General features: G+C 35.6%; 6 protein-coding genes, 1 non-coding gene and 1 pseudogene across 10 annotated transcripts in view; 5 read left to right on the forward strand and 3 right to left on the reverse strand.

The window, feature by feature from the left end:
- Positions 1 to 5389: 5389 nt before the first annotated feature.
- LOC117780817 (lipase 3) lies at positions 5390 to 6787 on the forward strand. The gene is made up of 2 exons (XM_034617484.1): positions 5390 to 5565; positions 5642 to 6787. Exons 1-2 carry the CDS (start codon positions 5449 to 5451, stop codon positions 6755 to 6757), a joined length of 1233 nt encoding a protein of 410 aa, XP_034473375.1. The 5' UTR covers positions 5390 to 5448; the 3' UTR covers positions 6758 to 6787.
- A 12459-nt stretch (positions 6788 to 19246) lies between these two features.
- On the forward strand, positions 19247 to 23367 carry LOC117781349. 4 transcript variants are annotated; one of them, XM_034618094.1, is made up of 4 exons: positions 19247 to 19323; positions 21629 to 21821; positions 21901 to 21994; positions 22939 to 23367. In XM_034618094.1, exons 2-4 carry the CDS (start codon positions 21634 to 21636, stop codon positions 22975 to 22977), a joined length of 321 nt encoding a protein of 106 aa, XP_034473985.1. In that variant the 5' UTR covers positions 19247 to 19323; positions 21629 to 21633; the 3' UTR covers positions 22978 to 23367. The 4 variants fall into 4 exon arrangements, with proteins under 4 accessions (XP_034473985.1, XP_034473984.1, XP_034473987.1 ...); XM_034618093.1 differs by having other exon boundaries at positions 22956 to 23367; XM_034618096.1 differs by having other exon boundaries at positions 23043 to 23367.
- Positions 23368 to 25754: 2387 nt separating this feature from the next.
- On the forward strand, positions 25755 to 30507 carry LOC117781273. Its single transcript, XM_034618026.1, has 3 exons — positions 25755 to 25766; positions 27669 to 27857; positions 27980 to 30507. Exons 1-3 carry the CDS (start codon positions 25755 to 25757, stop codon positions 30128 to 30130), a joined length of 2352 nt encoding a protein of 783 aa, XP_034473917.1. The 3' UTR covers positions 30131 to 30507.
- Positions 30508 to 43965: 13458 nt separating this feature from the next.
- Positions 43966 to 50921, forward strand: LOC117781275 (mucin-5AC). The gene is made up of 7 exons (XM_034618027.1): positions 43966 to 44328; positions 45062 to 45397; positions 45457 to 45537; positions 46465 to 47569; positions 47623 to 47728; positions 47784 to 48699; positions 49341 to 50921. The coding sequence occupies exons 1-7, from the start codon at positions 44241 to 44243 to the stop codon at positions 50573 to 50575; spliced, it is 3867 nt and encodes a 1288-aa protein (XP_034473918.1). The 5' UTR covers positions 43966 to 44240; the 3' UTR covers positions 50576 to 50921.
- Positions 50922 to 53418: 2497 nt separating this feature from the next.
- Positions 53419 to 53615, reverse strand: LOC117782427. Its single transcript, XR_004617260.1, has one exon. It is a non-coding gene; the product is annotated as a U2 spliceosomal RNA (small nuclear RNA).
- A 2850-nt stretch (positions 53616 to 56465) lies between these two features.
- On the reverse strand, positions 56466 to 56635 carry LOC117782429 (annotated as a pseudogene).
- A 4313-nt stretch (positions 56636 to 60948) lies between these two features.
- On the reverse strand, positions 60949 to 64631 carry LOC117781128 (protein rhomboid). The gene is made up of 4 exons (XM_034617858.1): positions 64335 to 64631; positions 61828 to 61971; positions 61547 to 61726; positions 60949 to 61457 (listed from the first exon to the last, which is right to left on the reverse strand). The coding sequence occupies exons 1-4, from the start codon at positions 64515 to 64517 to the stop codon at positions 61212 to 61214; spliced, it is 753 nt and encodes a 250-aa protein (XP_034473749.1). The 5' UTR covers positions 64518 to 64631; the 3' UTR covers positions 60949 to 61211.
- Positions 64632 to 69647: 5016 nt separating this feature from the next.
- LOC117780982 (gustatory and pheromone receptor 33a) overlaps positions 69648 to 72089 on the forward strand; it is a 6978-nt gene continuing 4536 nt past the window's right edge. Inside the window, exons 1-2 of the mRNA XM_034617686.1 lie at positions 69648 to 69677; positions 69753 to 70189. Coding sequence (XP_034473577.1) covers positions 69648 to 69677; positions 69753 to 70189 — 467 coding nt within the window. The remainder of the gene's footprint in view (positions 69678 to 69752; positions 70190 to 72089) is intronic.

Below are 72089 nucleotides of genomic sequence, written 5' to 3' on the forward strand. Positions count from 1 at the left end.
TGTATCTCTCACAGATACACATACAAATTTATAGATGCATCTATAGAAATATGTAAGCCATAAGTAACTTTTGCCCATATTTTACAATTTATTGTGCCTGTCAATTGCCAGCAGGCAAAAAGGAAAATGTAGCATATATATTCGTATTCGTATGAGTGGGAGTACGAGTACAAATGAATATCCTTCATGTAGCACTTGCACTCTCGTTTTATATTTGTCCTGCGTCTCTTCGGCATATCCACCATACTCACTATGTATATGAATAACACTTGTAAGCAAATATATTCTAATGAATATATTGCATTTTGATTTTACTTCCAAAAAAAAACGTATTTTCCCAACAACAAACAGTAAAAAATAATAATAATAAAATGCTTGACTATGAAAGTTGGAAAATGATAAACTTTTATCCCGAGTGGCTTGTCAGATTTAGAAGAAGACAAAGGCAGAGCAGACAAGTGCCAATTGTAGTTGAAAACAAAAGCAGTTTAAACTGTCGAGGGGAGCAAGATATAAAATAAAAGTACTCATATAAGTATACAACATTCAAATGCTGGCAAAGGGGAATATGAATACTCGAAAGTATGTAGGTCAAGATATATTTTCTGAAACTCTTTGCATCATCACATTTTCATTATGATATATGATACAACATGATATGATATGACCAACTATCATAAATTTTAACTAATATTTCAATCTTCTTTTCATAATCTAAATACTTAATATTTTCTTACCATTTGCCATCAAATTATATTTATGATAAATTTTGTTTACTTTATAATTATGTTTTCCATATTAATATTATAGACTAATAGTTTTTGAGTTAACCTTTTTTTTGTTAATAGAATATATTTATTATAAAATGTTATCAATTTTACATAAATAAGACAAATGGATATAAATATTACCTTATCACTATTATTATGAGATGGGGAAATTGCACCTGCAACCTAAAAGATCTATTGTATCTCTTAAAACGAAAAACTATTTTTAAAGATATTTATAAGCCGCAACTAATTAAAATATTGTCAAGAGAACTGAGAAATTGGTTCGTGGATTTCAGATGTTCACAAAGCGTTACCCCATCGTTAAATTGAAAATGGAGACAAAATCAATAAATGAAGTTAATTTATAATTGGTAGCAAGACAAGTGGTCTGGCCTTGCAACAGCGTGTGTGGCATTCAACACGGGCATAAGCCAAACAGAAACGAGGGCTCAAAGTCGTATGCTTGTGTTTTAGCCAACTCATGTGCAGGTCGTCTGCAAGTGGCTTTTTGACTTTGGGCCATTAACATAAACTTGACACGTTGCCATCCTCGTCGTCAACGCCTCTTGACGTCTTGTCAGCCAGTTAACACTTTGTTACTTGGCTACTTGACTACTTGGCTACCTGGCCACTTGGATATGGATACGTTGAGTTGGCCAACACATTATTTTTCAGATTTATGATTAGTCACGATTTTGAGAGCTTAAACGATTTTGGCAACGGCCTGTGCAAAAATGTTTTCAATTATTTCATTTCTGTTTTCTGGGTTTTCTTCAATTGTTGTTCGTTTTGTTGTTCTTGTTGCTTGTAAACAAAGGTAATTCTACAGGTATTTGGGGCCAACACAGTTGTTGCCCGCCCATCAGCAGCCAATTAAGCCGCAACTTGATTGAATTACGTGGCGTGCCATATCGAGTAGTCGGAGCCAAACTTGCACCAAGTGCAACTGCGACTGCCATTACAATTGCAACGTCATCTGCATCACATCATAGACATCAGCAATTGCAACCAGTCCGTAAACAATTCACAAATCTACAACTACCTTGAACTGCCAGGGCTGTCTCACATTTACAGCCCGAAAAGTTGCCACGTCATAACTGTATAATACCCTGTTCACATTTCAATGTGGCTATAAAGGATAACTACTAGCTAGCAGCAACGAAATTACTTCAAACTTGAAAGTCAATTTTCAATTAAAAATTCTAATAACGGTAGCCATTTAAATGAAAGTAGTTAAGAAAAAAATTATTGTAGGTAGCGAAAATATCATAGCTCTAAATTATTATCTAAATAATTTTAAAATCAATAGATAAAAACAAGGTAATTCCAAAAATAGCTAGCCTACCATTTGGTGGTATCGATATCTCAAGTACATTGAACGGGAATGCTTATAAATACTTATTTTTATATTAGCTTACATTTTAATTATTTATATTATGCTAGCGAAGTTGAAGCGTGAAAGGGGGAGCTCTTCTAATATTTTTCTTGAATAAACTTTTTTTATCTCCAAAATAAATTACTTGGCAATTTAAATATTTCGGTCTTGTTAATTCGGACAACCTGATAATTCGGACACTCAATTTTGTTCTATAAAAAATTCTGTAACCCGGGCATCACACAAATTTGCTGTTTCTGAAATCCTGTCACATTAACGGTGTTGTATGTAAGAGCAGTGCTAAGGAAGGCATTTCAACAGCAGTAAACGCAAATTATATAGTCTTGGCATATTTTTACACTTTTGAGGAAGCTTGGGTCATTCGGCGGCTTTTTTAATCTGTTACCACTTCTTTTGATCAGTAATCAGTACCTGTTCAATGATATAATACCATCTTATACAAATCAGCCCAACACGTTTTTTCCCCGTTCTTACGAAATAGTAGTTATCACTTATTATCAGGGACCCTAACTGTTATAAGTATTAAAGTTTATTTAAAAGTTTCGATATAACACTTATTTTTGATTTTTATCAAAAAAGTAAAAAATAATAATTAAATAACAATTTTTATTTAAAAGTTGAAAATTAACACTTATTCTTGATTTTTTCAATTAAAATTTAAAAAAGTGTTTCTTTTTATTAATTTCAAATGTCACAAATTGGAGTTATTCAATAACTTTTAAGTAAAAATCAAACAAAAAAAGTTCAGTTGAATGTCTTTTGAAACAATTGGTGTGTTAAAAAAATTTTAAAAAATTTTAAGACATTCAACTGAACTTTTATGTTTGATTTTTACTTAAAAGTAATAGAGTAACTCTTATTTGTGACATTTAAAATAAAAATCAAAAATAACACTTATTTAAAATTTTTATTGATTTATTTAGTTTAAATTTGCTTACATAACACTTATTTACGGTCAATGCCTATTATACTGTTTGATCTAAATTTTACATATTTTGTTATTGGAAATTTCCTGCTGAATGCATAAAGTAGTAACAAATTTAAGTAATATAACATTTTTTTTTTTCAAAAAAAGCGAAAAAATAAAATTTTTGCTGCCTGCTGTTTTAAATGTTAGCTTGCAATTTAATTCTGTGGAAAAATACAACTTTGCGGGAAAATTGCCAAATTTTGAAAAAATCCTTATTTGGCGGGCAAAGGCTGAATTTTGCGTGAAAAGGCTAGATTTGGCGGGAAAACTTCAAGATTTGAAATGCAACAAATAATCTGTGAGTTTGGTTAAGATTTCGCAAAACTCAAAAAGTTTTTCATACTTAAGTTTAATTTGAACCTTATTGTTCCTATGGCAGCTATAGCTATCCGATTTTTACCAAATTTTAAATTAGAATTTCGCAAAACGCCGTCTCATTGCACGATAAAGTTGTCTCAGCTGTGTTGTGTGAAAATTTCAGCCTCCTAGGTCTTATGGTTTGGGCTGTGCAATGATCAGTCAATCAGTTAGTCAGGACAAAGAATTTTATATAATTAGAATGAGATATCTTATCTTCAATACATATTTATTATTATTAATTTACTCAAAATATTTTGAATTAAATAGAAACACAAATTAAATACAAAAGGTTATCAATACAATATTTTGTAGTAAGTTAAACTCTAATTAATTTCGCAAAAAACTAAAAGATTACAAAGTATTTTCTAGTGTTTCACACTCCTCTTCTGTTGCTAGTGCTGCTTATTCGAAATGTTGCAATTTTCTGTGTGCCTTGCAATTTGCAATGAAATGTATTTCCATTTTTGCAACGCCACTTCACATAATTTCAATGAACCGCATTAACGTTTGGTTTGTCAGTTTCTCCCTTTCGGTCTCCCTGTGCAACAACTCCCCACCCCCCACCCCTCTCTATGACTCTCCCTCTCTTCTCTTTGTGTTCTTCGCCTTACTTATATCTGACTTTTTTTCTGCATATCCCACGTTTTCAGTGTTGTCCTGACAATTCCGCAGACATTGGCGGTTCTCGATGCACGGATGAGTTCTTATTGTTGTTGTCTGCCTCGTAGACTGTGGCTTTTGCCAATCTCAGTGTGCCACACACAACAAGCTCCACACACACACATCCACATACACATATGTACATTTAACCACTTGCACTAGCAAAAAAAATTCAACCAATTCAGGCGCAATTCGTTGAGATACGTGTATTTCGCGCCCGTCAGACGGTAGAAAGATACAGTGGCACAAAAGCTACTACCACACCCACTACCACAAATTGCACCACCGTCACAGCTCTACCTCGATAACATGCAAATAGTGAACATACCTCTCTAGGAGTTACATCTCAGTGGGTATGTGGTTTTACTCATCGTTGCCTATGTCCTCAAATGAAAATCTCAGTTAAGAAAACAGAAAATTGAATGAAGAATAACTAGAAGTTTGAAAATTCAGGGACTAAAACTTGAAAAAATATCGAAAGAAATGTAGAAAAATCGAATAAACGAGTAGAAATCAACAAGAAGAAATGTTTGTGCTTGTAGAAAAAGTTTTGAAAATATGTAATTCATTTCAATAAAATATTGGACTTTGATACTAATATTCAATATGTTCAAGATATTCAGAAAAAATCTGCAAGATTATAGACATACACGTAAGAACAAGATTCTAAACAAAATAACTAATACAAACTGCAACTTTAAGATTTAAATTCCATAATTAAATGTTTTTAACAACAGTTAAGTTAAATTGCTATTGTTAAACAAATGTCTAATTAAAAACACATTGGTAGTTAAGTTAATAATTACTCCGATTGTAAAGTAAAATCAAATATTTTAAATACATTTATAAAATAAATTATTAAATCTGTACTTTAAATACATAAACGTGTGATTATTAATGGATTTGATAGCATTATCAGATGCCATGATGATGTGACAAATGCTGATTAGTTTGATTATTGTTATTATTGGCAATATTTATGATTTGCTTTTGCGCGAATGGCAATAATTGAAGTGAATCGCTTTTAGAGATTGCCCCCCGTGTGCTATCAACAATGTAATCGCGATGTATAAAACGCACATAAATCTCCCAAATGGCACATGGATTATCTAAATCGAAATTCGAAATTGGGGGTCTTATCGACGCTATTCTAAAAGTAGAAACAAAGCCACTCGAAATGCAATCGACAGATTAGATTCTTGGTGGTAAACTAAATGCTTATAGAGAGAAACCATTTTGTTTAGTCGTGCGACAACTTTGAACAGAAGCAAACGTTGTCCGAAAAGAAGGAAATGCTGAAGGAAGTGTTATTGATCCTGGCAGTGACCGGGGCAGTCCTAGCCAGGAGTGTGCCAGATGACGACTTTGATCCTTTTGCCGATATACCATTTAAGAGACTCAAGAATTCGGTGAGTATTCAAAAAGTAGAAATTGTGAATAATATGTGTAATTCGCTCGCTGTATCACTTCGTCTTGCATTCACAGGCTCAACGCATTGAATCGTATGGTTACCCAGCTGAATCGCATTATGTGGAGACGGAGGATGGTTATGTGCTGAACATGTTCCGCATTCCACACTCCCCCAAGCTGGGCAATGCCAAGGAGGCGAATCGTCCTGTGGTGTTCATACAACACGGTCTGTTCAGCTGCTCCGATTGTTTCCTGCTCAATGGGCCGGACGATTCCCTGGCCTACAACTTTGCGGACAAGGGCTACGATGTCTGGCTGGGCAATGCTCGTGGCAATATCTATTCACGCAACAATACCAAAATTAGTATGAATCATCCCAATTTCTGGTCATTCAGTTGGCACGAGATTGGTGCCTACGATCTACCTGCAATGATAGATTATATCCTGGCATTGACTGGTCAGAAGGCTCTGCACTATGTGGGTCACTCTCAGGGCTGCACCACCTTCTTTGTGATGGCCTCGTTCCGTCCCGAGTATAATGCAAAGATCAAGACCGCCCACATGCTGGCCCCGCCCATCTTCATGGGGAACGTCACCGAGGGTACAGTTGTCGGACTGGCTCCTTATATCGGCACCCCAGGAACTGGATCCGAGCTGTTGCAGAACCAGGTTTTCTTGCCCTGGAACGAGGTGATTCAACGAGTCCTGGACACGGCTTGCAGCAATGAGCCTTATGTACACGAATACTGCAAGACTCTGGCTTTAATGTGGGGCGGTGGTGTGGGCAATTTGAATGTAACCCTCTTGCCACAAGTGGCAGAGACTCATCCAGCTGGCATATCCACCAATCAGGGCATTCACTTCATCCAGAACCATGTGTCGAACGAGTTCCGTCAATACGATTGGGGTCGCAAGAAGAACCTGGCCAAGTATGGATCAGAGGTGCCACCATCCTACGATCTGACCAAGATTACATCCAACGTCTATCTCTATGCTGGTCCTGCCGATGGCTCTGCCAATCTCAAGGATATTGCACGTCTTCCCGCTTATCTTCCGAACCACGAAGTCTTTGAGATTGATGATCCCACCTGGGGACACTTGGACTTTATTTTCGCTCTTAAGGTCAAGGAAGTTATCAACGATAAGGCAATTGCGCTGAGCGAGGCCTACGATAAGCTCAATAAAGACTAATCCCAATGGGGTTGTTTATCTTATCTGAAATCATTTGCGGTTTATTAAGTTGAGTGGTGGGTTGAGGGCGGGGCAAGGGGCAAGTGTTGGGGGCAATGCGACAGTTGCAAGTTGCAGACACGCGGGCTAATTACGCTTAAGCCCCGACCCAACTGTTCCGTAGTAAAACTTTTTAATACCCTATAATCATCGATCTAATCCGGGTAGTTTTAATGTCCCAAACATTTTAAATTTCCTTAAATGTTATCTCTTATTTCAAAGAAACTTATAGAATAAAATAATATTCTGATGTGTTTTCCTGTTATCACTGAAAACTTTTCAGTGTATTTTCAAGTCGCCTAAATATTTTATGTCTTCCAAAATCTATCTATAGATGTATGTGCTTTAAAGCCTTAAGTTAATTCTTATACTATCTCATTAATTTTAAATTAATAACATTTATCTCTACATCCTTTGAAATGTATTCTGAGTGGATATTTACAGTGAACATGCATTTCCTCATATTCAAATTGTATACAAACTTATTGTTTTTATTCGTTTAATGCTAGAGTATCTACAGGCGCATACTGTTACTGATTATAATTTTTTCCAAGTGTTGACAAACTTTGCAGCCAAGGCACGTGGTTAACACCAAGTGCAACTTATCGCACAGTTTGTTCGAGGGGTATAAAACGGACAATGGTGGACAAAATTGTAGTAATTAGCGTCCGGCTGTAACGCCCAGCTGTTGCCTTTTAGCCAGGCTAACTAACAGCGTCAAACACGGTTACAACTATAATTTAGCCAGCTGCAACTGCGGCACATATGTACATTATCTTATGCTAATGGTATTGAGCACTGATTATTAACCATGACTCACTAAATACAAAGTACAAGATTGGCTATGGATAAGCATAAAAATATTATTAATGTCGACTCTTCAAGTCAAGTGATTGATTATTTTAAATGCAATTTCCAATATCTAAAGAAAGAGATAAAAGTATTTAATACAAGGAAAATACATTATAGATGAATAAAGCTTTTGGATAAAGGAAACCGACAAACAAAAAAAAAATTATAAAATTTTGATCTAAACAAAGTAATAATAAATTAAATAAAAAGTAATGTAAAGGAGAATTTAAGAGCAATGAATAGAAAATCTCTAATACACTTAACTGAACGCAAGAAAAAACTAAAATTACAAGTGTAGAAGTAATTAATTAGATGCAACTTCAATTAAGCCACAGGATACCACACCTACACTGCGCCAAATTGCTTAAGAACCACTCACAACCACTCAAGTCTCAGCGAGTGGCTTTCCTACCACAGACGCAGCGAAGCAGTGGAAAATTCACTAATGACAAACTGCTGATGCGGAAAATGGATAATGCTGATGAGAATGTCGACGCCGTCGAGTCGAATTCAGGTCGAAAAAGTTCGAGACGGGTCGAACAGAGTCGACAAATACGATAGCAGTTACAAAATTAATAAGCTGTAAAAGGATTCGTCGCGACTAAACAAAACAGACAACAACAAAAGTAACTTAAATATGCCACGCCCACAGGAGGGATTAAATTTCCGCTAATAATCCTTTATATTTGGATTTCAATTTGCTGCAGCAAAGACAAAGAATAAAAGTGTTGAAAGTGTTTCCACAGCTGGAAAGCAAGGCAAAAGTTTTGTCCAAATCAAACAGAAAGAAAAGATCTCTTGTCTTACTTGCCACTAAGTGGCATAGAGTCTTTTGGCTTCTTTCTGTATGCATAATTTAACAGAAGGCGTCAAAATAGCGACAAAAAACTTCTGATTTGCGAATTGAAAAATTTGGTACATAAAAGTGAGAAATGAAAATGTCCAAGAAAAACAAAAGAAAACTTAGAAGTGGCAAAATGTCGCAGCGTGTACAATGCCAAATGTTTATTGTCAAAGTTGCAGCTGGCAAAGTTTTCCAGTTCTTTGCCCAGTTAAAAGATGCGCATTTATATACATATTAAATATATTCACTTACTGCCAAATACGAACTTATATAAGTAAATTGGCATAATTAAATATTATGTAAACACTGTAGACGTCATAATCCACAGGCTGATATCATGTTGACACTTAGCGTGGCGTTTTGCTTTAGTTCTCATTCAATTTGCATATTAAATAACTTGGAAACTGATTTCAATTGACAATTTAAAATGTAACCGACTGCTGTTGTAAGCAAGCAGTGCAAAGTGTAGACTATCACTGCTTTTTATGCTACAAAGCAAACAGTGCTAAGCCTTTCAAGCAGTGCAATTTTGTATAAGGTTGGAAACATTGCTAAAGTATTGGTTGTTGTCCAATTTCGAAACGCAAAAATAATCTATTTGCTGTAACCATTCGGTAGCCCCACCTTTTGTCTGTATTGCAAACTTTTTGCCGCCACCTTTTGTCTGTTTGGCGAAACTATTTTTTGGCCATCTCTCCTGACAATTCTGTTAACTTTTTACGCGGGTAATTTGATATTTAAGAATATTTAAATAAATCGTTGAAAATTCATTTTTTAAAATTCAATTTACTTAAAATAATATTTCAATAAACATAATCGTTTTTGTTTTACGTTTTAGCAGAGTTAGTAGTAATAGGGTATGTTGTTATGTATATAGCAGGGAGAATGAGGCATCTCCGCTTATAAAGTGCATATATTCAGCATCAACATCCGAGTCGATATAGCCAAGTGTGTCTGTCTGTCCGACCGTCCGTTCGTATGAACAAAGAATCTCAGAAACTAAAAAAAAAAAGAGTAACCAAATTTGGCACACAGATTTCTGTATACCCCACGAAAATCAAGTTTGATTCAAAGCCACATCGCGAAATACCGCCACACCAACAGTATTTAAGATAATAATTTTTTTGTTGTAATTAACGTTATCTATTATTATTATCTATTATTCCACTGAATCGCGTAAAAAAAAATTAATCGAATTTGTTATACTTATACGAACTTAGCAGCTACTTTCATTGGATGACAAGTTTAAATAACTACCCTTTAACATTGGTTTAAGTAACTAATTGGCCAAGTCAAGGTAACTGAAATAGTTTATAGACATGCTGGGAAAAGGTGACTCAAAAGATAATTAATGAACATATCAAATTTCAATCAGAGCAAAACCAATCGATAAAACACAAACATCAAAAATGAGAAGAGGATTGGAACAGAAGAGTCGAAAGAGAGACAAAGAACAAGAATCTTTTACGCCAACAACAAAAAACAGCAATAACACGCCCCGCAGCTAATCAGGCTCTAATGGCGATAAATATTTCTCTCTATATATTTTGGCAAAAAGCACGAGCAACACGGACACGCCTCATCTGCAACCTCATCTTCATTCTCCCTCCGCAGTGCAGTCTCGGTTCAATTCTGATCATCCTCAAGCAAGGGTGTAGGCAGTTTTGAGCGAAGAGGGGACCAAAAAAAAAATATTTTTTTTATATCACCACAAACCCTGACACAAACCTCTAGAGATTTTTAAAAGAATTATTTTTGAAACAACTGTTTGAAAATATAAGTTAGATAAATGACATTTTAGGTATGTTTAAATTAATTCAAAATTCAATTTTAAAAATTCCTTAGTACCTTAATCTCTCCAAAATATTTTTGTTATTTGAAAGCATTTCTTGCATATTTTTAGAAACACCAACTTTTGGGTTGCTTTTAGAGATTTTTAGAACACACATTCATATGAGCAATATAACTTCGTAGTTAAATTAGTCTTTGTAGTCATTTTTAAGTTTGTATAAGTTGAAGTTATTTCGAAAACTAGCCTTTCTTGTGCACTCAGCATACAAGATCCTTAAAAAAACGATTGAACAGTAAATTGGGTCATTTTTATTTTTGCGACAAGACGGTTGTCGAATTTGATAGCTACGACGAATTCTAAGAAGTTTTGCCCAATAAACCATCTGTCTAAAATCAAAATAGAGCTTTTTAAATTAAATTTTTTTTTTTACTCCATACAAATTGACCGACTCTATAATACAGGACTGTTTTACAACCCCAAAGCACAAAAAAGGCGTTCTCGAGGACCTGGAAATGAACAATGGTTGCTGTTAAATGTAAACATTATAAAATTAAATAAAATTGTTTTTTAAGTTTAACAAAAGGGCATTAAATATATTTTAAATAAATTTTTTTGAACCAAATGTACCAATAATAAATATAACTTATCTGTGGTTACCCGCAAATAGGTGTGAAAATTAGAACCTGACACTTCTGTATCTTTTATATTATTTCATGAATAGTACCAATGTTGGAATTCATACTTGAAAACTTTCAATCAATTTTATTTGTTGTTTTATGTGATGTATTACCAATCTGAATGGATTTTAGTAGTTAAAATTTTTTTAGCCAGAGTGAGCCCACTGCCCGCCCCTGCCTACGCCCTTGTCCGCAAGTCAAAAACAAAGGAAGCAACAACAACAACGCCAGACACAATCTTCAATGCGATAAGCAATCGTGTAGACGATGACGATGATCAAAGACAACCTGAAGGGGAATTTGGGGAGTAGTCAGTTCACCAAGCAGCCAGTTGGTCAAATTAAACTTCAGGCAAGGCCTTTACCTTCTGACTGCTGCCTTTGCCATTTTCGTATTATGAATCAGAGATTTAAAGCAGCTTTCGGGTACGACTTGGGCGGGTGCGCCGCTGAAGCTGTGCTTAAGGATGAGCTTAAGTCTGGGCATGAGAACGAGAATTCGACTTGCTGCCATTATGAGTAATGGGAGTAATGCCTGGAATTTGTATACTTGCGGCGCTTCATTGCCGGCAATAACTCCCCCACTCTCGACAAAAAAACCATATCTCTACTGTGCGCTGTGTGCTTCATGGATTGCAATGTGCGCACCAAGTTAAGCTATAGATAGCAGGGAGAACCACAAGACTATTTCGAAAAAAAAACAAACAGTTTATAACCATCATTTTAATTGATTGACCAATATATATATTTTTTAAATTGATATATAAAAGTTACATATACATTTTTATTTGACTTCCATAATAAAACATCATTTTCGATGTATCGTTCCTATGGCAGCTATATGTACTAGTGGACCGATTTTAACCAAATTTGGTCAGGATGTATAATACCAGCCCAGATGCATATTCTATTAGTTTTTTATACTAAGACTTCATTTTACATGTATTGTTCCTATGACAGCTATATGATATACTCGACCGATTTGAACAAACTTCGGCCAAGATGGACAAAACCAAGTTAAATGAATATTCTATCAGTTTGATTAAAATATCTCAAAAACAGAAATCTTTTTCATACTAAGACTTAATTTTCGATTGAGCGTCTCTGTTGCAGATATACATATAATATAAAGGACCGATTTTAACCAAATTTGGTCAGGATGTATATTATCAGCCCAGATGCATATTCTATCAGTTTGGTTTTGATATCTCAACAAACAAAAAACATTTTCATACTAAAACTTCAATTTCGATGTATCGTTCCTATGGCAGCTATAAGATATAGTGATCCGATCCAAAAATAAAAACAAACTCGATCCGCCTATGGTATCCAGAACCCTACGTACCAAGTTTGAAGTCTCTAGCTTTTATTGCTTTTGAGGTCGACGCGTTCAAACAGACGGACGGGCGGACGGACAGACAGACGGACATGGCTCAATCGACTCGGCTGTTGATCCTGATCAAGAATATATATACTTTGGGGGTCTGCAACGCCCCCTTCCGCCTGTTACAAACATTCTGCCAAACACATTATTCCCTTTTTTCTCATTTTCAATGGGCTCAGGGCATAAAAAGAGAGATAGGAAAAATAAACACACATACATACATATGCGTACATATGCATAGATGGCCGAGCTGGACGTGTGAAGGGTGCAAAATAGTAAAAGGCGTATAACTAAAATATAATATGAAATACAATATAATTAAAGTCGAAATAAACACAATTAAAATAATAATTACAATTAGTGCATAAGAACAGGTAAGCGTTTAGGGTTGTCGTAATATCATTGACGTAATGGTCTATTAGCGGGGGACTATATACCTAAAAGAAACCGAAATAGGGGTCGATTTATCATGAATTTAGCAATTAAAATTAGTTTTAAAACTCAACTAGATTTTTTTTAATCTTTGAAGTTTCCCTACAAAATTTACTTATTTTTTTGCTGGTTTGTGCAACTTGTCACTATTCAGTACGTTTCTTCTCAAACATCAGCGTAATCTACTTTCTAGAAATTTACAAAAGTTTCGGTGAAAAGGCGCTCGTCTGACGGCAACTTTATTTTTCCACGCACTTTCATTGCCCATGAAATCTCATAAGCCTTTCCGGTAGACCTTGAACTTCTTTCGGAGTTGCAACTTCGCCGAATATTTACGTTGCGACGAAAAGTTGTTTCCGGGCCAAAGATTTTGTCGGCGCCCCCTCCACCCCCTACAATTTCTTTTTAGCCACACATTTATTAAGCAAATAAACAAAACCAAGATAATTCCCTTAAAAATATATTAAATTGACAACTCCAGTGTCAAAAATGTTTACTAAAATTAATTAAATGTTACTACAATATAAACTTATAACATGATAATTAGCTCGTTACTTAAAAATGAGTACTATTAGATTCGTGACAGATTATGGTATACCAGTTTGAACACTTTTATCTCCGAGATCATTAGAGTTAGAACCAAATTGGGTGACAATACTCTTAGGATTTTGACCTATCGGAAATTGATTTTAAAATTTGGCCAGGCCCACGCCAGCATATGTTTTTTTTTAGTTAAATCAAATATTTTTGACTTCTTTGACTTTTAAAATGCTGAGTCGTTGCCATTTTATCCGCATATTGTCTGAATTTCACAATAACATCCTGAATACATACATGAACTAGTCGCCCGGCGCTACAGTCGAGCATACTCGACTGTCGGAGACCCCGTACTTACTATGGCAAAAACTAATAATGGAAAAAATTAAAAAATATTTTGTTAACTTAAATGCATATTCTATCATATTGGTTATATTGTCTCATAAAACATAAAAGTTTTTCATACTAAAACTTGATTTTTGACCGATTGTTCCTATGGGCGCTATATGATATAGTGGTCCGATTCAAAAAAGAAACAAACTTGACCTGTCTGCAAGATAGAGGAATCTACATACCAAATTTTGTGTCACTAGCTTTTAAATTGTTCTTATAATTTGGATATGAAATTGTTTTTTCGATTTGTGGCCGATAAAGGGGGCGTGGCCGAATTTTGAATCAAACTTGATCTGCTTTCAATAAAGAGGAACCTACATAACAAGTTTGGTGTCTCTATCTCTTATAGTCTCTGAGATCTAGGCGCTCATACAGACGGACAGACAGACGGACATTTCTATATCGACTCGGCTGTTGATGCTGATCAAGAATATATATACTTTATAGGGTCTGCCACGACTCCTTCTGCCTGTTACGCATATATTCGTTAAAACAAACCCAATAGACCCCTGGAATTTTAAACTTTAATTTTATAATGGTTTGTTATTTCTAAAATTGTAAAATTGATTTAAGGTCCCCCAATTGAGGTATTGAGTGTTAGCTTTTATGAAAGCAAAATCATAAATTACTTTACCGATATTTGGAGATATTCGATTGATAGCAAACGGAGACTGCTAAGTTATCTTTTCCAATTGATGATCGTAAGTGGTTCAAATTTATTTGAAGTTTGCTAAATAAACGATGTGCTAATGCTGATGTGATGTGAAGAATGTGATGTGAATCGTTAAAAAATCGTTGTCAAATTCATTGTATGCTTTTCAAGTTCACTGTCCAATTAGGATTTAGTGTTAAAGTCCTGTTTATTAATTCAAATCATCAGAAACAATAAAAAGTGCCTCAAATCTCAATTTTAGTTGCTAAATGATGGGGTCGATTGATTCTAAAAATGGAATTCGAAATGTAGCAGTTTCTGGTATGTTTTTGCTATCATCTGCAGCCACACATTAAAATTGTTTTCGCACGTTTCGTTGTTTGATTTATTTAATTTCAGGCTCAACACCTCAAATTCTTTCTAAGTTCAAACTCTTTTTGAAATATCGGCGCCCCTAATATCTTAGTCCTTAGTCTTGGGTCCTAAAACTTATTTTTATCGCTAAATTCATAATAATTCGCCCACCTTAAAATACTTTATCTAATATCAATATCGATATAATTATAAGACATTTTTGTGTAATATTTTAAGCAGTTTTTTTGCAGTTGCCGCCAATTGTTTTCTTTGTAAAATATGGAAGCAAAATTATATTTTGACAAAAATGACTACAATGCATCCAAGCACAAGCCGTGATAACACTAATAATTTAAATTAGAAATCGCGTCCAGATATTTATATCATCGATTTTTGCGATATATTTTTTATTCTTCAAAAATTGCATGTAAAGGTGATTTTGATATTTTGAAAAATATGAACAAAAGTTTAGATTTCATAATTTCCTTTCTCACTTAAATATTCATCGTATTATTTGGACATACATACATTTTTGTGTCAAGTTGTTGGTGTGGCAACATTGTCAATGTCTGCGTAATAGAGATCTGCATGAATGTATTGGTGGGATTCCCGAAACAGATTCGGATTTGGTTTCGTTACAGATTTGATTTCACCGATCAGTTGTTCACAGCTGTTCCATACAAAATGTGTAGGACTGCCACGCAAAATAAAAAATAATATGAAAATTTTGGTAACCCTAAGAGATTTCCAGAAATCTGTTTTGAGTCTGATTTCGTTTTGATTTAATTTCGATAATATGTGAGACCGTGCATTTCTATAACAATATTTGGCCACCCTTGGTGTTTGCTTACATTTTGTAGTGATTTTAATTTGAAGAATGTTGAAAGTTTCTTGGATAATTATGGATAATGGATAATTTAATAACTATATGTTTCAGGAACCCCACTATTCATTTTTATAATAGTGAGTACCCATTTACAGTACTTTAAATTTAGTGTACCCTGTTCTCAATGTATAAATATTCATATATATTCATCAGACTGGGTACACATTTTATTATACTCACATATTGTGAATGTAAGTCAAATTCTAACTGAGTACCTCAACAATTTATTGAGCATATCAGTATACAACTGTGCAGCATAAATATTCAAGAGCAGGAGTTTTAAAACAAAAAATGTTGAAAAAAAGAAATCCACAGAGGCACAAAAAATAAAATTATAAAAAAATATATATATTAAAAAAATTGCCTATAGCGACGACACGGTGAAAATAAAAGGTTTTTTAATTCAAACATAATATTACAGAAAAAACAAATTGTTTTTAATTAAAATAAAACTACATTCATTGTACAGTAAGTAAGTGTACATTAAAAACGCTGTACTTATATTTAGTTGTAGAAATTTTAGTGGGAACTAGAATCGTCACAAATACAGTACTCACTCACATTCATTTAAAATTAATATAGCAAAATATGTACAGCATTTCAGAGTGAATGGTCGCATTCACCAGAAAACATGCTTCCTGATCAGATATCACAAAAATTTTAAGCTACTGATCAGGGAAGATATAAAATTATATTAAAACTATCTAATAAATAAAAATAAATTGTATGAAATTGAAAAACTGCTTCTGCAGTTGCACATTGATAATGGTCTGTTTTCACTAGCTCACAAAGCAATGTGAACGTCAAAATCTTTGCGACCTCGCTCCAATGTGAGCACCAGTGTCACATGCCGTAGCAAATTATTTGTGACCGATGCTTTCGCAATTTTGATACAAATTATTTGAGCACCTGTTTCAGTTGAAGTAGCTCGAATGAACCCAATCCTATTGTAACAAGCACATCGAGCAAGTTGGTTTTTCTTCATATTGTGAAGCCATGCTTTTGTTTTATATATCGATAAATTTAATTTATAGAAACAAATAGGAATCACTATTTTTTCTGCTCATTTTTTGTGTTTTCGTGTATTTTTCATCATTGTTTTGCCGAAAGAAATGGATTCCCGATATTAGGCAGAGCTAGTGGCACGTGCTGTTGTTAGGATGAGGATAGTAATGATCCGAAGAAAAGACACGATCTCGTAGAAATCCAAGCTCGGACTCCTGACAAACTTGTGAAAGCTGCAATATGTGTAAATTAAAAACAAAGATATCGTAGTCCACCTTTTGTGTTGAACTTATAAGTCCACACGATATGTGTTTCGCAAGGTGTGGTTTTGTTAACTGCGTCCTTTTGTAGACGCATCCTTGGCCTACTTTGACCCACGATTCTTATAGTTTGGACTGGACACATTGCTGAGACATGCCGAATATTTCACGGCTTCAATAAGCTTTACGATAATTTCGGATGCAGAATTTATTCGCATAAAATAAACATGTTCAATTGCAATTGTTTGTTTTTATTCATTTTGTGGAACTTGATTTTTTCTCATGAGCTTGTTCAATGTTCAATTTTGTGAACATTGTGATCGATTGGGAGGTTTTGCGAAGCTCTGTCACAATGGCTAGTAGTGTTTACGTTGGAGGCTCGAATTTTGCATCTCACAACAGTGTGACGCACCATTTTTGTGACGCCAATGTGAACACTTTTGACAGATATCGCAAACATCACAAAGCGTAAAAATTATGATATCAAATTATTAAGCAGTGAGAACGCACCATAACAAAGAAAACTTTCGATAAACATTTCATGTATTTCTGACGGGAGCTGGAAAGTAGCATAAAGAAGCAGTCTTTTTTTATGATACATGCTTAGGTATAATAAAAATAAACAACATTTGGTATCATGATACGGTATCAATCCTGTTCAAAACGTGCAAACGTGCTAGTGAATGTGAATTGAATGTGAAATTTGAAACAGTTTTATGAAGTGTCTGAAAATAACTGTTTTTTTTCTGACAGTTTTAAATCAAACACCGGATCACACACCGCAGCTCTGGAAATTATAAAGACAATTTGTATGTATTGTATTCCAAAAGGGGAAAATTAAAATAATGTACTTTAAAATACGCTAACACAGCTCAAAATTATGAAAATCATTGCAATAATACAATCAGTTGAAAAAAAAAAATATTAAGGAACGAACACAATGGAAGCATAAAATTAAAAGAGTTTGCTTATGCTTGCGAAGTCCCAAATTTTCCTGGAGCTCAAGTTGTCACCACCATTTAACAAATTTTTCTGTTATCAAACTTTTTTTAATTTTTAAAATCTAGCATTTTTTTAAGCTTATCTCTAAAGTGTGCGTGCGTTATTCAGCTTACTTAAAAATCACTCAGCCTATCTTAAAGAGCATTATACTTTCACATACTTATGTAAACTTTTAAAATAAGAAAATTAATAATGTTTTTTTTCCTTCCTGTGTTTACATTATTTGATTAATTAAGCTTCCGATAAGATTTTAAACTTTCAAATCTATGGTAGAGAATAGGCTGGGCATATTTGTAAACCTGCCCAATTGGAATTGAGGGGTTTGTTTGAAATTATTATAATGATTTTTCATTTAAATTTCAAAAATATTTCGAGAGCGCAAAATGCATCTTTCTAAAAGCCATAATAAAACCACTGCAGTGTGAGTGATGTTTTATGAATTTTATTTTAAGTGATTTAAAATCATGCCTTCATTTGGAAAACAAGTTTAAATTTTGCCAGTTAAATATTAATATTGTAGAATGCAAACATGGGGAGTTTTTTCTATCCAGTAGGAACTCTGCCCCCTGCTCGATTCGATTGCGGTGATGTAGTTAAGCCCAAGTGAACTATGCTATATGATATAGTGGGCTGATTTGAATAAAATTTGTTTGGGATCTATAAGACATAGGCAGACACAGTATTCACATTTTACTAATAGTCTTGGTTTCTTGCGAACTAGGCCACACATAGAGCGTGGATAAATTTTAATATTTACTGGATCTGCCTGAAATCATACGGAGGCTACATTCCAAGTGTACGCCTAACTCTTACCATCTCTAAGATCTTTTGGTTCATACGAGCAGACGGACATATGTATGTCGACTCGGTGTTGGTGCTGATGCTGGTGCTGATGAAGAATATATATAATTTGGGGGTCTGGCACGCTTCCTTCCCGCACAGGGTGTTAAAATACATACTAAAAAAATTATTCTTTGAGATATTTTAAGCAATTTGATAGAATATGGCAGCACTGGTCGATTAGAAAATAGATTCACGATTATTTAAATTATGTTCAAATCGGCAAATAAGAAAATATTTAAAATATTTCGTGGCTGTCATGAATACATTTATCGGTCGAATATGCCATATAAACTTATAAACATGCTAATCTGGCAACACTGCTGTCAGCAAAACATTTCTTCTCCCTTTTGTCATAATTAGCTATTCATTTATGTCGCTTGTATTTTACCGTAATCTTTCAGGGTTGTCAACAGACAATAATTATCGTATGACTCCTCGTCATGTAAAAATAATGCGACTTTTAACCGTTGTTGACAACCCTGAAATCGACAGCGGTTAATTACATTTGCTAATATTTTTTGACGCTTTCATACATTTTCTTGAGTACTGAAGCTTGGACGTCGCGACGCTTTGACTTAGTGAAAATAAAATATTTATGTTGTGCGAAAAGTAAAGGTAAGTGCTAATCAAGTTATTATTTAATGTAAAAGTGCAATTAAAAGGATTATTGAAACTAATAGGCAAAAGGCGCAATTTGCACCGGGTCACGTGGTCAATGGGCCTGTTTTAATTTAAGAGAGTCAACAAAATAATTATGAATAAAGCGGAGCTGAAAGCGGAGATGATAAAATCAAACATGTTTGGTTGATAAGACCGAGCTGAACTACTCGCTTTAATGTGCGCACTTGCATGAGTGCAGTATGTTTGATTTTTTCCTCTCAGCTTTTAGGCATTAGACAGAGAGAGAGAGAGAGAGAGAGAGAGCGGGATTCGTTTTTTAAAATTTTATCAAGTTCACTCATATACATATGCATATGTACATACATAAATCCAGATATACAAACATATACATACATACATATATATGTATGTGTACCCACGCGCTAGCAACCGAATTTTCTGCGCGGTCTGCTCACTCAAAAGACCCAAAAAAATGAGACAGAACCGTTCAGTGTCTGAAACATGATGAAATTATAACAAGGTAGTGGCTTTGCTCTTTTCGGGGCCACGATTTTGCATTTGTTTGGTTTTGTATTCTGTTAACTCATTTTCGTTTTGTGTGCTGTGAAATAAAAAAATTAAAATAAATAAAATAAAATAAATTAATAATAATAAAAGCAATGGCATGTATTTTCATCATGGTCTGAACAGCAATCCTCTTTTGCGATTCCTTCGTGTTCTCGCTCTCGGGTTTCGGGTTGAGCCATTGTGAAATAAGTGGTGGTCTCGTCGGCAAAATTATTCCCTTAGCTGAATGCTTCGGCTGCCTACGAAAGCACAAAACGTATTGCATCGTAAAGCTAAGGGAATAAACGAACGAGCCTCGGCTGCCGACGAGACCACCTATTACTTATTTCATCATGGGTTGAGCGTAATATATGAAGATATTTTTTAATTAAACTACCATCAAATCATGGTCTTTATGCCGCCTACAGAAAATATAACATTCAGCATTTTGACAGAGCGAATACTTTACGTGTATATTCGTTTGTTTTGATTCTCCAATTCGTAGCGTGCGATTCAAGTAAACAGAGCATACTTTTTAATGTAACAAATTGCAGTGTCGTGTTTTACAATTAAAATCATGTAACTTTCATTTTGAATTTATAAATATATTCGGCGAAATAGTTAGAGTGATTAAAAAAATATTTAATTGTAAATTATTTAAAGATATGCCGTGATTATACGCGTTTATTTATTCGGCGTGGCAAATGGACAATAAAAGCTCATAGTATGTACATATCGTGCAGATGCTGTTGGTACTTATGAATAAACAAAAACACAAAAAAAATTTCTACACGAGGTAAAAGTCTAGTGACGAAAGCCATTTCTATCCCCAAAATTTTTGATACCCAATTTTGTGACGAACAAAATTCAGTCATAGCACATTTTCCAAATTAGCTATATATTTTGCTAGTCACCTTTCGCACCCCTCGTGCTGCTTTCGTAACTAGTGCGAACTGCCGTCCGCAGTGATATATTGACAAAGAACTAGACTCTCGGTGTGTGTTCAATTTGCATTAGAGGTAGTGGGAGTGCCACAGAAATCGAAACCAACCGAAAATCTTCCAAAGCTCCAGACATTTTAAAAAATATTCTCGGTTGGTTTCGATTTCTGGGGCACTCCTATTTATAGCTTTTTTGCATTGTATGAGAGTAAGGTGTTGCCGCTACAGTTTCAGCTACAGCTTGTCAGTTTAATTGCAGTTTCCGAATCACTCGCATTTCCTGGGACGCGTTTGACTTATGTTTAGTTTTGTTTACTTAAAAGATAAGTAAAAGGGTATATTGTGTTCGTTGGAATGTATGTAACAAGGAGAAGGAGCCATCTCCGACCCTTTTAAGTATATATGTTATTGATGAGCATCAACAGCCGAGTCGATATAGCCATGTGTGTCTGTCCGTCCGTTCGTCAGTGTGAGCTCCTAGATCTCAGAGACTATAAGAGATAGAGCAACCAAATTTGAGACACAGACTCAAATTGCGTTGGAGCAGGTCATGTTCGTTTTAAATTTCTGTAAAAAATAAATAACAGAAAATATTTTTCAACTCTTTTTTAATTTTACCGAATCATATCAAATCATATCCCACTGTACAAACCGTAATTTTAAAGCTTCAAAAGTTTTCTGAAAAATTGGCTCACGGTGTGTCGCTAAACATATTATTAATTGAAAACGATGCAGAGAAAATAAATATAAAATAATTTGATAAGATGTTTTACGAACATAAGAAAAACAATTTAAATTATTTTTAATTTAAGGGAAAATGAGTGATTCTGAGGTCGAGATTGTGGATGTGACTGAGGACGAGCTGACGGAATTTAATCTGGCCAAGCTAAAAAAGCTGCGCGACTCTGCGTCCTTTGTCAGGAATGTGGAGAAAACCTACAAGAACCACATGTCCCACGAGAAGTGGAAGAAACTTAATGATCTAGCGAATGTCTTGGAGAGCAAGTAAGTTGTTGCTATTACTACATGTACATGTATTTTACTGTTGATTACTAAATTATTACCTTAACACGGTTCAATTTAGCATAACGTCTTCTGAGTTCTTTATTAAGTTCCCGAACGAAAAGATACGAAAGTTTCAGACTGTCATTGCCAATCTCATGACGGAATTTAAAACGGTAAGCAACTCATGACTTACAAAAACAATTATGAACAATTTATGTACTTAACTTAATATCATTCGACACAAAATTGGATATCAGAAATGTTGGGGCCTGGAAGACTTTCGCCATTAGATTTTTACCTCGTAAAGTGATTTTAATTTGCAATACACATGCTTCTGACGTTGTTACTTTGAAAGAAGGCTATTAATATGCTTACTCCAAGTTCAAAAATCAAATTAACCGCATCAGCCGACCGAATTCGACAATGAGATATACTTATTCGCTGAATTACAAGCTGTAAAGAACTCCAAATGTTGTATTCAATAACTTTTATTCAAAGTCTTTTCAAGTTACCTCTGGAGTTCCTTTGACCTTTGCTTTTCACACTGTTTATAAATGATCTGCCAACAGTTTGAACACATTCTCGAGTACTTATTGGCATGCCACATCAAATTGCAGGAATGTCTTGACTCCTTTTAGTCGTGGTGCTGTGTGAATCTTTTAAATTTAAACTGTTCAAAATGTAACGTAATGACTTTATCGAACTACCCGTTATTTGGCGTCATATTCACTGAATGGTGTTCCTCTTGATTCGATTACTGCTGTTGATGATCTGGATATTCTCTTAGATCACACACATAAAGTTTCCGACCATATTTCAAAGATAGTTAATAAGGTCAGGTCAGTCCTTGGTTTTACAAAGATATGGTCGAAGGAATTCGATGACACCTATGTAAATAAAACTCTTTATATCTCCTTAGTCCGTCCAATCTTGGTATACGGTTCTTGTGTATGGTGTCCACAGTATACTGTTCACCAAGAACGCATTGAATCGGTGCAAAAGAACTTTCTTCTTTTTGCACTGCGGGGCTATAATTGGAATGTGGATGTATGACTGCCTCCGTATTGTGGTAGACTTAAATTATAGTAATTAACCTTCCTTCTCTACTTAATCGTAGAATAATGCTTGGTATAGTTTTCATGTAAACGCTTATTGATGGTGACATTGACACTACGGAATTATTGTCAAAACTAAACTTTTCTGTACCACGTACCAATTAAGAAGAAGCCACCGTGACCGTGAATGGTGAGCGCTACCGCGCGTTAAGTGATTGGTTCTTCGAGGAAATTGAAGCGGAAGACTTGGACGATTATTGGGTTCAACAAGACGGAGCTACGGGCCACACATCGCACGCCACATTGAAGAACGAGATTCGTGTTGCTATTGCTGAGATACGTGCCAAAACAATTAAAAGTGCTCTCAAAAATTGGGTAGATCGAATAGGCTACTGCCAAGTCAGCCGTGGTGGTCATTTGACCGAAATTGTTTTTCATAAATAAATTACATGAACCAACCTTTCCAATAAATGTTCAACCTTTGAAGAATATCGAGCCGTTTTTATACTCTGAGCCCATTGAAAATGCGCAAAAATGGTTATAATGTGTTTGACAGAATGTATGTAACAGACAGAAGGGGCGTGGCAGACCCCCCAAAGTATATATATTCTTGATCAGGATCAACAGCCGAGTCGCTTGAGCCATGTCAGTCTGTTTGAACGCGTCGATTTCAGAGACCATAAGAGCTAGAAACTTGCTATGTAGGTTCCTGGATACCATAGGCAAATCAAGTTTGTTTTTATTTTTGGATCGGACCACTATATCATATAGCTGCCATAGAAACGATACATCGAAAATTAAGCTTTTGTATGAAAAAGGGGGCGGAGCTCCCTTGCTTTTTTTTTTTTTGCAAAATTAAGTTCCAATCGGTCAGAATAATAAAACCAAGTAAAATGCATACTGTATTAGTTTGGTTGAGATATAAAACCAAACAGTTTTTTACTGTTATGTTAGACATGTTATATGAATGTTCTGTTAATTTATTTTGTGTTAATATACATTTCTTCTGTTAATTCAATTGTTCATAAAGTTATGTTAATCTACAAATGTTAAATTTACATATATTTATGTACGTGTAAGTCTGATGGTTAGTATGATAATTTTTCTCTTACTTTAACATTTTGAAAGTTAAATTAAATTTACCCTCTGTACGAATTGAAGTTTTTAAGTAAACATGTTATTTAATTAAATCTAACTGCCGCAAAGATGTGGATAGCGAGCTTATAATTGTCGAGTGGACTCGACTGTAGCCCTTTCACACCGCGGCGCGAGCGAAGCGAGCTGAGGGTAGGCCAGCTTTTTTGTAATTTTCTTTTTTTTTTTTAATTTTTATAAAATTTTTCGGTAATTCTCTTATCTATTTAACTTAATTTTAGCTATGGAATCCCACTGAAGTGATTGTGATAAACGATGGTGAGCCTAATACCTCAACACTATTAGGTGTGTTCCAGAAATCTCTATAGATTTGGAAGGGAAATGTTTTTGAAAAAAACCGTTCGAAATGTTAGTGTTCCAAAATGTTAGAGATTTAATACTTTTTTTTTTGGCATTTTTATTTAATTTAAAGATATTTTAAGTCAATTTTATTAATATTTAATTTTTTCAAATCTCTAAAGAATTTTTAGACATTTGAAAGCAATGGTTTCATGTTTTCAGGAGATTTGTAGAACACACCTGTATGTCAGTTTCCTTGAAAGCGGAAACGGATTCGGAGGTTTTATTTCTGTTCCGTAAAATGATTTTCTTAGTGTTTTTTAGACACAGTACTTAGAACAGAGGTCTTTTAAGTTTGTTTAAAGAAAAGTGTGCGTAACAGGCAGAAGGAGGCATGGCTTTATCAGCCCAGTCGATATAGCCATGTCTGTCTGTAGTCTCCAAAAGTCCAACCTATACTGTACTTAAATACACAAGAAATTATCTCTGTTGGTTTTTAGCTCGGTACCCAAAAAAAATGTGTACTAGACCCTATTAGATTAGTGACAATTATGGTACACTACTTTGAACACCTTTATCTCCGAGACTATAAAAGTTAGACCAACCAAATTTAGTGACAATACTCCGAGGATGTTGACCTATATCAAGTTTATTTTAAAATTTGTTCCACGCTCACTTCCGCCTACGTAAATGACATAAAATCTAATAACAAAAGCAATTTTTAAGCTACAGCCTTGAGACTTGGGGGGACGAGTCCTGAGGTGTGCTAAAAATTTCATCGAGATCGGTTAATAAACAGAGAAGATATTTGAGGAAATATGATATATGGAGGACATATAATAACCTGGATCTCAGAGACTATAAGAGCTAGAGCTACCGAATTCGGTGACAATACTGCTATGTTGCGCACGCAGATCAAGTTTGCTTTAGAACATTGCCACGCCCCCCAATTTTCCTGTAATCGACAAAAACTAATCTATCCAATTACAAGGCCAATTTAGTGGGTAGAAATTCAGCACACGCATAGATTACCATCTTTATGATGTATGCTGAAAATTTCATTGCGATTGGATAATAAACAACGAATATATTAATAAAATAAGTTTTGCTTTGCACTTATAATCGACAAGCCAATATTTCCGTAAATATATAAAATTAAAATTCCACATTGTTGGTGCAGATGCGGTTGGTAACACATGAACACCTTTTTATCAACAAACAAATTTCGGAAAAATGGCGCTTACGTTATTTATGCAAATAGGGCTCGATATATTAAAACTTCTTTGGTCACTTACAAGCTTTATTATCTAAAGTAAAGTGCTTTCTTTGTATTTTGATTAACTTTTTGTTACTGAAAGAGATATTTCGTCAAATAATCTTTATAATACATAACCACCATATATTTAAGAACACGGACAAAACTATAGAAAACTGAATTTATGCAATGATGCTGTCGGTATGCTCATCCATGTGAAAAAGTTTAAAGAAGTAACTTAAAAGTGTTTCTGGAAGAAAATTTCGCAAGATGTGAGTTTTTGATCAAATTTTAGATTTTGGATGCGGTTTATTTGATAGTTTTCACTTTTAGGTGCTTTTAAGTGTTTTAGGTAATTAAACAGTGTACTCTAGAAATTTAGAGTCTAAATGTTTGCAGTAACCATTAAATTTTCGGAGCTTAAATTTTAATTTTGCAAAATACCTATTTATATGTATTTAAAATTATAACGGATATCCTTTAGTCGGACTCTCGACTATACCCTTTCCGACTTTTTCGTGAGGTAAATGTTATAAGTTACCTTTCAAGTTAGGTGTGTTTTGATGTATTTATTAAACTTACTTTTAGCTATGGAACCCCACTGATGTGATTGTAATAGACGACAGTGAACCAAATACATCAACATCAGAAAATAAACTGAATCTGTCAGTTTCTACGAATGCAAAACCATCAGCAGCCACAGATTCTGAGGTTTTTATTTTTGTTCCTTTCAATTTTATTCCTACTTACTTTCTTTTTAATTCTATAATTATACCCGTTACTTAAAAAATAAGTAAAAGGGTATATTGTGTTCGTTAGAATGTATGTAACAGGGAGAAGGAGGCATCTCCGACACTATAAAGTATATATATTCTTGATCAGCATCAATAGCCGAGTCGATATAGCCATGTGTGTCTGTCCGTCTGTCCGTATGAACAAAAGGATCTCAGAGACTATAAGAGATAGAGATACCAAATTCGACAGACAGATTTCTATATACCTTACGCAGATCAAGTTTGTTTCAAATTTAAGCCACGCCCCCCTCCGCCCCCCCAAAAATCGCGAAAAACCACCACACCCACAGTTTTTATGATAATACGTTTTTTGTGAACATAAACGTTATCTATTAGTATTATCTATTATCCCACTGAATTGCATCAAGATCGGACAAGTAGAACGGCAGTTATGGCGATTTAATGTTTTCAAAGTAATTTCTTTAAACAAAAGGATCTCAGAGTCTAATAGAGATAGAATAACCAAATTTGGCTCGCAGATTTCTCACACACAGGTCAAGTTTGTCTTACATTTTATCACGCCCTCCGCCCGCGCAAATCGCGAAAAACCACCACACCCACAGTATTTAAGATAATACGTTTTTGTGGGTATTAGAGTTGCAAGTTGCTATTATCTATTATCCTATAAAATCGCAGCAAGTTCGGACAAGTAGAACAGCAGTATTAACGTGCCGAAGCTCTTGAAGCAAAATTAGCTCCTTAGAGTATGCAATAGTTTTAATATTGTTAGACAACAAAAATGCATCAAATAATTCCCAACTGGTTCTGACGACGCAAATATGACATTCGGCTTGAATCGCTACTCGACTCAACCCAAATGGTACCGATGAATCTTCAATGATGATGGAACTGGCATCTATCGAATCGTATTAAGCATACTCCTTGCATTTATGCAATTGTAGTATTTGTTGAGCGTGTCAAGTCACCGGTTACCATATAGAGAGGTCGCTAACCAAGGGGATTGACATTTAGCAAAATTATAAACCTGAAGAAGTTGCTAATTTAAAATTTTTTGAATCGACAACTAAGTAACAACAGCAACACAATATGCCAAGCAAACTTTTCTGTCATTCTTGTGCATAAGAATTCTCAACTGGATTCAGGCAATAAAATAACAAAAATTAATAATAACAAAATCTTTTTTTCTTAAAGAAAAATTTTTAAAAAAAATACTTTTATACATATTTAAGTTAAGTAACGGGTATCCTATAGTCGGGATCTCGACTATAATCTTTCCCACTTGCTTTTCTTTTAATTTTAACAAAATTATTCATGTTTTTGTTAATGTATTTATTCCTCGTACTTTTAGCTATGGAACCCCATTGAAGTGATTGTGATAGGCGATTGTGAACCTAACACCTCTACGAAAGCGGCACCATCAGCAGCCACATATTCGGAGGTTTTTTCGCGTCGATCGAGGGTTGCAAATCCACCACCACCACCCCCGACACCACCAACACCTACGAATGCGGAACCATCAGCAGCCACAGACTCTGAGGTTTTTATTTTTGTTTCTTTCAATTTTGTTCCCACTTATTTTCTTTGTAGTTCTATCATTTTTCTTTTAATTTTAACAAAATTATTCTTTTTTGTTAATGTCTTTATTACACGTACTTTTAGCAATGGAATCCCACTGAAGTGATTGTGATAGGCGATTGTGAACCTAACACCTCTACGGAAGCGGCACCTTTAGCAGCCATATATTCTGAGGTTTTTACGCGTCGATCAAATGTTGCACAACCACCACCACCCACACCACCAACACCATCACCAACACTATCTCCATCACCAACACTATCACCAACACCATCACCACCACCATCACCACCAACACGACTACTACCACAACAAACGCTAGCATCGTTTCAGGAGGCGCGCAAGAAACTTGTCGCACTGAGTGGCATTGCTGACACTACTGCAATCACCACAGTTCACATCTCGCCTTTGGCTTCGGATTGCTATGACTACCTTATTGGCAGTCTATTACCGCCAAAACCAGGACAAGCAACAGCAGTGCTGCAGGCAGCACCCTCACCTGTGTCATCATCTTGTGCATCTACTGTGAGGCGTTACAATAATTTGCGAGACCCACGATGTCGAAATGGGAAATACAATAAGGGCTACCACACGAATTATAGCTACAAAATCAACAATGACAACATCGGAATTGGTTTCAATTGCAATAATAATCATTTAAATAATGATAATATAAAAAATCGCAATTTTGGCTATGGACCCGATTCTAATCATGCTAAAGGGTCTCGAGGCAAGGCACCTGCAAGTGGCAACAACTTTTATAACTCACAATTTTCAGCCGCTCCCTTTGGTGGAGGTGGTAATAATGAGCCTCGAACATATGGTGAATATCGTTTGGCCAAGCAACAACGTCAGCTGGAGGCGGTAGCCAAGCAGCGTCAATTGGAGGAAGCTGAGAAGCAACGCAATTTGGAGGCAGCAAAAAAACAACGTCAGTTAGATGATGCGCATAAGGCGTTAGCATGTATTGAAAAAGTTCAGCTCGATAATGTCCAGTTGGATACATCAATTACAGATTACACCGCAACCGCACCAAAGCCAGCGGATAGATTATTTGAAGGGGAAACAGACGTAGAAGATGCAACGGGTGTTTGTACCGCTAGAACGGCTCCTCCTGTCAAACATACAAGGGGTAGGACATTAAAGTGCGCTGACCCTCCAACTGGTTTATCAACTACAACTACTCCAATAGCAGATACTACACCAAATGCTGATACTACTCCAATAATTAGTCCTCGAGGAAATTCTACTTCAGCTCCTGTAAAACGTAAGAGGGGAAGACCGTTTAAGTATGCTAAACCTACAACTGGTGTATCTCGTAACCTTTCATCTACTTCTACCTCAACTGCTGTCAGACGTAAAAGGGGTAGACCAGCTATGAGCGCTCACCCAAGAACTGGTTCATCGGCTAGCCCTCCAACTACACCTAGTTTAATAGCTGCTACTACTCCAATAGCTGCTACTTCTGCATTAGCTGCTACTCCAGCGACTGCTACTCCAATAATTGCTCCACCAGTGGCGCCTCGACCTAAGCAGAGGGCGAGACGCAGTGAGCTGGACATGCTTAACGAAGATATAGCCCAAATGTATTATGCCAATGATGTACTGCGGGCCACAGGACGACGAGCATGCACAACAAAGCCCCGAAAACAGTCTACTCCCGAGAAGGACCCGAGCAGTCGTCCCTTTGCCGTAAGGCGTGTTATAAATCGCAAGCAGAAAATAGAGCGATTAAATCGTTGCCAAGTGCGTTTATCCCGCTGTACAGAGCTCGATCGAATTGTACAGAAGTGTCCGGATAAGCCAGAGCAGACGGGGCCAATCGTTAAAATAGAGCCGGTAGAGATTACAAGTGTCGGGGACACCATTGGCATGCCACCAACTTTGCCGGAAGAGGATCAGCTGCTTGTAATTAACGAATGTAAGCTTGAGCAATCCGAGGAGGACGACCAACTAGTTCCGCAGCAGGAAACTCTTCAGACATACGCAGAACTGCAGGTTAAGTCAGAGCCTGTATTGGCTGCCACTCCGCGTCGATCAAGTCAACATCAACTGGATCTGAGTGCCGGCATGGGAGAATTTTTGTGCGCAAACACGATGCCACCGAGAAGCCGAATGGAGGCAGCACCCTCCTCAGCGGTGATCAATCAGACTTTGGGGCTCGGTCTGGCCATTAATCGGGTGTTTAGCCTGGCGGTTTCATCACCTTCACTGCAAAATATGCATCAACAATAACAACCATTATCACTTGCACCGACAAGTGTCACCAACTACAATCTGCAACTATCATGACCCCCGGTAGATGTGTCTAAAATGTGCCACTTACCCAGAATATCTTTTGGCAGCGTTAATTAGGTGAGGATGGGAATATGAGGAGAATTTGACTGTGGTGGTAGTGGTGTGTGTGGTGTTATCCAAGGATATCACAAACGGAGCCAAAGGAATACGGCTTTTTAATTGAAGCGGTAAAGGCTATTATCGAGACCCCGACTATAAGAATACCCGTTACATACTTTTAGGAGCTTGTATTGCCTTAAAAATTAAAACAACTCTTACTTCCGGTCTATTTAATTATGATATAACTATAATATATAACTTTAATTGCCAAACAAGTCGCAAAGACTATATTTCAAACCTCGATTTCCGTGTCACGAGCCTTTAATCTCAATCCTATAGCCTTCAGTTTCCTTAACATCTTAACCTGTCTACGACCGCTCGACTCTCTTTCTAGCTGTTCCATCTTCAAATCTCCAAACTTTACCATTCTTAATTCCACTTCTGACACTAACGCTACGAATTTAATATGTGGTTCTGTTATGAACCGACTTATCAGTCGCAGCCAAATATCGATTTGCCGGGTAACTATCGGTATACTCAGGGATGAGTACGACCTTCGATACTTGGCGAGTCGGGTAACAATTATTTATATTAAACCGGAATAATACTCAGACTTTGGTCTCGTAACACCTTCACGGACAACTGCTGGCAAGGATTAAGGAAGGATAGATTACTTAATCTACCTCAACGATCGCCCTCCCAACCTATAGTCGGCTTTTGATAGTTCGTGCCGACTTCCTATTCCAAACTTTACCCAACCTCACCACATACCATCTCACCCGAAAAAAAAAAATTTAATTAATCATTTTCGTAAACGTAATGATGTTTAATTATAAATAATAATTATAATTAACCCTAACATTTTAATTTTAATATATTCTATATTCTATGTTAGTTCGTGCTCGATATTTAACATTTAACACCTAAAAAAATTCACGGAATACCCTTAACACAAAAAGATAAGCAAACATCAAAACCCAACTGTCTGGCAACCCCGCTTTCGTTGGTGGCGCGAGCAGAAAATAAGTTTAATGCGAAAACGTAAATATAGTGCTACATTATGAATACATTTACAGTTGACTGTTAATAGTCATGAGTAGTTAATAATAATATGTTTGTGTGTTGTATAAACAATATGTGTGTATGTAAATTAAGTGTATTAAGTGTTTGTGTAATATTAACCAAATATTCCCTAACCAAAAGCGCTCTTGCAGTGTCTGCTGCTCCTAACTTGCGGTACAGGCAATGGCTATCTGTTTGGGAGACTTGGCGCGCATATGGGCATGGATGCGCCAATGTCTGTGTATCTGCGTGTTACCGTCCGTTCTGTAGCTAGAACTCCTGCGTGTAGGTTTGCATGTATTGTTCACTTGCATATACTGTATCTGAGCATACGCGCTTTTTTCTTCGGAAGAGGAAAATTTATGTCGACGCTGATTCTTTAGATTTCCCCACATGCTGATAGGTGGCGCTAGCATCAGCTGGTCGCCTATCGATAGCTCAGCGCCGACCATAACAGTTCATATCTCTGGATGGATTTGTATTAGATTTTTCGAAACAGGTTTTTCGGAAACAACTATTTATTTATGCTAAGTTTTTCATAGTAAAACTGGATTTTTACCTGCCTGCAATATAGAGGAACCTACACGTACATACAAAGTTTGGTGACTCTAGCTCTTATAGTCTCTGAGATCTATTTTTCATATAGACGTCAGGACGTCAGTACAGACGGACATGCCTATATCGACTCGGATATTGATGCTGATCAAGAATACTTAATAGGGTCTGCCACGCCTCCGTCTGCCTGTTACGCACAATTTTTTAAACAAACCTAATAGACCGCTGTACTTTTTAAAGATTTATATTTTATTCCTAAAATTTATTGAGTATAGTCAGGTTTTTTTTTAATAGTAACTCAATATTAATCATTATAATTAAAGAAAATTATTTCAAATAAATAATTTAATAATCACGGCGCAAATGCAAATGCAATCATTATGGGGTGTTATTATATTTCTTGTATGCTTGTCATTGATTTAATTTCATTTATTAAAAAAAAATTAGTAAAATCATTATCTGTGATCCTTCGCAGATTGTGCATTTCTGCTTTTGTTTCTTTCATGCTGACCTGGCAATCAGACAAAAATGTAATACAGGGCTTTGCAAGGAAATAAAATCTTTGGCGTGTCCAACGGCCGCAGTATTACGGGTACTGTTGCTTTTATTGGTGCATATGTAGCGTACAAATATGTAATCGGGAATTGTTCTAAGCTTAGGGTATCTCGTAGTCGTTCATTCCCGACTAAAGCTTTTATCTTGTATTGATTTGTATTCACACTCATATTAATAATATGAATTTAATACCCATATTCATATTTCTAGAGTGTTTTAGTAACATTTCTCCCACAAGCATTGAAAAATCACAACAAATACTTGCTCTCTTATGTATTCAATGTTTAAGAGAGTCACTCTCTTTGCTTTCAAACAAGAATCTATAACTGAGGCAAAGCCCGTGGTAGAATTTTGTATGCAGGCAACTTTCTTTGGGGCTTTTCTTAAAAGCAACGCGCCAACACAATGGGGGCTTCAGTTAGTGGCCAACACGCGACGCGTTCAGAACGAGCAACCAACGAAAGACGTTCGACGTAAGACGAGCGTAGAAAGAGTTGGACATAAAAATAAAAGTCAAAGATCTTGTGGTTAAGGATGAGAGAACCTTGAAGTGAAGTGAAGTGCAGCCACATTAAAGGCAAATACACACAAACACATACATGCGATTTTTGTTTTTGTTTTGGTAATTCTGAAATTGAGTCGCCGCGTGTAAAAACAAAAGCAAAAAAAAGTAGCTAACGAAAAGCAAACATAAAACTTAATGGTCAAACACACAAATGGATAAGCAATAACAACATCAACAAGTAAAACAATAACTATATAGGTAAGTGAACTTTTGGAATACTAGGGGATCTGCTGGAGTAGACTGAAGACTTGATGAAGACTAACCAACTTATTAGCATGGCCATATCTTCATTTCTCCCTCTCCCCCAATCTCCGGAATGCATCCAAGAACATTGTCCCAAGAAATTCTTGACTGCGATTTTCTTTTTCTGTTTCTTTTTCGTATTTTTTGGCATGCAAAATACTGAAATTTAATAAGTGTTTTCCGTGAGTTTTTCCCGCTTTTGCGACGTGGTCGCATTTCAGCTAACAGTTTTTCCTGTCGTCTTTTTTATTCATAGTTTTCTTTGTTGTTGCTGTTGTTGCGGTTGCGTTGCACAAACAACACACACACAGATAAACATAAATGTAAAAATCTTTGACGCATTGAAAGAAGAAAAGGAGAGGAGGGAGCATGCAACTGAAATTTGTTGAGGTTGAGGCAGGCAGTCGGCAAGAACTTGGCAAATTCTTAGCGTTGTTTGTGCAACATGTTGTGGCGTGTTAACGGTATTGTTTACAATGTTAGTAGAACCCAACGCTGGGTGGCAGCTTAAATAAATAATTGAGACGCAGAACGACAGACCCATAACGATTCGCTTCGCTGCACATAAACACACTCACAACAAAATTAAAGAAAAGCAAAAAAAAAAAAAAGAAAGCAAATGACTTAAGCAACGAACTTGCGGGCAATTGTTTTGTCCATGAGCTGGCGGCGGCGTCAGTAGCGATTACTGCAAAGGAAAAGGAATAGACATGCGAATTGGTTGCTTCTTGGAGTTCTCACGATATTCCTGCACTTTTAATTATTTTAAACAAAGAAGTTTAAATTGTCTGTCGCTAGAACTTAATAGTACTGGAAAGGAGGATGAAGATTATAATGGTAGTATTTTGGAACAATATTTAATAGTTAAGCGGTTATATTATGGATATGTATAACAACGTCAATTTGTAGTACCATTATTAATTTTGTATTCATTCATTCATTCATTTCAATCGGGGTAATTCAGTATTCTTTTATATGTCAGTTAGAATTATTGTGCGACCTAATTTGATCTTTAATGCTGGATATAAAATAAATTTCAATATTTAAAAATATATATATTTTTTTTTGAAGTTGTGTAACGTGCAAATTAAAAATTTTAAAAGTCATAAGATTTTTGTGATATGACAATTGCTCTTCAGCCAGAATCTACCGTTTCATTAATTAACGCTTGTCATCGTTTCGAATCACAAAACTACTCAAATTAAATAATCTGCCAAGCAATTAAATAACAGCTCTACGAAAAACAAAAGAAAAAAGGTCAGAAGAAAATTGGCTATTTATTAAGCGATAGAAACATGGATGGAAAAACTTAAAACTGTTCTCTACGTTCACTCGCTGTTCTTCGCTCTCTTCTTTCTATCTTTCTATGTTATTCTGTCATGCTAATGATGTAAACTAACCATTTAACTGTTAAAGTGCCGACAGCGCCACAAGACGACAAAAAATATGGCATCTGTGGGCCACAAAGAAGATGGTAACCAAAAGCGATGACAAAAGCTGTGTAAAAACGACGACTTCGACTTGCAGTTCGGTTTGAGGTCTACGTCTAATCAAAGCCGTTACAATGATCACAGAATGCGACTAAGAAAACTTACTCAAGAGAGCTGAAAGACAACAAAAGGGTTCAACAAAAACAAATAGAGTGACGTGTGTGTGAGAGAGTGTGTGTGGAGGCGCATGTGAATGTAGGTTGCATTGGCAATGAGTGAAAATGTTCACGGTAATCTTTTCAGAAATTACCGTTCCTCTGTTGTTGTTGTTGCTGTTGCTGATGCTGTCGTCGGTGTTGACAAAGCGGCAACCAGTTGCTGCTGTAAATGTTGGTGCGACTGTGATTACAGCGCATTCTTAATGATCATCATTAGATTGCCGTCGCGCACTTAAAGGGTGTTTTTTATGAGTTAAAGAGGAATAGATGAAAGCAGTAGAGAGAAAGAGAGACAGAGAGGAATGAGCTAACGTGTCGACATGCAATCCACAACCAGCAGCAGCAGCAACAACCACAACAACTCCAATAATATTTGATAATGCAAAGCGGAAGCTATAAAAGCCAATGTGAACGACATTTATGTTACGAGTTTGTTAGTTGCTTCGTTAGTTAGTTACCTGAATCGTTAAATAGTTGTTGCTATCGTTCTAAGCACAGAATTTGCTAATTGCCTACAATTGACTAGCGGTACTTAGGTATTATACAGAGGCTGGGTCAGGGACAGGGGCAGGGTCTGCGACGGAAGCGTCTTTAAATTAATGAGTCTAAAGGTAATCTGAAACAGATGCCAATGCCACGTTGCCACAAATTGTGGCAAATCTTTATGCACGAGTGGCAAAAGCAAAAAGTATATTTACCTCAAGGTCAACTTGGCTAATGGGCTGCACAAAGACTCAAACTCATTTTTGGCAACTGCCACATCTGATATGCCTAAAAGAGTCAAGACAAAGCGCACCGAAATTCAACTCGAGATAAAAATGCCGCACGTAATCAGATATCGCAAAACAACAGAGAAGACTTGCCATATGAGGAGGGGTTTTGTTTGGTCTCGACTTTTCTTTCTTTTTTTTTTTGTTTTTTTGTTCTATCCAAGCAACATCACACATATATACATATGTACATGCGCGGTTACCCAAAGGAACTGGCCAAAGCAACTTGCCAGGCAGTAAAAGAGTGAAGCAAGAGGAGAAGGGGGGGAGGATGGGGGAGAGGATTGGCACAGGGTTGTGTAGTGCATGCAGTTCCAAGCGAGTGCACCACAGGCGAGTGCACTGTGTGCTGTAACAGTGAACAGAATAGATGACAACCAGGTGCATGTATCTTGCAGATATAAATCAAGAACAAGAGTTATAGAGAACTTCTTTTGTATAAGCTGCGATGTTGAGGTTATGGACGTATGATGAATATATACGATTAGAAATTAAAAAATTTTAGAGAAAATAATATTAGGCTTAAAATGTTTAAGAGCTTTTTAATGATGAAAAATATATATCAAGGAATGATTATATAAATACTATAGAAAATAAGTTTGTAGAACAACTTTAATACTTATCATATGCGTACACTCGCATCTGATTAAATTCAAGTTAAGCTTCAAAAACTTTTGCATGTTTATATGCATGCTTCGCTTCAGATAGATGGACAAATAAAGAAAATACTTGAAATATGCCATGGATGGTGGTCAGCAGCCCGTAAGACCATATATTTTCTTAAACATAATCTCATATTTCTTAACATAAATCTCATATTTTCAAGCAACACCTCGTTCCACCTATGAATTTTCACATTTCACATTTCTAGCTATGCTCTGCAAATTATAACAGAACTAATATATTTCATGTTTTGCACATAGATATACGTATGATCAATGATCATACAAGAATAGAATTTCATAAGAAACCTCTAGGTATCAGAAGGTAGACTAAAATTTAGTAAGTATACTCCACAAAGATCTAGAAATCGTAGAGAATATAAGAAAAACTGACATGAAATTAAGAATAGTTTTGAGTCTAGACCGTGGTGAATAAGATGAATGATAGACAATCTCGAATTCTATTACATATTAAATCATAAAGCTGTAGAGCAGTGAAAGTCAATCAAAAAGCCATTCATAGATTAGCACAGTCCCTAAGGCACCAGGAATACTACTCAAGTTTGAACATAACTTGTAAGACAATCATATCAAAAATGTTACTGTTATTTGGCTTGAATTAACTTGAATTGACTTGACCAGAAGAGTCCAGTCAGTTATTTGTTGGAGCTGTCAACAAACACCATTTATATACTAAAGGAGAATTTTTAGTGTGTGTGTGTGCGTAACTCTGATGAGCCATCCGATTATTAAAATGTATAGCACACGCTAATTTGGTTAGACAGTTTGCAGTTTCGTAACGGCTTTTGACCATGTTTCAAGTTGGGTTTGACAAATGTGTCCGGAAATTGTAGTGGAAGCGTATTCGTGCGAAATCCAAAATGAAAAATGTGGAAATGGGCAGAGTTGGGCTGGGAACATTGTAGTTGCATTTTGATAATGCATTGTTTCAAGGCAGAAAGAAACGAAACAAGCCACATACAACAACACAATAACATACAACATCCCGATTCTAAGTCGAAAAGTCAAAACAAGTTTGCCGCCCGAAGAGAAGAGGTGGAAGTAAGTTTGTGGAAGAGGCTCGACGCTACCTGAGGCACTGACTCGGTCGTTGGCTTCGACTTGAGACTTGGTACATGCAACTTCCCCGTTTTTCCACAAGTCACATCATTAAAATCAAATGGCAACGAAGTTTGTGTTCCAAGTCTTTTGTCTTTGGTTGAACTCATGATTTATGCTTGATAAATTGAAGTCTATATTAATCGGGGCTGTCATGTTGACAATTTTATTGTAATGCGAACGCGAGTCACGATCAGCAACAACAACAACAACAATTTGGCTTAATAACCCAGAACAGTGAGACAGACAAATTTATGGTTAAAGCTAGGAAATGGCCAATGAACTTAATGCTTTGGTACTTAATGATGCTTAGAACTTGGGCTCTTTGTACTCTACAGTCATACCTCGATTCTGCGAAACGTGTGTTTTGGCGTGTACGTGGTTGTGTGTGTGTTTGTGTACTTTGTACGAGAGCTTACCTTTCCTTTGTAATTGGTTTGCCGTGCTGTTGTTCTAATTTTATTTACCTGGCGACTGACTTTCACCTGCCCAGCTGTTGTCGAAACTATAGCTGATATCCAGGTTCAACTTCAAGCCCCCTTATTTCAGCTCCTCCAGCCCCACACCCCAGACAGCTAATTAAGTACAACACGTGCCCAGTGAAGACAATTACCTAACATATTGTATGCTAGTCACGCCCCTCCTCATATATCATTCTCACCTTGGTAGCTGATACATAGCATCTTAAGATCTCACGGATCAAAGAAGTTCAATTACGTTTTATGACAATAGCATACAGATTGATCAACGAAGCAAAGCTGCTAACGAGTGATCAAATCAAGCATTATATTTAAATTAAAAAAAAAAAAAAAATGAAATAAGAAGTTATTAAGACCTAGTAGTAAAAGTATTTGTATAAAATGAATTCTGATATAAATGTAATAAAGTAAATCTGAGAAATTTAAAATCAGAAACCAAAAGGCTTGAAAAACATGAACAAAATATAGCTAAAACTAATTTTAAACTCCAAATTACCAAAACGTCTAATTAACTAATAATATATTAATTAAATAAGGGCATCAACATTTCGCCCTTTGTCCAGTTTATTTTGTTTTGCTATTGCTAATTTCTTTTTATTTACAACTTCCGCTTGGCAAAAATGGAGAGGAATAAAAAACAAAAAAGAAAATGAAAAAGAAAAAGAGCTGCAAAATGTTCGATGCGATCACTGCAATCGCTGATGATGAGGTGCATAAACGACGCCCATTTATTGAGCCCTCGCGGCTTTAATAACTTGGGACGAGGAGTTTCTGCAGCCGTTGTGGCTTGGATTGATTGTGGTAGGCATTGCCGGAAGGGAGGGGAGAAGAGTTTGAGGGAACATGTTTGCCTGCCACTAAATGACAGGCATTTGTCTGTCTACCCAAAGGGGTCGAGAGGGGGTTTTGAGGAAGAAGAAGACAGCCAGGCAAAAGTCGCATCAATTGAGTTCGACATGAAAATTGCTCAGTGTAAAGTTCTTGTCAGACCTTTACTTGTTGTTGTTGTTATTGAAGTTGTTGTTTGTTCGTAAAATATTTAAAAAGCCACACATGTAGCTAGCCAAAGTCGGAGACGAGTTACGAGTGTAAGTCTCGACTTCTTCTTTATGGCAAGGTGTGTTTTCTTACTACTCGAAATGGCCAACGTCTATGGCCATATTAGTGAGCACGCGTGGGCCACAAATTGTTTGACACACTATAAAAGCAATTGGCACAATTTTAACGCGATAAGACCGCAGAAATATGAAATGGCCAAGTTCAAAGATGAGATGTAGACAACACAAAAATTTAACTCATAGTAAATACCCTACAAACAACTATTAAAGATGAAGTTATATCTTAAGCAGCAAAGTAATTGAAGAATTCGAATGTCATTCAACCTCATAGTGTATAGTGTATTTAGTAACTCGAGATTAATGCAAATATTGATTGTTAATAACTAGAGAAAAACATTTAAATAAATATTAGAAATAATTATACTATAAAGACTCAAGTTATTAAGTACCTGCATACCAATTTTCAGAGCTGCGGCTTATTAGATTCTCGAGATTGCTTTGATTTTATTTAAGCTAATCATGTTTAATTACGAAGACTTTCACGGAATATAACCAAAGAATTATTAACATGCTGTTAACCGAGTTTTCATTTAGTTCATTTATATGCCACTCATTGATCGTTGATTCATTAGTTGACTCCGTCTGGTTTCGATTTCCGTTCCGTGTTCTTGGATAATTTGCAAAAGTGAAAATAGGCTCAGTTGTGCTCCAATCAACGTATTTAAATCTTTTCTTTTATTTCTGCTCGACTGAGATTTACATAATCTGTGCTTTTTATTTTGAGTTGGGTGGGGATTGCTTCGAGTTGGTGAAAGTTTTTTTTTGCCACAAATTATAACTTAGAACATGCCCAGTAGCCAAGTTGTGCTGATTAGAGCCAAGGCTTAGAGCCTAGTTGACTTGCCTTTCACAAATCAGCGTTACAGCCCCCAAATAGATTATAAGCAAAGCACAAAAATCTGTCAGTGGGGCGTTGCCACTGTGTCAAATACTCAAAACGAAACGAAAAGAAACGAAATGCTACAACAAAAGTATCTGTCAGATACTGGATACAAGTGCTCAATAGATCGATTTATTGTCTTGAATTGATGTCGTGCCTTAGAATTTATTGCCGTGCACCTTTTTTTTTTTTGTATAAATACCGTCTTTCATTGTCTTCTTCTGAAGATTTGTGTATATTGGTTTTTGAAACGACAACATGATTTAACTAACTGGGTTGACTTCTTTAGTGCCATGAACAAAAACAAAGCTGAATGAATAAAGCTAAATACATTTGAAAATTATCCAAGTCTTTGAATAATTGACACTTCATTTACGTTTCAATTGTTCTCTCTTTTGAATAACCATATAACTAAACTGACAGTCATCAATATTATTTACAGGTAAAATATCGTTGCCACAGAAAGCGACGCAAACCTAAAATCTGCCAAAACTCCATACATTTTTGAGAGATTTTCGGTTGGTTTTGTTTTCTGTGGCACTTCTGTTTGTTTGTTTGTTTGTTCTTGTTTATTCTGATGTTAATTATTTAATAATTAAAAGCAATTTCTAGCAGATCCGATCAAATTTCCTGAGAGTTTTTAAGCTTTCTACAATTTTTAATGCGCTTTCGAAGCTCTCTCGCTAGTTTTCCTTTAATCACATGTTTGCCAATATCATTTCAAATTAAGACGATATCTAACGAGCGACCCTATTTCTAACCCTCAATTTCCCATCATCACTTAAAAAGCTCTCTCTGACAAATACTTGCTGACAAGTTGAAGAATTCTTTTCTTTTTAATTTCCCTTAACACTAATCTTTGGCTTAATCTTTACAACAGTTAGCTAGGTTGCTGAAATGTAAATTAAGATTGTAATTTCCTAAAATAATAATCCAATCTTCAGTGAGTTAATTCATTGACTTTCGCTCCGTAACGAACACAAAGAAGCCATTAAAAATAATTACTTTATTAATTTGTCTAACGATTCTCTCAGTGCATTGAGAGAGCTTTTGTCGAAAAAATTATATTGTTGGGGCGTAATTGTTGGCCTCGTTATGACAAGTTCTTGGACATTTGAAAGACAATTGCTCCCACAGCCTCTGTCAGCAGATTTCTTTGGTCTTGACTTCAGCTTCGGTTTTGTTTTTGGTATCTTTGTTAACTTCGTAACTACTGTAATTTATTTATGTGCCTTCTAACCAGACGTTCTGCATACACACACTTGTGACTGAGCGTCTTGTACATTTTCTACATTTCCTCTATGTTTAGTCACCGGAATTATAAGACTGAGAGCTGCCCCAATGCGAAATGCGTTAAGACATTGTAATTAAGCTAACAACATTTTCACCAACTAGCAAAGAATGTTCTACTCTCTTCATATTTTATCTTCAGTCTCTTAAGAGAAAACTTAAGAGAGTTTTATCTTCACTTTTTGGCAGTTAACCATTCTGTCTTTATTTCCAAGTTCGCAGTGGCTTCCATGCAAATGAAAACCAAGTGAATTCAATTAAAAATCTACCGCAACACTCAAAATAAAAGTCAACTGCAGTGATTTATTGAAACTTTAATTTAGACGGTGTCTTCGACTGTGACTCTGACATTGACTACTTCTGTTTTCGCGTGAAAGCTTCAGTTTCTTTGCTCTGGGACTTAAATTAGGATAATGGCTTGATTAAAAGTTGTCATGAGAACGATATGAACTGAGCAGAGTATTCCATGTCATGGAATGAGAGCTTCAATTAAGCGCACTTCTTGATCATATCACACTTTCTGCATCTCATACAGGGTACAGTCAACTTGTTGTTAAGTTTGTAACAGCAATATAAAATGAATGTTTTTAAGCATTTGATACGTCCTTTTCTTTTGACAAAACTTTTTAAATATTCTTGAAAAAATTTTGAATTTAATGTTAAAAATAAACAAATAAACCCATTTTTCTTTTAAATTTGAAAATTTACAACGTAAATTCTTTATTTATTATAGAAAGTCTATAAAAAAAATGATAATATACTTTGTTTTTCTTCTATTACTTTCTTAAAGATATTTCCAGACTTATAGTATTTTAATACATATTTATAATTGGTAACTCAGTAAAAAGTATTTCAGCAATATTTGAATCTTTACAAAATTATTTGATTATCGCTTTACAAAGTCATAATTTCGTATTTCTTGTTTGTAATGCGTTTTCATAATTTATAGAGATTTTCCAGAATTTATAGCGAAAATAATTGTTACTTTTATAGTTTGCCTTCAGCACTTTTCACATTACACATCTTAAGTCTAATACTCTCTTTGTAAAAGTTAGGGTACATCTAAATCGCATAAGTTCAAATACATATCGATATTCTTGTTTGTAGTATCATGTTCTTTATTTGCATGCAAGTTTCTGGTGCCCGTTGCTAATCACGTTCTTAATGAAAGTGGATGTGGTGCATGGTCTCTTGGTCTTTTTGTCTGTTGTTCTGATGGTCTGTTTGGTCTGACGAGCCATGGTCGAGCTGTGATCGTGTTTGGTTCTATTCTCTTGTGGAGACAAGTCGACGGTTTGGTTCTTTCACTGGCAATGAACGCCATTTGCTCTGGCGTTGCACACTGAAGCATTTGAGCCTAAAAACGTGGCAAAAATCATTTATTTTATGGAAGCGACTCCGACCCTATAAAATATATGTATATATTTTTTTGATCAGCATCAACAACAAAGTTCTTAAGATAATACGTTTTTTGTGGCCTTTGGACTAGAACGGCATTATTGGAGATTTGAAGTTTTCAAGTAATACAAGTAATTTTCTTAAAGTACGTCTATATATATTGAAAAAAGAAACGGGTATCCTATGGTCGGGATCTCGACTATAGCCTTTTCGAATAGCTTAAAGTATGCACAGAAAATGTTTTGTAGTTTTGACCAACAAACCGGAATCACACTGTGGAAACAGTCATTTCAAAACTTTAAAAGTCTTCTATTAAATGCTTTTGACATTTTTAAAATGCATATGTTTATTGGCTCAAAAGATATGAAAAAAATGAGAATAGGTCCCACTGTGCGTTGTTTGATTTTCACGTTTGTTTATTTGTTTGTTTGGTTTTTCGCATGCAACCTGACTGAGAATGAGAATTGCTTGTGCTGATTCTCACTACCAGTTTCTTCGGTCTTTTTCGAAGTTTTTTTTTTAACTTTTTCTGCTAAGTTTTGCTTGCTTGTTTTTGAAGATGAATATTATTTATAGCTGTGGTTCGTGTCGCAGGCTGATTAAATTTGATAAGCTGTCCACAGAATTTCCTCTGCCCCATTTCTGTCTGTCTCTGTATCAATTTATTAAGTTTTTTATACCAGCTCTGTGAGTATGAATTGTAAACAAAGTAATAAATTTGAGGATTTAATTTGCGTAACTAACAAGGAAGTACAGCTATGAGTTTTCTTTATATTATTTATTTTATTATTTAAGAATGCAGCACAAAAAAGAAGCAGAAAATGTTATGTTCTCTCGAGAGCGTATTTGCTAAAGTTAAACTGCAACCACTTTGTAGTACAATGATCTTCAATTCCATAATGTGCGACAAATAGCTGTTTATCTAATATCTAACAACATTTGTTGGATGCGTCACAAACTAGAAACTGAATAAAATTCACATTAATTAGCTTTTGCTATGGAGAAAACAACAGTTAAAATACCCATTAAAAACAGTTAAGGTTTTCTATAAGCTCGTTTATCTCCAGGTTAAAGCTGGACTTTCAGCCGTACAACAAGTTCATAGGTATATAGAAATGTGGCAAGAGTCGAGACCTCTGTCTGCTTCTCTCGTTTGGCTAAATTACGAGTATGTGATTTACCTACAAGCTCTTCATGCATAAGAAAAATACATTACCAGCAAAGTTAGCAGTCACTTACCTGAATTGAACCCGGCTTAAACCCTCTTCCTCATTCCATTTCTCACACACACTCTCTCTAAATTTTGTCTTACAGAATTAACCAAGTTGTGAATATAGAAAATACTCGTACCTGTATCATTTGCTCTGAATGTCTAAACAATTGTGCGGGTAATTGCATCTAGTTTAATTCGGTTTATGACACCGGAGCATGAATTGGCCTCCAGTTACCGACAGAAGACGCTTCGATTCGCTTGTCATTGGAAAGTTGCCGCTGCGTGGCACACATTTCACGCATTAGACGACCCCAGTTTGGAAGTTGCAACTCGCTTGTTGCCTCTAGCAGAAGGCAGTACCGAGTGGAAGAACCACAGCTCAGAGGCCCCCAATCCCGCTAAAAAGAGAAGAGGAACAACAGGAACAGCAGGAGGAGGAAGTGGGGCAAAGATGACGCTTCGCTTAGTCAGCATTTTCTTACTGGCAATACTTTTCGTATTGCCCGCACAGTTGGCTGCATTTATCACGCAGAATACAGGTGAGTTCTCAACGGTAACGTGCGTGAAAACTCTGATAACACAAGTTTATAAGAAACAAGCGGAGAGGGAAAACGTGTACAACAGAAGCTGCCTGCTTTAGTATTTGAGTTTAATCTAGTTTCGTTCATAATTCTTAACTTCAGAAATTAAGTTTCATCAAGAACAATATACAATAATTCTTATTTTTTATCAGAGCTAAGAGAGGGAAACTTAAATAGATTTCTGGAATTTAGATCAGTTCAAAGATATAATATTATAAGTACATATTTGGATAAAATCAATCCATTCTTTCTTGTATTTTATCCTTGATGTTTTATTTTAATTGAATAACTGGTTTATTTAACAGTTTGATTTTCTTAAATGAATATTTCATTATGCTAAAATTTTAACTTGATATTTCTTTATTTAGTGGAAACTAAGAAAATTTGATTAAAATAAAATTATGATAAATGTTAAATAATTAAAATTTAAAATTTAAAATTAGAGCTAAAACTATAAAGGAAACAAAAAAATAAAATTTTAAAGCTGAAAGAACTCTTATTTAAAATATTTTTGTTAACATTTTATTGTATCTCTTGCTTGCATATCTTCCTCAATTAATTAAAAGAATTAACCACCATCACATCCCATTGATATTGTATTATTGTATTAAATAAATTTATATTCTCAAAAGAATTATAATTTAAGCTTCGAACTCTTTCCTTTCTGAACATAATGATATCGAATTTTTAGGATGTCATCATAATGGCACTTGGTACGCGGACAAGTCGGTGGTGCCCAGCATGGAAAAGTGCCTCAACTGTCAGTGCAATCGCAAGACGCTCGTCTGTCGCCTGAAAGTCTGTCCGGAGATGCCAATGCCACCTCCCCGGGGCTGCGTGGTTGTCCAAAAGAAAAACACCTGTTGTCCCTATTTATCGTGTGCTCGTTTGGATGCCTTCTATAAGATACCCACCAAGCGACGCATCATCGCCTACCTGGATCACTATGAACGCGAGTCCATCGATCGCGTGGTCAATGATAATATGCTACAAAGACGCTCCGATGACTCGGATGTTGATCTATTTGGTAAGTAAAGATAAACATACACACATGCATTGATTAAAAACCATAAAATATATTTTTAGTTTGTGTGAAGAATGGAACAGTGTACAAGTCGGGATCGGCCATGTCCTCGTCGAATCTGTGCAGCTATTGCTACTGCATAGGTAAGTAAAAGAGACAGAATGAATTCCAGAACGGATTGTAAAGAGAGGGAACAGACGATGATAATAATTTAATGGAACAATTCATTGTCGCAGCGGAAACAGCAGGTCGCTATAGTAAGTGAGAGCAGTGAGAAAGAGCAGTGAAAGAGAACAAAGAGTGAGAAAGGGCACAGTTTACATTAAAACTGTAGTACGAGTAGTACATAATCCGAGAACAGTAAGTGCGATGAGAAGTCTGGGTGGTAAATTGGATAAGTTAATGATAAAACTTATTGTAAGTTGAAAAATCAAAGAAGGAATTGTAAGTATATAAAAATGAAAGGACGGTGAGTGGAAATAAATAAGGACGACAATTTATTGAAGTAACCATCTAAAATATCAATATGAACAAGGCAGGGCAACAGGGGAAACCGCGGCAACAGTAAATGGAATGACTTAATAGGAGACAGTTAATTTAAAATAAATCTAATTTTAATAACATTTCATTCTGTAATAGCAACTAGTGCTCTTCAATAAAACTTATGAATTAAATAAATAAATAAAGGAGGTGAGATTACGCCAAATGGAAAAATTGAGTAACTATTAATATAGACGAAAAGTTATTCAGAAAGTGGGAACAGTTTAGTAATTGAGAAAGAGAGAGAGTGTGTTAATGGCTGGTTATTTTTATGCAAATGTGTGTGAGATTCAATTGGGTTTAGTATGTTGCAGTTTCAAGTGGGAATCGTTGATGGGAACAGTGAGTGTAGACAATAAATAAGAAAAATGGGCTAAGTACACAATATTAATATCTGCAACTCCAAGTGGGATTAGTGCTGAAAAGAAATAGAAAACTTGAGTAGATATGAACAGAAAATAGGGACAAGTAACATCGACACAGAAGTCATCGTATCAATCTCTAAACTTTCTCTTCTCTTTCTCCCTCAGGTGGAACCGAGAAGTGCGTGAAGCCCAAGTGCATGTTGCCCGTGGAGGGTTGCAAGCCCATCTTTGTGGACTCCACCTGTTGTCCGGTGCGCTACGATTGCAGCAGCAAGACATCGGGAAAATCCTCTCAAGAAGTGCGATATCGAAAAACATCGAATAAGCATTTCCAGCGAATGTCGCAGCGTCTGCAGAGGAATCGGGGTTGCACTGTGGGATCACAGTTCTATGCAGAAGGTCAGAAGATGCGTTCGGATGCGGACAAGCCGTGTGACATTTGTTTCTGCATACGTGGAACGCGACGTTGTGCACCCAAGAAATGTTCCCCAGCGCTGAAGAACTGCATTCCCGTGGTGCCCAAGGGACAGTGTTGTCCCTCCAGCTACGATTGCGGCAGTCAGAGGGATTATCGACGTTCCCAGAGCTCCAGGCAATTTAATCTTTATAGTTTGCTGTTTGGAAAGGAGGAGCAGGAAGCAGAGGCGACAGCCGCAGCTGCGACGATGCCACAGAATGCCATGGCGGAGCATTATCCCTTAGATCGTCATCCCACAGAGCCTCCAGTAGGAGATGCCCTCCAAGCGAGCAGCGAGAAGAGTATACTCGATACCTTGAGAGAGGGACTCGAGTTCATCGATAGCAACAACAATCAAGTGCTGGCCAGCAACATGGATCTGGTGAAAGCAGCGACGCCTACGCCCACTACAGAAGTGGGCGTGGCCACTGAACTCAGCAGCACCACTGAACTGAGTTTCCTAGACTTACTCTTAGGTCCCAGCACGGAGAACGAAATCAAAGTCATGCCAGACACGACAACTGTGAAGAAACCCTTGTCCTGGGTGGATTTGCTGCTTGGTCCTGACGAGGAGGAGCCTATGCAGGCATCCTCAATGGTAACTGAGTCATTTGTGGATGCCAGCACGGCCTTAACTCAACCGGAAGCGGAACCACCCATGACCACCACCACTTTGAGCAGCATTAAACGCCTTGCAGATGATTTCGATGATCAATTGAACAGCGATGAGATTGCAGTGGGTGAATTGCCGGCGGAAGCACAACAAATTGTCCTCAGCAACTCGGAAAATTGGGCAGGATCAAAGCAACTGAAGTGGACATTTAACGTGCACCCCAATGTTACATCGATCAACCAACCCATACAAGCAATAAACCACTGCATAACCGCATCAACTCGAAGCTGGCGAATTTGACGGTCACTCCGCCTATGGTTGTGGTCACCAGTAAATATGGACAGCCCGTGACCTATAGAACACTGCCGAGCAGAACAACAACCACCACAACAACAACCACCAACAACAACAACAACGCCCAAGCCAACCACAACAACTATGGTTAAACCCACAACTACGACAATCAAACCGAAACCCAAACCGAAGACCACTCGACGCACCACAACACCAACACCACAACCAACAACAACGATAACTACAACGACAACTACATCGACCACCACCGCGAAACCCACCACAACTACTATCAGAACCACCGTTAGGCCCAGCTTCAAACCTAAACAGCCTCCACACATCGTTAGCTCCGTAAAACCGTTGATAATCAAAACGAATCCAAGCATTTTGGAAGCGGAGCCTTTGGATGACAATGACAGCACCGCCCCCACTTTACCACCCAGTTTGCCCAATCTGAAGATAATACCCTTTCTTCCCACGGATGCTGTGAATACTGCACCCAAATTGCCATCCCAAAGCAGCTACAGCAATCCCAATAATTATTATCAACAACCGATAGCTTCCGATAAAATGGATATCGATTACGATGCTTCATACGATGAAACCGCTGCACATTATCCATCGATAGCCTCAGCCTTTCCACAGCAACAACCACAGCAACACCACCCCAATGACAACAACAACAAAAACAACAACGATCAGGCTGCCTATAAATACAAATTCAATATTGAGGTGCCGGCAGTTGAACCACCTCCGGAGCCCGTCGTGCATCTGGGTGGACAATATGAGGGAAGTGCGGACTATGTAAAGTATGACTTCGATCAACAGGTGGTGCCACCAGCACACAGTGGTTTCTCACCACCCACCGAAACTGAGGGCGGCTTTATGCCCAAGGAGCCGCTTGTTATTGATGGGGAAGTGCTGCAGGATCATGTGACAACCAATGTGATCCTTGCAATCGGCGATAATTATCATGTTACCCAACACGTTATCGATATAACAACGGAGTCAAGGGACAATGATACCTCAGCAATAGGTAAGTTGGTTGGGTTAAAAATATGAAAATATTCTGAATAAATTTTAGGTGAAAGTTGACTATCTAAAGCAGGGGTGGACAACCATATTCGGCTTTTTGCTAAAATTTTAATTAATTTTAAATCAGTGCTTAGCTGATAAAATGTTCAAGGTTCAATCGAATTTACGGACTAATTTTATTAACTAAGTACCAAAGCCCATACACTTTAAATCGGTTTTCAGTTGGATTGATTTCTGTGGCTGAGTTAAATATAGAGAGACATGCGTTACTGGTAAATTCCATTTATACATGTATGTATATTAGGGTGCATCGATTTATATGGACCAAAAAAAAAATGTTAACTGGTAACCCAAATTCGTTAACGTTTTTTTTTTTAAGTTTTAGCATAAGACCCATTGTCCTTAAAACATAAGTTTTGTCCTTGCAAGGACTTAAAACTCAAAAAATGTTAACTCAAAAAGCGGGGGACTAGGAGTTGATTTTAGAACTATGGTTTCTTGCTGAAAACATCTCAGAATTGACCGTAGATTACGAATTTGGGCTTCCACCCTTATGTTTAATCTTAAAATATATATTTTAATATTATTTACCACATAGAATTTAAGAAAATAAGAAATTAATTATTCCCTTTAAATTTACAGAAATTACAACTCCCGATCCCTTTAAAGATGTCATACACACCGAGAAGTCGCCAAATCTGGACACACTCATTGTTGATAAACAGCACAAGAAGCCAACGCAACAGCTAGAGCAAGATCAACAGTTGCAACAAGAACAACAGCAACACCTGCAACATATTGAGAGTGTCAGCTACAGCATCAGAAACTCTTCCGGTGACAAAGCAACTGCAGCAGCAACAGCTACAATAATGACAACAGCTGAACCAATAACAACAAAAACGCCAGCAATAACAACAACAAAACAAACACCGTTAATAGACAAACTCGAAATCAATAAACTGGATCAGTTGCTGGACGAGTTGCTGGGCAGCGCAATTCACAGTAGCAGCACAGTGCCGCCCTTTAGGACATTGCCACCCGGCAAAGCAGCAACAAGTGCAATTACAACAGCAGCAACAGCCACAACAACGACAACTGTGCGACCAACAATGACAACACGTGCCAATAAAAAAGGAAACAAAACAAAAAACAAACCGGCAGCCGGAAACAGACGCAATAATCCAACTGCAGCGACATCCAAACCCATAAGATTCAAAGTTCAACAGGCCACGCGACGAACTCCCGCCAGCAGCGGCAACAACAGTCCGAACAACAGCCACATCAATTACAGGAACAACTCAGTTGCAACCGCAGCGTTGACAAGTGTTAAGGGCAAAGGAACAACAGCTACAACGATACCAACAACAATTGCTAAGCCAACAACTGTAGCAGCAACAACAGCAGCAACTACTACATCTACAACGAAAGCAACGACAACAACAACTGCTTCCATTACAATGCGTCCATTTTTAATGTCACCGTTCGACAAGTTGCCGTTCATGAACGCCAGCTATGAGGTGAGACCGCATATGTTGCAACCACAGCAGCAACAGTTGCTAGAGCTGCAACAGCGACCGCAGCAATTCCATCACTATCAGCACGCGCCCAGCAGCAGCACAACAACAACAACAAGAACGACATCTGCTCCCATTGCTGCAGCAGCTGATGCAAGTTCAATTGGTGGCGGAGGCGGCGGTGTTGGCGGCGTGGTTGGTGGTGATAGTTTAATGGACCACACGGGCATTTTAAAATTAGCCGGCTGCAACATTTACGGCCGCATGTATCGCGTTGGTCGCATTATTATAGAATTATCCAATCAATGCCTAGAATGCAAATGCACCGAGGTGGGCGTCAAGTGTGGCCCATTAGACTGTTAATTTAAGCCAACTTTTAGTCCCCTATCACCCACACCCTGTTACCCATACTCACCGTACTCGTTCCTGTGTGTATGTGTGCGTGAATGCTTTTGTGTCTGTGTTAACTGACTTCCCCCTTTTAATTTTAACTCTTTGTTTATGCATTTAACATTTAGTTAACATTTAGCTTACACTCTTTAGAGCATTTCTTTCCATACGAGAAATAAACCTAGCTGATTAGTATATTAGGGGTAACTTTAGCTCTATATATTAATCATAAGTTGTATTATAGATATTTAACATTAAATTAAAATACATTTACACTTAAATAAATGCATTTAACTGAATATTTAATTTTAACTTCAAATTCGAGATCAAAATATTAACAAATAAAATTAAATTAAAAATAAATTGAACTTATTTTTTGGGGAATTTCCAGGTAATCAACCCGATTGATTTCTTTAAATCTAGCCCATTAATTTACTTTGGATCTGATCTTGTTTAAGCGTAAGATTATACTGTAAATATATACATAGGTAATAGGGGGAAGGAGGCATTTCTGACCCTATAATCACGGTTCCCTCACTTGGGGCTTAGCTTACACTTGGCCGTGAACTTACGCCCTTTCAAATGGCAAACCCACTAATATTTTATGGTCTTAATTTTTTTTGAAGTGTTTAGAATATATGTTTAGAATTTTAGAACGTTGTCTCACCTTGTTCTAAAATTGCAGATTTTTTCTGTTAAGATGTTTGCCACGTGCTTATGCCAAGTGAACCATAGTGCACTGGTATTAACCTGAATATTCCCAGCGTTACCATATGGTAACAAGCAATAGGTATTTACTAAAACTTCATTTTCAGACAGTAAATTTCATTTTCATTCTAAGAGTAAATTGTTGTCCCTAACTGATAATCGAAAAATGTGCTTTAATTTGCTCACTATAAAAAAAAAAACGGCATTTGGCAATTCGTCGCAAGTAAAATAAAATCTTTTAACTAATTTTAGTACTGAACCATAGGCAATGTACACATCATTAAAAAGGTAAAAGAGTGCTCTTTTAAATTGTAAAAACAATTTGAAAAAAAAACATTATTTTTCAGTAAATTTACGTTTTTTATTTTCGTGTTACCGTATGGTAACGCTGGGAAGTACAAGGTACAGGTTTTTCCCATCCATTTTAATCGCATTTCGGTACTGTTTTGTTCGTAAAATATGATTTTTCCTATGGCAGCTACAAGATGTAGTAAGCCAATTTGAACCAAATTTGGACAGGATGTATAAAACCAACTTAAATGCATATTCTGTGAGTTTGGTTGAGATATCTCAAAAAACAAAAATTGTCCATACTAAAGGTGAATTTGACCCCGATTAGCCCTATGACTATAGCTGTCATAGTGCATATAGTGCACCGATTTGAACCAAATTTGGTCATATATATCAGGAAGGAGCCCCCTGTTGGATAAAGCTGTGTTTATTGGACTTTTTGGCAAATATTCGTATTGTGTAGTATTAAAAAAAACCTGTACCTTATGAGAAATTCCTTATGGGAAATTTAATAAATTTTGTTCTTTTGTTGTTCTAGGATGTTGACCTATATCAAGTTAATTTTTAAATTTGGCCCGCCCACGTCCGCCCACGAAAATGATAAAAAAATGTATTAACAAGAGAAATTTGAAGCTGCGAGTCGTGAAAATTTGTGCTGAAAATTTCATCGAGATTGGGTAATAAACAGAGAACATATTTGGGAAGGATATTTGTTGTTTTCCACATCACCTAGAGCTCAGAGACTATTAAAGCTAGAGCTACCAAATTTGGTGACAGTACTGCTATGCAGTGCAGCCAGAATCTCTAAAGCAAAAATTGCTAGATTTGAAAAAAAAGTTGCTAAAATTGCTAAAAATTATGTAAAAAATTCCAAAAGAATTGCTAAATCACTAAAATTTTAGTTTACAAAAAATTTGTATTTTATTAAGAAAAAACACAAACTAACAATACTTAGAATTAAAATGAACATGATTTCTTATCACAAAAATTAAATTAATAAGAAACATGATTTCTTAGAGTTTCAAATAAATGATTTCTTGTCATAATATTTAAGAGGAAATACTTATTGCATTATCTAACTCGTCAGCTTCACTTGTGTCCGAGTACTTTTCATTTCCTGAAATTTGAATCATGTACTCATAGGGGAGATCATAATTTTGGCAACATTTGCAATGTCTGTTTAGACCATAACCAGTCAGCAAAATTCAAAAGTCAATAAGAGAGTGAGTGAGCGGGCAAGTTCATGAAATCGAGCAACTGAGTTTAATTCAAGCTCCGACATCTTTGTGACCATTATTTATCGTAATATGTGCAATCAATTGAAAAATGTACAAAAATAGGAAAAAATGTTAAAGAAAATTTTAAAATAGCTAGATTTGTAATAAAGTTGCTAAAATTGCTAAAGAAAAATTAAAAGTTGCTAGATTTGTGGCTAATAGCATTTTTAAAAAAAAAGTTACAAATTTTTTTAAAAGTTGCCAGATCTAGCAACTAAATTGCTAAACTGGCAGCACTGCTGCTATGTTGTGTACGCAAATCAAGTTTGCTTCAGAAATTTGCCAAATAAATTATGTTGGGCATGTTATATGAATGTTATGTTGCTGTAATTTTATGTTAATATATATATTTTTTCTGTTAATTCAATTGTTTATTTAGTAATGTTAACGACCGAAGCGATCAGGGGCGGAACCTCCTGTTTATTTTATTAAGTGGCAGCCGTGGCACTAAATTACACGTTTTTATATTATTGAAAAAATTCAAATGGCTTTTACTCGACTGACTCAACAATTGGTCATACACATTATTGAAATTTATTTCTTAGTAGGGCTGAAATCCCAGCGGTGCTGCAATACCGGGCCAACCCTTGACAGAGGTGGAGCAAGCTCCTAGCACTCCGTCTGATACCAAAAATCAGTTTAACATTTGCGGTCCTCCAATGGAGGAACTATCAGATGTTAAGCTGATAAGAACAGATACTACACATTTGATCTTAGCCAAAAGGCCGAGAAGCGATAACCTTAATGGTGTCAATGCCTACAACTCCATTCGTCGACTACTATAACAACTTGGGAATTATAATGAAAACGTAAATTTTGCACAATCATTTTGTAGTGCCTACTTTAAGGTAGTTCCCTAAGGGTTAGTTTTGTCTAGGGTGGCATTTTGATGTGCCTTGACATTGTAATTTCCAAACAGTTTAGAATCAGTGGCATTGTGCACTGTGAGCAAAAAGGGTGAGCTTCTTTGTACATAAAAGTTACTTTTGCGCAGTGCCGAATGCCAATTTTCGTTTTTTTTATGTTGATTTATATTTTTTTATTTAAAATTTTTATATTAAACTGAATTTTATTCGTCACAAAATTGGATATCAGAAATTTTGGGGCTAGAAATTGCCACTAGACTTTTACCTCGTGTATATGTTTTTTTGTGGGATATCAGAAATTTTTGCAATTGCTTTTGCTTTTGACATTGTAACTTTATCATTAATGCAGGATAATAGTAAAATATATAAATTTAGTTGTTGAATCTATTTCATATTTAAATATGATCAGCCGAGCATACTCTACTGTCGGAGACCCCGTACTTACTATGAAAAAAAATTTTTCATACTAAGACTTGGATTTTGCCCGATCGGTCCTATGACAGCTATATGATATAGTGGTCCGATTTGAACCAACTTTGGTCAGGATATATAAAACCAAGCCAAATGCATATTGTATCAGTTTGGTTGCGATATCTCATAAAACCAAAAAGTTTTAAAACGTGATATTCGACCGATAGAAAATGTATATATTCACTTTCCAGGTAATATCTTCTAAGCCCCTCAATTAAAATTTATGTTTCATATACCAAAAATCTCAAAACTTTTCGTACTACAATATACTCAAATAAAATAAAATTAATAAAAATCAGAGCCGTGTTGTCAGAAATCGCCAAAATGTAAGCTAAAAAACTTTATTTCACCTGTTAAATGTTACCTGAGTATTTTAAAAAAAAGGTTAAAGGTACGACTAAAAGCATTCAAACACACCTTTCCAATGATATATAGAACATATCAGTAGCTTCTATTTTTTTTTTTAAAAGCCGCTAGTTTTTCAAACAAACATTTCTAGATATTCGAAATGGAATAAATCCCCATCATTACATCTAAGGCTTTTTAGCGCTTTGATACAAACAGACAAACAAACATTTAATTTTGAGAAGTCCACTAAAAATTTTAAATTTATTTATCTTTTGAACCAGTTATCGAATTTGGGTGATTGAGGTATCAATCAACGCGTATTTTTAATTGGAATTAAAAAAATAGCCAACAACCCCATTAGCTGCAATCATAGAGTATCTCAGAGTAAGGTTCTCTTTTGCTCAAAATCAGCTCTGTTAAGCTGGCATTGCAAATTCGAGTTCATTTTCGACATTCATTTGTGAAGATTCGGGTCGATACGAAGGATCAAAGCTGGCTACGAGCTAACTTGACTGTTGGTTTTCAATATATAGCACGAACTCGGGAATTGTAATTTTTCTGCTGGTGTGTCGGTCAATCATGAACATTTTTAAATTATCCGGAATTTATCCACAGGAGCATGGTATTGTTCTTATGCAACCACATTTAGCAACATAAAGCACGTTTTTCAATGTCATCTCAAATTCAGAAACTGCATTGGATCTAGACATGTTCCTCACCACTCCTTGGTATGCTTTGAGAAATTTATTTAGCTTTACGACAATGCTTTTTTCATTCATTAGCTGAATATTAATTTTTACCCTTTTTCAGTTATTTTAGTTGCTATTAGAACTGATGGCTATCATCAGCTTTGTTTACTGCTAGTTGGTAGCGTTCAGTTTCGTAGATAGCTAATTTCCAAAAACGTATAGCTTTTCAATGGGGATTGGTGCATTTGATTGCTTTACTATCTACGCCACTGTTGTTAATTGACAAAATTTACAGTACATTTTTTATAAGTAAACGAAGTTTGCAAAGTTTCTCCATCTACAACCTCGTAATTACTGTAAAAAATATATACAAAATATTTTAGATTATGGGTGCGTGATTGGCCGTGGCAAATAAATAAACAATCGCGGCTATAGCAGGCGACATGTTGAGTTTGAAAGCTCTAGTTTTTATAGTCACTGAGATATAGTCAAACGGGAATGGATAGCTCGGCTCATTTGTCGAAAAAAAAATTTTATTTTTGGTTTTTCCAAAAAAAAATAATTTTATAAAATTCGTTATAAACCGCTTGAATAGAATCATTGAAAAATATGGTATTTTATTTATATTTTTTTTTTAAATCGCATTTTATTAATATACCTTATACGGAAATCTTTATGCTTGTCAGCGGGATCTAGAAATTCATGTTAGACCCATAGTTTTCTGGTGAAATAATCTTAGAATTCATCATAGTTTCCGATTTTGAGGTACGATTGCTACCGTTTTTCTTACCCATACAAATTGTCCCGCCCTAATATATTGTCTTGATCAGCATCAACGGCCAAGTCGATAAATCCATGTCCTGACGTTCGTCCATCTGTATGAATACCTAGATCTTAGAGACTATAAGAGATAGAGACGCCAAAATTGTATGTGTGTATCTCAATATTGCAAATATTAAATACAACAAATATTATTACTTGACCAAATTTTTGATCGAAAAAAATATATTTTTGCGAATACTTTGGCCAAGTAAACTTCAGTGCATAATGGAGTGCCCCTATTTTGTAACTTAAAATTGTTGTCACAAAGATTATGATTTTTCTGTAAAGATTTGTGGAGACAGTAGTAAGAAGCCGTGGCGCCAATATAAAAATAAATGACTTTTCCTCGACTGACTCAACAATTAGTCATACATATTATTGTCATTTATTTCTTAGTAGGGCTGAAATCCCAGCGGTGCTGCAATACCGGGCCAACCCTTGACAGAGGTGGAGCAAGCTCCTAGCACTCCGTCTGATACCAAAATGGAGGAACTATCAGATGTTAAGCTGATAAGAACATATACTACACATTTGAACTTAGCCAAAAGGCCGAGAAGCGATAACTTTAATGGTGTCAACGCCTACAACTCCATTCGTCGACTACTATAACAACTTGGGATTTATAATGAAAACGTAAATTTTGCACAACCATTTTGTAGTGCCTACTCTAGGGTAGTTCACTTAAGGGTAGCTTCGTTAAGGGTGTCATCTTGATATGACTTGACATCATTGCCAAGAAAAAAAATTATTTGAAAAATATATAGATTTAGTCGAGAAATATAATAAAAAGATATTTGACGCTGGAATAATTACTTAGAAAGTTAAAATATATTAATTAAGTCAAACATTAATTTGCTATATATTGCTAGAGAAACGTAACATCATGTAACGCAACGTGTCGGACTAAGGCTAATTAAAAATAAGTGGGAAAATATTTTTAAATTCAAAATCTTTAAAAATTAACTTACATTATTTAAAATGATATTCAAAAAAGTTGTATGCAAAAAGTCTTTTCCATTTCGGAAAGTTTTTTGTTTTTCAACCCCAACTCAAAACCAACTTTTATTGCTGTAACGCACTATGGTCCGGATGAAGATTTTTTAGGAATTAAGTCATTTTATAAACATGTTCAAAGTACCGATATTTTGATGGCGATGTATTCAAAACACATCAAGCTCAAATGTTGCATAACTAAAATTTTAACATTTCTCAACACTGTTCAGCAATCAGCTGTTGAACAGAGTTGATTTGAACAAAGAGCACATGAAACGGATATTCTCATATTTAAGGTTAATTTGAATTGTCTTACAACACGTATATAAATGCTATATTAACAAAATTTATCATGGATTATATTCATTGTGGTTTGTATTTTGTGTTTATATATCTGTTTTGCTTAAAATCAAAATGCTATATGTTGCCATCTGTAATTTAAAAACTTGCCTCGAAAAAAAATTTTTCAATAAAATTTTTTTTTTAATAAGATATAACTAATTTTGTCAGCACTTGTCAGCAATGTGACTATATGCATTTTGAATATTGATCAATTCTAAAATTGTACTGTTAAGCTTAAGTTGCGCATTTTTGCGCATTTTTCACAATTTCACTTTATTTCAGCTAACCTCACGTTATAAAATGCGTATTCGTTTAAAGTGTGGCGACAACACATGAGACAAAATGACCAAAATTATGATTTTTTGGCTTATTTTTTTGTGCGCATTGGCGAATATTACAAAAGCTTGTGTTTACATATTGAATAAATGTTAAATCTACAATCAACAAAAAAAAATTTCTAGTTTCATACAAAAAGTTAGTTCACGACCGATTTTAATAATTTGAACTATATGACATTATAAATGATAGTATTCCGATCTTGATATATGTTAGCTCGAATGTGAGGAGCATATTATCACTTATATACGATCAGTTTGGTCAGATATTTTGAAAAAAATAGCGTTTTTAGAAAAAAAATTACTTTTCGACTGATAATTCCTATTATTTCTATATGATATAGTTGTCCGATTTGGATGAAATTTTTCCAACACGTTACGGGAATAGTAACACGCCTAACCTGTAAGTTTGGTCCTGATAGCTTGAAAAACAAAAAATTTAAATATCGCAGAATCGAAAATAAAGGCGGGACCACGCCCACTTTTCTAGGCCATTTGCGTATTTATATCATAGGCTCAACGCAAAAGACTAGACCAAAAAAACTTTATTCGTTCTCGAGTTATTAATTTATTCCTAAAAAATCTTCATCCGGACCATAGTGTAACGTAACGTCACCGCATATTTTTGTCCTATATCCAGCAATACAATGTTTCTAGAATATAATCATGACATTTGTGTGTTCATTTGAGTATTAACAGGGCTAAAATGGACTATCAATAACTTTTTTCGATTTAACATAGCACATAGGAACATGTATTTTTCCTAAATATTTAGATAGAAAATTTAAATGCTTTTTTGAGCGGTCAATCAAGCAATATTCAGCAGATTTAAGTTAAAATGGACAAGTGCAAACACTTTCCCCAATGAGCGAAAATTTTGAAACATTTTTTAAATTCTTTGACATCAAATTACAAATAAAATGAAAATCGCTAACAGGATATTTTTAACTTATCCTGTAATATCAGCGTCAGCAGAACGTTCTTTAAGTAAACTTTAAGTTGTAAATAAACCACTTAAGGTCTTCAATGAGAGAGAAGAGACTTACACACAAGCGATTTTTCACTTAATATTTTTGATAAAAAACCGTCGGTGTTTTGAGAACAACTTGGATATTTCTAATGCGTCAGTTTTCACCGATGGAAATATTATAGAGCACATCCTATTTTTTTATCGGAGTCGGTCAAAAGACTACTATGTTAAAGCATTTTTGTTTGCAACTGTTGAGGTTGTGACCAAATTCTGTGAGAACAAAAACCGCTGGGATTTTTGTTTGACAAAAATAGATGTGGGTTAAATAATTAAAAAGTTCTCGTATGTAAGCATCTTTGACAATCTCAGTTTGTTGTCGATCGAGAATACCATTACAGAATCTTTAAATATGGAGAAAATTTTTCTTCCTTAAAATATAGAAAAGTACGAGTTTTGAATTTAATTTTATATATATTAAGTTCTATACGTTGTTGTTTTAGTTTAAGTTTTTGTTACCTTACAGAAATTTTTTGTTATTATTTTTGTAACTTGTTATTAATTTTAAATTGTTGACACTCCTATTAGAGCCCGGCACAAGCTCACACTAATTCGAGTTAACAGTCAGAAATTACACTGTACACACATTCAAAACGACTCATTTTTTGTTTTCAAATAAATACTTCAACTCCTTATGAGTTATTGAATCATCAGATTCATTGACTCGAAGCTAAGCTGCCGTGTGGCTCAACTCATTTTGTATGATGTGCTTTCACACTGTTACGAAAATCATTATGATTTTAAGACAGTCTCTCTAGTGTTTGCTCTCACACTCGTTGTTATGATCTTGCTGAGTTATTTCAGTGTTGAATGTGCGAATCACACATTTTCAGAAATAAATAACTAGTGCAAGGTGAATTTCTAATAAGGTGACGTCCTCCGATTTGGTAAGAGGCCAAACAGTATTAGGTTCTTTCGGGAAGCGCTACGACGTTTGCAAGCATACTATCAAAAGGATGACCCCCAAAAGAGAGCAGCCGTGGTAAAGACGGCTTCACTGTTGCCAATTTCCCTTTTTTCTGGTTTTACAAGTTTTTTAAAGCAAGGAATATCACTAAAATCATAAATTTTTCTCTGAGCAAAGAATTTGACAGTGTTGAAACTGCTGATAGTGTTCACAGTGCTTACAGTAGAGAGTTTGTCAATATCACCTGTTGCTTGTATTTGAAAGCTGTAATGAGAGAGACTGTGATTTTTTATTCAATCAAGCAAATCATTTTTTGTGAACCGGACTCACACTAGCTTTAGATTATGACTCGACTGGATCATAGACTCATGCTCATGAATGAGTTTTAAGACAAAGTCATTGTACAGACAGTGTGAGGATTGATAGTGTTATGAGTATCACATGATTTGTTTGGGAAATATGGGATAATTTTTAGTTTAGTGTGCACTCATGCAGGGCTCTAACTCTATTGCCATTTTAATCATGTTTTGTTTATTTGTTAAAAAAATATTGTGATAATATCAAATGTGTGGGGGGGGTGCACCGCCAAAATCTTTGTCCCGGGAAAAACTTTTCCTCGCAACGACGCTGCCTATATCTTTTAATCAAAAAGGCCGATTGTTTTCCAATTTTTTATTAAATATAAATTTTTTTAAATTTTTATTTTTTTCATGTTTTTTTTGTCAGATTTTGCCGTACGAATGTAACGCAACGGGGCTGTGGAAATGCCTATATCCAAATTTGTTGAAAACGCTCCTTGATGTGATGAATATTAATTAGTCGCTTTTATAAACTTGATTTCCTTTGACGCAAAATGTGCACAGTATTACATTAATGACATTAAGTTAATCTACTTCAAGTCAGAATAATTGTCAAAAAAACCTTATCAATAACCTCTAAGATGTGAATGTGTGTAATATCTGCCATGAATTTATTATAATTTCAATTTTAATTTATAGAAAGTTTAATTAAGAACAAATTTAGATGCTATTAGAGGAAATACGTGAATCGATGAATTTTTAACTAGTAGCTGAGCAAATATAAGGCTGCACATTTAAGTTACGCAATGTCAAGTGGAAAATTAATTGAAAATCCAATTTTCGAGGCTTAAATATCAATAAAATCTAACATAAATATTTAATGAGCCATTCACCGAGCGAGAATTTGTAGAGAATTAGCTGGGAATTTGCAACGAAGTCGTAAAACTGAAGCAGATGGAATAAAAAATCGATTCGAAAGTGTAAAATAACATTTATTCAAGCAATTGTTCTCTTATAGCAAAGAATGATAAAAATAATTATGAATAGCCCTAAAAGTACGTGACCATAAAAATCACTCAAGTTGCCAAAAAAAAAAAAAAAAATGGGACAAAATAATGATGGAAAGATTGTATAATTAACCTCTCCTGCGATTCGTGTGGAATTCTAAATGGTTTAAGACTAATGTAAAGCTAAAAACAGTGTGTCTATATATAGACAATGGAATTAATTAGTATTAGGCACTTCGAGTACTCAAAAAATGCCAAGTTGTTGTTGTTGTGGATATGCGCTCCAGTCGCCGATAAAAGATGAAACCGCAAAGGAAACCGGCCAAAATGCCACCCAGATGGGCGTCAAGACTAATGCGGGGATTGCGGTTGTGATTGATGCAAAAATGATAAACTGTGAATGCGACATCACTGACTAGCAATATCAAAATCACAGCAATGCGTACAAAGCGATGCGACAATTGTGAGAAGTTCTAAAATAATAAAAAAGAAAATACAAAATGAAAACAAATAGGAACATGTTATATTGCGGTTGCATTCGATTTGGACACAGTTGACTGACCAAAACCAGGTGCGGCACATGACTGCACAGCATCGCATAGACGCCCGCGGAGGCACCCAACAACAACAGCTCCGGCTGCAACCAGGCATTGGCCAATGCCCCACAAATGCCGCCCGCAATATAAACCAGGCCCACACGACAATGACCCTGCTCCAGTTCCAGCCAGATCCCAATAAAGCACTGACAAACACAAAAAATAAAAAATAAATAAACAGAAATAAACAAATAAGAAGATATAAGACAATTACTCAGAGTGGTGTGTGGTTGATAGAGCAACTCACCTGAAGACACATATTAATACTCAAATGCCAAACGTCCGCATGAAGCAGCATGTAGGTAAAGTAGCGCCAATATTCGTGGCATGATTCCGGCCTATAGATGAGACGCCGTTGCATGCACTCATTGGAAATCAGATGCAGCGATATCTGTGAATGAAGAAGAAAAAACATTGACCTTAAAGTCACAATCAGCCATTACACTGAGAAACAAAGTTGCGGGCAAGCTTAGTTAATATTACTGAGATTGACTCTACACTCATACCTAAAATAATATATGTATAATACATTTTTAATTCAATCAGATTTATTGTCTGTTTTAACATAAGAGCCCTGATAGTTCTAGCTCTAAGGCTAAATATTTATATGGACAACTATTTGAGATATAATCCTGCCTGACCTGAATCAGATTTCTTCAGTACTTGCAGATTGTCCAATTACTTGGGATCAAGTTATTTGCTTCAACTCGTATTTAATTAATACGCAGATTCAGATTTAGTGAACATTTTTAATTAATTCGATTTAATATACCATTTTTCGGATATAGAGATCATCATGTCCAAAAACAACAAATGTTGTTATGAATGGGGATAATCTTTAATCTATCATTTTTCTACAAAGTAGTTTGAATAAATCCAGCATTTAATCGTGATTCATATTTACAGAGAACTTTACTTCGAATACTTTAGGCTTGAGTATCATCTTTAATCTATCTTTATATGGAACACTGAGTTAAAGAGTTACTTATATACAACAATTTGAATCACATTCATTGAAAATTGTACCCATTTCCACTGTACACAGTTTACTTATTTCGTTACTCATCATTTTAATTGATATTGCATTTTTGCTCAAATAGTTCAGACTCAATATCGTCTTTTATCTTTCCATTCAACTTATTCATATTTATTCACGTCATTCATTTTAAAATTCTAATATCTAAAATTATCTTACTAAGCATCACTAAATTAAACTCAACGCCTTGTTGCACAGTGTCATCGATCAAAAAATGAGAGAATTATTGGATGCCAAGCAATCTGTCACTTTCGCTCAGCGGCCAAGTGTGAGATACCAAAGTGTGAGTGCCAAGAGCTGCCACACAAATATTGATGCTTTGTCAGCGGCAACATCTTGAGTCTTGAGGCAGCAACACCAAAACGGTGGCAGCATGCATCACACCAAATAAGACAAATGCCAGTTGCAACATTTTAAGTTGTCTACTGACTAAAATGGCAATAAACTCAAGACACGTCGCTAGTGATTGTGATTTGGATTTGGATTGAGATTCGAGTTCGAGATTGTGCAATATGGAATGAATAGCATTTTGTGGGCTGGGTTTAATTATCACCAATAACAACATCTCTAACAATTAACAACGATCTCAACATGATTGTGCGTAGATAGCAAACATTTCAAATATTAAGACGTGACACAAAATGGGTCGAATTATGCAACGGGGATGCAATAACCACAGGTACAGACACTTGTGAGACTTCCCAGGTGAATGAGTAGGTGGCTGTGGCAAAAACGTATCCACAATTCCACATATCCAAAGCACTTGCTACAAGACTAAATCCAACACTTTCAATGAACTGGAACACACTCACAATAAATTTCTGGAACTGTATGAAGGCATAGATGCAAAGATGCATTAAGAGAAGTACAATAAATGCATTAACAAATCGCAGGTTAGTTGTGTTACCAACTTTTGTACATTTGTTATCATTATTATTTATTTTTAATAAGCAGTATTTAACATTAAGCTTAATAAACAAAAAAAAAAAAACAAATAAGCGTATAGTAATTCTTTCAAATGATTTATTAATTTTATTTCCTCAGTAAATTCAACTTTTCTTCATTAATTTGTCCTTATCGAAAAGCAATTTAAATAATAAAGTTTTTAAAAAGATGATTGCTTATCAAAAACAAGCAAAGTGAGTATCCACATATGACAAATGCCATTTACTTAATGGCTGTATAATTGCTGTATGTGCAACATTCCAGATTAATTATAAATACTCGCACCTATAAAAAATTTTCTATACTTTTAGTCAGCAGTACTTAAGAAATGATATAAAATGAGTCTTTGTTTCACTCACAAATATGCTGATTACAAGTCCAGCGAACTCATAAGTCTCATAAAATAAGTCATTCAGGTTCAAATAAATACATGCAACAGCTGATAAGCCTTCAAAACATGCTTCAGAAAAAGAATTTAATTCGTATGTAAAGCAAATGTATGAAATAATTTACGTTTCCAAAAAAACAATCTTTCGCAGCTAAAAAATAACTAAAAAACAAATAAACATGCGCGTGAAACTCAAACAAAAGTAAAAGTAATTATTGACCGCAAGTGGCGATAGCAAGATGTGTGTGATTTGAAAATTAAATTTGGATAATAGAAAGAGAGAGATACATAAAACATTTGGCACGCCGCGTCCGACTGCCTTTGACTGGCAGCTGAACAGGGAAGTGTGAAATGTGGAGCAATTGCATCATAAATGGGGCATTACCTGCATAAAGCACATCAATAAAATGAACCAGGGCACACGCCATTGACGACGTCGATCCATCGAATGTGTCGCCGTCAAATCATCAATGAATATTTTCTGCAAAGGCGCAACGCGAGGATATATTGGCAGCAGCAACTTGGCATCCTTTGTGTTCTTGTTGCTGTCAATGTGAGACAGCGACATTTTCGCACACACACTTATCACACTGTCACACTTTTAATTCGAAACAACAGAAATACTTAAGCAAAATATTCAACTGAAAACAACGAAGAACGAACGCTACGTCCGCTGCGTTTAGCGTTTAACCCACGACTACACTACACTACACCCAACCCAAAACAGCGCCCACCTATCAAACAACAGTGCTTTGTTGTTATTTTTATTTTTATTGCTGTTGCTGTTCTTGTTCGTTATGTTTAATTCGAACACGCATCGAATCGGATCCATCGATCGTTTGATCTTTCATTTTTGCACTTGAGCGTAGGAATAAAAACTGCAGCAAACTTTTGTGCGTCAGCTCAAAAATTAATTTTTTAGTTGGATTGTGTCTTTGCTAGATGAATGAACTCTGCTATCTTTAACGCTTTTACAGTCGTCGTTGTACAAACAAAAAACCTCTTTACGAGGTAAAAGTCTAGAAAGTCTTTATATGCCAAAAATATCGAACAAAATTTAAAATCGTGGATATCATACATTTTTGAAGCCGTTCGGTGCGTCGAAATTTCATGCATTAAATTTTCAACTGATTGTTCTTGATGCGATAATCCGGGATAACAGAAAAAAAATATAATATAAATATAACGTTAATTAGCTCAAAAACCTTATTATCTTAAAAACTGTGGGTGTGGTGGTTTTTCCCGAATTGCGGGGCGGAGGGGAGCGTGGCTTAAATTTGAAACAAACTTGATCTGCGTGGGGTCTGTAGAAATCTGTGTGTCAAATTTGGTTGCTCTAGTTCTTAAAGTCTCTGAGATGCAACTTTTTATTAATAATTCACCAAACAAAAATCATCGAATACCGATATACCCTACAAGTCAAAATGATTGGTTCAAAGCTTGTCTGCCAATGGAAAAACAACAATAAAGGAAGCTACCTGCATTCTTGAATGTTGCAGGAGAAAATTTAAAAGAATGCGAAAGCAACAATATTCCGTGGTTATTATACAGCTCTTTGATAACATTAATCAATAAAGCTTTGAAATGTTTTTAAATAAAAAACATAAAAAATAAGTAAATATTATCTAAAAAAAAATTTTTGCATACATTGTCAAACTATATTTTGTAGCTCCAGCAATAAAAATAAAAGCCAGTCGAGGAGACAAGAATCCTGGCATTATTATGTTGCAATATTGCAAATGCAATAAGCAAAATATAAGCAGTGAACTGTCAAAGATACAAAAGTTAATATTTTATATTGAAAAGAGGATTCCATATTATAGACCTGCTCTTGTTATAACTAAATGAATTTGCTGACAAGGACGTAAGCAGGGTTGTGCGGAGGGATTCAAATTAGAGAATTATTTAAAAAAAAACGTCTGAGCTCTTTAACACATTTTCTATGTTTTATATAATTAATATGTATTTATTAAATGTATTATACGCAGTTTTTAACAGTTAAAAAAAATTAATTTATTTCAATAAATTTTAAATTTAATAAAATCTTTCCACATGATTTTTTAATTTAGTTAAATAATTTTTGGCTTTAAGGACTTGATTGCAGACATTTTATTGTGTTGGCAGCACATTAGGAGCTGCATCATCGAAGCGAATCACATCCTTGGCATTTGACATTTTGCTAAAATCAACAAATTGCCAACGAGTTGTTGCATTTCTAAACTTGCAACAACATCGACCTAAACATAAGCTAAAATGTTTTTACGAAAAAGTTATCGGCATTGTCATTGTGTGGTGAAAAGCTTTTTTCAACTCTCTCACTGACTTTTTCTCTCTCATTTTATTTTTCTCTTTGGGGCATAACACGTGGCTGGGCTGGGATTGTGGAGTGGAGGCGCCTGTCAGCACCGTGTGGCGTCGCTTATGAATGGCTTTCAATGAAATATTTATGTAAGAATCCATTAAAACCGCTAGAGAGACCAAAAAAAACGGCACGAATAATTATCTTGGGTCAGTCACAGAGTTGAGAGTTGAACTCAGAAAGAAAAAGATAATGATAAGGCAAACCACAAATACATAACAGCAGACCAGACTCGAGTTTCACCTTGACACGCACTGAGTCATTAAGAGGCACCCATCTTAAATCTACGTGCCACAACAGTTGCCCGAAGAAGCCTTGTATAGTTTCCTAAGTTGATAAGGCCAAAAATCAGTCAGTTAGACAATTCTTATATCGACTAACGCGCCAGTATATACTGCGTCTCTTATTTCGAGTTACCCTTTCGTCCGTAGAGTCACTAACTTTTTAGGGACGTCTTGACTTGAGGTGCAGCTTAAAACGATTCGGCAGCTTTGCTCAGCTACAATGCTGGTATGAAAGCTTCTATTTGTTTACGAATATAATGATTGGAAGATGCAAAACTTACGTAAATATTTAAAAAATCTAAGAAACAGACATTTTGCGTTCCAGAAGATTTTAGTAGCTTTAAAGCAACTAAAAAAGCTTTGTTACTGATTATTATGCGAAAAGTGGAAATACCCCAAACTACAATAATGTATACATGTGTAAATGTTTCGATGAACACTTTGGTAAACTTTTATTTTTACAGTTATTTGTTTAAAAATGAAAATTGTTAAAGAAGCAAACTATTATGGGAAAAAGGTATAAATGTTAAAAAAATAATTTTTTGATAGTCATTTTTTAAATATTTTATCGCAGAAAATCCATAAGATAAAAAATTATACATGCCAAGTATAGGAAAATATCATTGATTTCAGTGAACATAAAGTAGTAGATAATTGGCGAATACATCGAAAGTTAAAGACTGTAATTCCCAACATGTTTATGTGCAAATTGTTCGCTCAACTGTAAAAATGGAATATACTTATACCATTATAACAATTTATAGCCTTGAGCCGAATCAACATGATTTTTTGGTAAAAACCAACATGCTCTCTAATTGTCGGTAAAAAACTGTTCACAGTTTTGCCCAAAAATTCAGCTAGTGAAGGACTTGTAATTTTAGGCTGAGCAAAGAAACATTTAGGAAAATCTTTGCTCAAAATCTTGAGCACACAAACTCATTACGCGACTGAGGGGCATACTGAGGGAAAAGTGGGCGGGGCTGCCAGTTGATTGAGTGACTGACTGACTGAGGAGCTGTCACTTGGGAGGTTAGTAGTAGAAATTGGGAAGGAGAGGAGGCTTATGGGCGTGGCAGTGCGTAGCGGCCTATTGCGGTTTCAGTTTATGACCGCAATTTTATTGATACCGCCAGTGGGAGTAAATAAAGTGGCAAAACTGCTTCTACCCCCCTCGCGATACCCCCTTTCTTACATTCCCCGATGCGACTATAAAGCGCAGCGTCTAGTTTCGGGTTTCGGTTATTTGGAATTCTGGGAAAATTGGGGAAAAGCCAGGGCGTGTTTATTACCGGATATCTGCAATGCAATAACAATAACTACAAGCCTACTAAACTAATGCGCTTGTAAAATTACAATAAGAGGAGAGAGAAGGATCTCTAGGGAGTGTATAAAGCTATGAAGCGAGGGGGCTTTCAAAATTTAAAAGCAGCAAATGATTCAGCCGCTTAGACTCTACGTCGAGATAAATCTATTTTACAGTTTACGCATGGCAAATCGAGGCGACTTGCCTAGTTAAATATATAAGCTGGTAGTACCCAAGTGTCATTACAGTTAGTTATGTGTATAAGTGTGTGTGCCTCTGTGTGTGTGTGTGTGTGTGTGTATGTGTAAATGCGTGCTGTCCTTAGGCGTGCAGAGACATAAGCTTCAAAGTTGCTTGTTTACTCGGCTCAGGCACAACATGTGTATGTGAGTGTATGCGAGTGAAAGTTTATATATTATACATTTTTGTACATGTATGTTTGTGTGTCTTTTTGTGTGTTTGCCTCAGTTGCAAACTCAATTATTAACTATGCGAAGCAAATGGTAACACCTTCAACTTTCCCATCGTGTTCGAATCATAAGTAACTCCTTCTCACTCTCACTCATTCTCTCTATCCACTTCTGCCTCTCTCTCTCTCTCTTTTACTTATTTCTCTTTCTATACAAGACACACTCTTTAGAGGCTTAGAATATCCGTCAACTCGAGGGAAATTTGCATTTTATCATCCATGTGTCGGTCTTAATGCTGCAAGGGGCTTTGCTTTTAATTGGTTTTCTCAGCACTCGATGCTTGTGTTGTACTTGTTGTAAATATTTATGTTCTTGTTGCTGTAGAGTAGGTTGTAGTTGTTAATTTGACTGAAAGCCGACAAAGATGCCAGCAATGTGGCACTAACTTATAATTGTTTAATTAGCAAGTAAAATACGGTGAAAATATGTGGAAATTATTAGATAGAGCTCTGCGAATAACTTAGCGTTGTCTCGGTAAATTGCTTAAAGTGCCTCGTAATAGTTTATAAAACAATACACTTAATCCTGTAGTGATAAATCTATAAGGTGAAAAACAAATATATGAGTTGAGCAGGCATTAAAGCGATAAATTATTGACTATAAAATAAAATGAATATGAAGCCTTAAGGGTATCACAAATGGATTAAGGAATATTAGTTCTATATTTAACTAAGGGCTACTCCTCTACAAATGTGCTTCATAATATTTTTTTTGTCCCATAAAAAAGATTAATATAACAATTTAGTCGTAAAGTTATACATAAATGTCTTTTGATCAGAATGATACACGTATAATAGTTTTCGTTTTCCTTACATTAAATTTGGTATCAATTTAATTGGGGATACCTATATTACAATTAAAGACTCTTTTAGGGACTGTTTGTTATGCCTAACATTGTCCAACTTCTATTTATTTCAATACCAATGCTCCTAATATAAAGATATATTAATCTAATAAAAAAGATATTAATACATATTAAATATAATTCCCATTACGTTTTCTTCAGAAATTTCGCTCTGTGTACATGTACTCGTTCACATTTAATAAACTAAAAGCATTGAGAGCCCCACACTAAACTGTTTTAGGGGGTCGCACCACTCCAAAGATATTTATCTTAAGCATATGCGCATTATTTACACAATGAAACCATTTTTTTTAAGCCCACAAAGCGTTCAAATATTGGGTGAATATTTAACCCTTTAGTCGTGTCAGTTTAGTGAAAGGTTCGAACCGCATTGCGACAGTTATTAAACGGAAAACAGTTTGAATAAATCCAGTTGAAATGATACAAATTATGAATTGGCTTTCAATGGTAAGGCATTTTATTTTTGCCTGAATTAATTTCAATCTCTAATTTGCATATCTTTCGAATTACCCTACTATGTAGGCCATTGGGCTTATACCCTTGAATCGCCAGCAATTGCGTTCTAACTATCTGGTGGACTATATAATGATGTATCTAGTGCCGTGCCTGTATTTAATGGCATATTTCGGAATCAATTTGTGGCAAAGTTTTGGACTCTCATTCTTGGATGCATGCAACAGCGTCTGTCGCCTGAGTAACAATCTCTTTATGCATTTGGGCGCTTTCCTATATGTAACCATATTTGTTTTGAGTTTATATCGCCGCAAGCAGTTCTTTGTGGATTTTGAAACGCATATTGCCGAGATCGATGTCGTCATACAGAAATGTCGTCGCGTTGCCGAATTAGACAAGAATCGTGATAAGGCCGTCAAACATAGCGTTGCCTACCATTTCACTTGGCTCTTTGTTTTTAGCGTATTCATCTTTGCCTTGTATTACGATTCCACCGAATTGTATGCGTAAGTATGATATAAATAAAATATACTTAATCTGCCTTTACATCACAAGAGTACTGTCACCAAATTTAGGTATATCTTAGGTATAAGTATAAGTATTTAAAAAAAAGATTAATTCAATATGATCACAAAGATATGCAGTTTTTACACAAGTCTAGCCACAAGTAATAAAAAAGTTTAGGGTTTTCACTTGACAGTGGCCTTTCAGTTCTGACCAGGGTTTTGTATTTTACTTTTATAATTTTTTGGGGTGTGTTTGAGCTTCATGGTAGTCTAGATGCTAGAGTTGAAAATCGATGTGCAAAAGTTGCAGGCTAAAATCTGGAAACTCTACCAAATTTTTATTTATTTTCTACACCATACGCCCATTACTTGTGATTTATATATTTTTGAAATATGTAAATAACGTTAAGTTTTTGTTATTCCGACTTCCAAAATAGTTTGTGGATTGCATTGTTAAATTTTCCTACAATCACTTGTCACTAAACAAATGTTGTCAAAACTTTCACACTAAAAAAAGATAAATATACTAAATTTCGATTTTCTTTTTATCGTCTTTTTTATTATCTTTACATGGGCATCAGGGCTGCCATATCATCCTTTTTCAGGACAGATTTGTCCCTTTTTTAAATTAATTTGCCAGAACTTTTCTGAAACATCCTTCCCGGAAATCTGTCATTTTTTCATTTCTGTTATACTTTTTAAAAATTCACTTCAAATATTTATTTATTATTTCAATACATATAAAAGTTCTTTTAAGAAATTACTTGCATTAAATACTTTGAAAACATAAAATCGCCATAACTGTCGTTTAACTTGTCCGATATACTTTATAGGGTCGCAGATTCTTCCTTCTCCCTGTTGCATACATTCCAACGAACACAATACACCCTTTTACTTATTTTTTAAGTAAGTGAGTGGCATCCATGTGAAAAGTTTCCATAAATTTCGGGCACAAATGGGGCTGGCTGCGATATTAACGATTGCAGTAACGCCTACTGAAAATCACCGTTTTTTTTATCAACTTGTAAGGGGACTAAAAGTTTTTTAATGAATTTAAAAACACTTAAATAACATATATTTTTTAATTTTGGGTGCTTACTCCTTGTTTTTCTTTTAAGACCCCATACTAAAAAAAAAGTACAGGGGTCTGTTTTAAGGAATATGTGCGTAACAGGCAGAAGGAGGCGTGGCAGTAAAGTATATATATTCTTGATCAGCATCAATAGCCGAGTCGATATAGGAATGTCTGTCTGTCCGTCTGTCTGTCATTCTGTATGAACCCCTAGATCTCAGAGACTATAAAAGCTAGAGACACAAAACTTGGTATGTAGGTTCCTCTATATTGCAAGCAGATTCTAAGAACAATTTAAAAGCTAGTGACACCAAACTTGGTATGTAGGTTCTTCTATATTGCAGGCAGATCAAGCTTGTTTCTTTTTTCGATCGAACCACTATATCATATAGCACCCATAGGAACAATCGATTCAATCAATTCGTCAGTCTTAGCTTTTTCCATAGTAAGTACGGGGTCTCCGACAGTCGAGAATGCTCGACTCCATCCATCTAGTTTATCATAATTTATCTATAAGACTCTTTTCAAATTTTAATATTTTTAACGGTCATAAATTGACAACATCGCGGCAACACAAAAATTAAAGTAGACATTATTCATGTGTACATAAAATAATGACAAAGTTGGTTTTTTTAAGATTCATCCTGTTTTTCCTTCTCTTTTTCAAACTTTTGTCCTATTTTCGATATTGGTCTATCCTGTTTTCTTATCGACTTATGGCAGCACTGATGGGCATATGTGCCTGACTTTTCGTAGTCAAGGGTCTGGGTCTAGAGAAATTGTGAAGTCTGGCACATGTGCCCACTACTGCTGCAACTGGCAAATGAA

The sequence above is a fragment of the Drosophila innubila genome, assembly GCF_004354385.1.
Source record: "Drosophila innubila isolate TH190305 chromosome 2L unlocalized genomic scaffold, UK_Dinn_1.0 4_B_2L, whole genome shotgun sequence".
Classification (NCBI taxonomy): Eukaryota; Metazoa; Arthropoda; class Insecta; order Diptera; family Drosophilidae; genus Drosophila; species Drosophila innubila.

Coding starts and splice junctions, on each gene's coding strand:
- LOC117780817 (XM_034617484.1), top strand. CDS start 5,449: ATGCTGAAGGAAGTGTTATTGATCCTGGCAGTGACCGGGGCAGTCCTA. Junction 5,566..5,641: donor TTAAGAGACTCAAGAATTCG/GTGAGTATTCAA, acceptor TTGCATTCACAG/GCTCAACGCATTGAATCGTA.
- LOC117781349 (XM_034618093.1), top strand. CDS start 21,634: ATGAGTGATTCTGAGGTCGAGATTGTGGATGTGACTGAGGACGAGCTG. Junction 21,822..21,900: donor GCGAATGTCTTGGAGAGCAA/GTAAGTTGTTGC, acceptor GGTTCAATTTAG/CATAACGTCTTCTGAGTTCT. Junction 21,995..22,955: donor TCATGACGGAATTTAAAACG/GTAAGCAACTCA, acceptor TGCTTGGTATAG/TTTTCATGTAAACGCTTATT.
- LOC117781273 (XM_034618026.1), top strand. Junction 27,858..27,979: donor CAGCAGCCACAGACTCTGAG/GTTTTTATTTTT, acceptor ACGTACTTTTAG/CAATGGAATCCCACTGAAGT.
- LOC117781275 (XM_034618027.1), top strand. CDS start 44,241: ATGACGCTTCGCTTAGTCAGCATTTTCTTACTGGCAATACTTTTCGTA. Junction 45,538..46,464: donor CAGCTATTGCTACTGCATAG/GTAAGTAAAAGA, acceptor TTTCTCCCTCAG/GTGGAACCGAGAAGTGCGTG. Junction 48,700..49,340: donor CAATGATACCTCAGCAATAG/GTAAGTTGGTTG, acceptor TTAAATTTACAG/AAATTACAACTCCCGATCCC.
- LOC117781128 (XM_034617858.1), bottom strand. CDS start 64,517: ATGTCGCTGTCTCACATTGACAGCAACAAGAACACAAAGGATGCCAAG. Junction 61,972..64,334: donor TATTGATGTGCTTTATGCAG/GTAATGCCCCAT, acceptor CTTCATTCACAG/ATATCGCTGCATCTGATTTC. Junction 61,458..61,546: donor ATGTGCCGCACCTGGTTTTG/GTCAGTCAACTG, acceptor TTATTATTTTAG/AACTTCTCACAATTGTCGCA.